We start from the raw sequence: 72,089 nt of genomic DNA, 5'->3' as shown, positions 1-72,089 counted from the left end.
TGTCGGTAGTAGACATGTACGCCCGAAAATGCATTACTTATGCAGAAGAAAAAGATATTTTTCACCAACATCCAGATGCTGAAATAGTACAACGCCGCGGCTGCAGCCGGGTCTTCATCATTAATCAGAGAAACACAGGAGCCAATAATCAACGTGCAAATCACCAAATAGATTTCTAAGGTGTTTTCATGAACTTGTGAATATTCAGATTTAGTTATTCCTATGGATTCCTTACTTTAAAGATATATGTCACACTTATTGTCATTTGGTATTAAGAACGCAACTTTCACGATTGTATTTAACAATTCACTTTGCATGTGGTTACTTATCGTACGAAATAAGTGGACTATATCAGCGAGACAGCGTGGGCAATCTACCGGCAACAGAGAACACAATGGGCTCAATTACAATTGGTCGAATTGACCTGCCGACACAAAGTCCGAGGGGTCAGACATTTGTCATCTCTCCGGGGTATTCTCGACTAATACTATTCAAATAATTGAATAGTCCATCCAATGCACCCTTTTCTGCTGGGCTTGGGTTCACTAAAGTATTCAGACAGACCCTTCCAGGCATGACAGGGCTTATGTGGGTCTTCCCAATTCAATTCCTTTATTGTCATTCAACCACCATCGGTGGTACAAGAGAAGACAGTACATACAAATTATGCGTACAAAAACAAGGTGAAGGTGAATTTTGGTTATATTTGGTGAAGTTGAATATGACGACTTTAGTTTTTGAGACGTTAACGTAGCTTCCATTGTTGACAATAACTTGCGAAATTATCTAAAGTATTTTATAAAAGAACTGTGTTGTCACTCATTAGTACAGTGTCGTCAGCATATAACAATAACAGAAACTTAATCCCAGTTTCACCTGTTTTCGGCGACGTAACAGCGATTCGCGGTACATATGTAACCATGCTATCGTAATAAAAATATTTTACATTCAAGACAAAGTACGTTAGCCAAGGTGTTTCCTCTTACTTTTTTATGATTCTCTCGGCTTTGTCGGTTGAGCAAGGCCGCCATGACCGTAACGTTCTATATTTGGCAACTTGAGCATTACGTCACCAGTTTTAAACGATAACGTTATACACAGAATATCTATGGTGTTCCAATGTGGATATAATTCATCAAGGCAAATTCGTGTCTTCTAGTCACTTGTAAATCTTTAAGAGTTAAAATAAAATGTCAGTTCAACAATTTCAAGCACAGATAACGATGAAATCCAAACAGGTTATATACACTGTTGATGACAGTTTATGAATGCAGTTCACTCTTCCACTGGGCTGTGATCACAGTGGGGACAGAAAAATGCCGCATGTGTAAGTAAAACGGTGACACTTGTACAAAAGACAAGGTGAACCCAGTGACCACATTTGTCACACTGTGCCCATTTCACAAACGTGATTAAGTCACAACGATGCAATGCATCAGGTGTAAATTTTCCGCACACACAGCAAACTTCGTTGTCATCAGTTGCACTGTCGGAAAAACTGTCTGAGAAGGTTGTTGATGGGGGCGGAGCGTTGCGTTTCTTGCGTGCAGGTCCTTTCCCTTTTGACTTATTCTAGGCAGAATTCCATTTAGACAACAGGGACGATGTGGACAACGATGTAGTGCCGCTTGACTTCTTCTTCCCCTTGCCGACTTCCTTATCAGCCTTCCGTTTCTCTGGATGCTGTTTCTTGTGCTCGGCTATCCTGTCAACAACTGCCTGATCAGTGATGACTTTCCCGCCAACGATTTTACTGATGGTGTTCCTTGACTTGTATGTTTGAACATTTCTCAAAACTTCTCCACCCCGACATTCCAAGAATGTCCTTGCAGTATCCAGTCTGTCGTCGGTGTCCTGTACGAGCGTACCTGTTGAACTTGAAACCGCGGGTGTCGGTGTAGAGAAAGATCGGGCCGGCATTACAGCCAAGTCATCAATCCCTTCGGGGTTGAGGGGGAAGATTCCTGATTTTGTGAAAGATGACAAAATGTTAACAGGACTTAACGTTGAGTTGAAAACACGACATGCTATGCTGCATATATCACGCTTTCCGATAGCTTTTCCAGAGTTCACTCTTAAAGGTCACATAAACCCTAGGGGGTACAAATACATAAAACACTAACTGGCATCGTTATAAATGAAACCCCGTCATTAAAACTACTCATTTCGACCTTTAATTGATTTAAATCGACCTTTTTGACAACAGTGCACAATTCTCACCCGCGAACGAAATTTCAACCAATCAGGGCGGCGCGCCTCTGTGACGTCATATGAAGAATAGCTTTGAGGGCCGATGCAGAATTCATCTACATTTTAGGGGGTAAATTATCTTGTTTACAGGCTTGTATAAACCTAAAATCGTGACAATTGTTGTGGAAAATGAAAGCTATATGTTCTCACAATCTACTGTCATTTAATTTTGTCTCCTGCTTTGCCTAGTTTCCGAGTTACAACTTGTTTTCAAAGACGATTCTGTCAAAATCGATTGGTGTCGTTAGGCCCTATTTGTATAATGACTGATCCAAATTGATCCCATTTCTGTGTTTTTTACCTCGATATTTAATCATGTCATGTAAAAATCTGTTTGTATTCTCAAAACAGTGTCGGCCCATAAGTTTTCACATGCAATACAGCAATTAATACTCCCTTGTTGTAACCCGTGTTAGGTGGTATAAACCTACACATGTTACTTGTCATCATTCACTTGATGGTCAGTTAATGAATTTATAACAGGTATAATTAGTGGTAACACACTTAGATTACCCGACAAAGGTTCCCATTTGGCATTTCTTGTGTCTGGAGTAAATATTCAACATTATAAACATCGATCAAAGGATTAACCGATAACACGCTGATTGATTAATTACTTTTATCTTACACAGCGGAATTGTCAAAAGGTAGTGTTTATGTGTGTAGATTTACTAATCTATACTGAATATACTCTGTCGTGTCGGCGTCTGCGTAAAAACAACGTCCTTCTTTCAAAGGATTAACCGGCAATACATTGATTGCCCATTATTGGCTAACTAATTTACTGTTTTTAAAGAAAGGCGGACATTATGCAATTAGTTGCCAGGTGTGCTATCTTGGGTGACCAATGAGACTGTACACCAACACCTGAAAAGATTTATCACTTTTTCGTATATTAAACTGTTAAAAGACACATCATTTGGAACAGTTTTGTGGATATTGATGGATACATTCCCCGAACAAGGTAATGGCCTGATATTGTTCTTATAACTTTAATCTGTTTTAATTTTAATATTTGCATTTTGTTTTTATTCATTTGTCGTAGCATTCAACAGAATCATTGTTTTCGCCGTGAAGTGTAATGAGACAGACAACATGCACTAGGGTGTGTGTGCGAATTATGATTCACATTGGCAAACTATAAAATGTCTAGATATTACAGTTCTGTTATAAATTCACTATAAGTATCAGCAGATCGTCTGCTTTCTATTTAGTTTCAAAATGCATACAAGTGTGATAATAAACTAATTAGGATTATAAGACCAAATATAAAGACGCACATTGACTAGTATCTACATACTGGTGAGTGGACATTAACCATGGGAATGTAGCAAGAAATTTATCGCGCAGTATTGTGACTTCGACCCCCACCTCGCTTCCGTGGAAGAAATCGTTATGTTATAAGTTGTGTCATGCACAATCCGTTTGGTTATGATTCCAATACATATTTAACTACGAGTAGAAAGTAGTCTTGATTTTCTAACTTGATGAAAACAAACTATAATCTCATTAATTCTAACAGATTTTTTTATTTTTAAAATGGCGGCGCCTTCTGTCGGGAACATCCGCCAGTCTGAGGATAAATGGTATTTAGGTTTGTTTTCACCGAGTTACAAAATCAAAACTACTTTCTACTGGTAGTAAAATATGTATTTTATTGATGGCCAATAGGATTTTGCATGACATAGCGTATATCATAACAATGTCTCTCGTGGCAGCGAGGTGGGTGTCAATATAATACTACTTACAATATTATTGTTACTTCGACCACAACCTCACTTCCGAGGAAGAAATCGTTATGTTACAAGTTGTGTCATAGAAAATCTGTATGGTCATCAATCATATGCATATTTTACTACAACTAGTAAGTAGTTTTGATTCTTTAACTTCCGTGAAGCGATCTGAACACAAGTAAGATATCGTTTCAGGCTTCCACAACGCTCGCTTCGCACTCACAAACATAACCCATTTAGCACGAACTGCGGGGTCCTGTGGAAATCTGTGCATGGGGATACCATCGCCCGACCCCTAGGAGCAATTGACGACAAAGCAACGATTCGGCATGTCGTCGTTGATGTCGAGAAATCATCAAAATGATGAGCGTGCTACACATTTTCTATACAACTAACTGAAAATCGTTCCTCATATGACGTCACTGCAGTGCTCTGGCGACAGAGTTACGTAACCTGTCTGTGGTTTCGTTGGCGGGCGAGAGGGAAGCAGGCGACTTTTTGGCCACTTTTAGTCGCTCGGTATTAATTAACCACAAGTTTTTAAAGAATAAATTTGGTGTTCCGCATAAGACTAACCACAAATCTTTCATATGTAATGGTTAAAAGAGTAACAAAAAACAAAGTTTATTGGTTCTTTAAGAATGAATGACATGATCGTATCCATGTCGTCTCAAAAGGCCCGTAACATCCGATGTCCAGTGGCTGTAGGAGGTGGCTTGTATGAGGGGGAAGAACAAATAGGACGATGTGATTTTCCCGTGCCCATTCTATCAATCCAAGGGAAACGCGACTCTTGTGTTCGTCATAGCGGATGAGAACGGGAGAGTCGGCGCTGCGTGATGGCAAGTGTCGGACCAGGTGCGTTTTCATATACGTGCTGAATACTTCCGTATTAGACCACCTTGTCTCTGAAACTGTGCCTCCAGTACCGGGTGTAGCTCCTGATAACAGCTCATCTCTCATACGATGTCCAGGAAATACAAAGTAAGGGGGAACGCTGCCACCAGCTGCGTTAACAGCGGCAATCATTGTTACCGTTTGTGATTTCCCAGATGTCACGGTCTGTGGTTTGCAATGTATCCCGGCGACGATTTTGGGTGGTGTTACATCAGTTGATAGTCCCTTTTCATCGATATTAAAAATTGCCTGGGGTGAACTTTGAAAGTTGTACTTTTGCATGACGTTGGAGAGTTCTGTGAAATACCGACTGATGTTTTCTTTGGTGGCTGATCTCGCCCTCGCTGCATCAAGTTTCCTCGGTTTCTGTACTTTAAGTTCCGGCCATCTACCTAAGAAACTGTACAGCCATCGGAGACTTAAAGGACGATCTCTGTCTCTGTGTCCTTGATTGACAGCGTAATCGCTTGCAAGATTAATGGTCTCCTGACGCGTATAACCATAGCCAATCTCCCCTATAACTCTGATATGGCTCGCTAAAAAGGATTCTTCTTGTGAGGAGAACAGAGGCATGGGACCCGACTTGACAGTATCTACGCTGATATTGCCCAACAAACGATCCTTAAGGGTAAAAAACCGGAACCCCCCACCTGGCTGCTGCTCTCTGTGCGGACACATTTTCTTCTACCACTAGTCTGTAAGCATTATCTAGATCATCTCTGGTGTAATTGGACCTATACGGACCGCGCACAGTCGTATTTGTCTGAAAGGATACAAGAAAAACCTATCAGAAATTGTTTAACGTTACGGAGAAATTGGATAAGGATGGCCCGAAAATGTTTCCGTAGTTTTTTAATCGAGCGGCATCTTACGTCACAAGTTACGTGATATAATGTTGACAAACATCATCGGCTAGCAGACGATGCAAACGAAGATTGATAGTCGGCTCATTTACCTTATTTACACAGCTTAATAATGAGGTAAAATATAGTATTAAGAAAATTCATGTTATTATTTAGGTACTGCTATTTTTTTGTTATTCTTACCTTCCTGATTTCCATTATTGAAAACTTTTTCACGGAGCGAGTTGACGTGACCTCCTTTCAGGAAATTTGCATACTGACCCTGACCTCGCGCGCGTTCGGTCGAAATCACGCGAGAAGTACGATCGCCGAAAACAGGAGAACGCCGAATTCATGTTACGGTGGGATACATTGGTCTATATAATTATCTAATTTAAAGCGATGTATAGTACTAAATTCGTTTATTAATTCCAGCCACGCTGACAGCACCTATGTAGGGCTAGATTCGATCGGCAGCGGCATTCCACGGGTCTAAAAACTTATTGCAACATCTACAAATCATTTCCTCGACAGTAAGCAGGCATTTTCTCCAAAACCATCGGCAATCATACTCACTTGTCGGCCATAGATCTAGATGGCCTTGACATTCAAGTGATCTGAGCAGATCCGCAGAAACGAAATTGGGCCATCCGATTGGTGGAAAATATAATATACTGTAAGATTTTGACTGTTTGCTTATGGGCGCGAAATATGAACTTTGCAAAAATCCCTTATTTTGGATGATGTACGGAACAGTAAATTGTTAAGAATAGTTTTAGAGGTTGTAAAAATGCATTCGATATTGATTCATTTTTAGGAAATTATATTTATAAATATTTAACCTTTAAAATTATACAGCTACTGTCCAAAGATGACTGCCAAGATTGGAATAAATTATCATGTAGTCTCTGTTTAAATGATTCAATAAATATTTTGTCATCACCAATTTCCTGGCTTATCCAAACAAATCCAAAACCAAATTGAAAAAGAATATTTTTAATTCTAGTTGCCCATGAAATTCGTCTCACCCTGTCTAGAGATAATAGCATAAAATAACATTGTTTTGGTAATCTATAGTCAGGCATGTTAAGAAGTCTGCACCAGTATTTCGGTTGTATAAGTAAACTGTAAAGGCACTCTTCCACATTCACCCAAGGCCATATTGTTACAGGTGGATTTTCCCAGTCATTTTACTCACCTAAGCATTATGTCATTGAGTAAGTTTACTAAGCAGGCATGTTCTGCCTTATGTCATACCTAATCAAAGCTAACTTAAATATAATGGAAATGATTTCATAAAAAAAATCACTCATCCTTTACTGACAGTACAACACTAGTCCTATACTAACAGTACAACTTGATAGCAATCGATGTCTTTTTCATTACGCAAGCGATTTTTATAAATATATTCCGTACGCATTTGTTTTAAACTTTTTGCGTATCTAACATTTTAAATGCGTAATTGGTACGCAACAATTATTTTTCAATGCGTAATTTGAAATTTTCTATGCGTATTTTACCCGGATATGCAGCTTATCTGGGCCTCTGCCGGCGGCATCCGAGGGCGTTGGCAATAGCATTGTATGTCGACCCCATCCGCACCATCCCAATGGCTCTTTCTCTCCCTTCAGCTGTTAATCGTGGCATATTTCTCGTACTTGTGTATCAGATCATGTCTTCTAGGCTCTCTTTATACCCTATAGAATCATTCTACATGTGAAATGGATGTAAATGCTGCTTGAATATTGCTGCGTTTTGGCGATTGATATTGCTAAACAGAACATGGAAAAATGTTACTTTGCAAGCAAAATGTTAACAAAGATAAGTTTAGATGTTCCTAAACATTTTTTCACAATATCAAAGACACGTTTCACTTGTTTTCACTCATGCAAATTAGCAGAAAATGTTTTAAAAGCCTGAAATCATAGCAATGATTAGTTTACAATTCTACACACCCTACAACAGTTGTTTCTTGTTTTAATAGTTGAAAAATGGTGACTTTAAATGGGTTATCATTGTCCCATAGAAGAATTTTATTTCAACCTTTCTTTAGGACATCAAAATCACTATTATTGGTTTATTTAGGCATGGACGAATATAGGACAATTTCACTCTTCTGAAAAAGATGCATTTCACCAAAATATGAATGCGTTTGAGATGTGCATAAAGCTGTGTTGTTAAGCTTTCTTGTAAACTAAAACCTAAAATTTCTTTGAATGTTTTTCAGGAATTCATAAAGGTAGGAGGGTAACGTTTCTTTTTGGTTTCTTTTGGCCTCTAGTGTATATCCGGAAAGACTGCCCGTATCCCCTCACACACACACACACACACACACACACACACACACACACACACACACACACACACACACTCTCTCTCTCTCTCTCACTCACACACACTCTCTCACTCACACACTCTCTCTCTCACACACACACACACACACACACACGCGGGCCCGCGCGCGTGTGTGTATGTACCTATATTGGCACTTTAATCTGAACAGGACATAGGATACAACCTGCTTCCATTCAATTCATATTATATGGTTTAAACATATTTATTTCTGATACATTGTTCAGAAACTGGATCGGCAAACAAGCAAAACGCTTATATTAATGCCTCTCCAGACAAAACAACATTTATGCGACTTACATTTCATAAAAATATTACAAAAATACATGGTATCATAAATAACAATATGCATACAATATACATGAATATGAACATCCACACAGCCACAAATACTTTTAGTTCTGCAAAGGGACAGATGAAAACTTAAGACAGATTAAATCTTTTTGAACTGGTAATAAAGGTATGTACAGATGTGATAATATCATGATTTATAGATCTAGGTAATTCTAAGTTACCATACAGAGCGTCATTTATGTTATATCCATGTTTGAAATAAAATAAATCGTTTCTTATGGCATCATAATTGGGACATATAAAAAGGTAATGAAGGGTGTCTTCGAAGGCGGCACCACAAATACATGATGGGTTATCGGATATAAATCTACTTACTATATGGGCATTTAAATCGCTGCATTCTAATCGGAGTCTACAGTGGATTATTTGACAGAACCTGTTTCCAATGTTGATATCAAATCCGAATGAAGTATTACAATATAGTGTATTCTTGTTTTTAAATTCACTTGGTGACTGTATAAGTCTGAGTTCTTCAGGTAAAGAATTCCAAAGTTCAATAGTACTGGGCAAAAATGATTTAGCATATGAAGTAGTTCTTATAGCGATTTTGTGCAAATTTGAAGAGTTTCTTAAGTTATATGGGTTTGCAACAGAGACAGATTCTGGCACGAGACTGTTTAAGTAATCTGGTGTTTTGTTATGTATCATTTTATGGAATAGGGTCAGTTTCTGAATGCGCCTTCTTTCTGCTAGAGGTAAAAGATCAGTTTCTGAATATAATTTATTATGACTTGTTCCCCTTGTAGCCCCACATATTGTTCTTAGTGCATCAAGCTGCAATTTTTCAAGCATTGATGCCTGGCTAACTGTACAGTTATCCCATATACAACTACAATAATCAAATAATGGCAGAATAAAGGATTTATACATAACATATAGTGTTTTTCTTGATAATCGATATTTGTAAAGAAAAGAAACAGAAACAATCCAGCAAAACAGTGAAGTTTTAATTCAGCTGACAATGAAAGAAAGATGGAGTCAAATTGGAAAGTCAGTAACGTGTATGACCACCGTTAGCAGCAACACAAGCTGTGAAACGTCTCCTCATTGAACTGATAAGTCTCTGAATAATGTTTTGAGGCAATGCATTCCACTCTTGTTGCAAGGCATTCTCAAGTTCCCCAAGGTTGTTGATCTGTGGGCGACGTGAGAGGCGTTGGCCGATGTAATCCAACAAGTGTTCAATGGGAGACAAATCTGGTGACGATGCGGGCAATGCAAGTAGAGGAATGTAGTTGTTTGCCAGAAACTGTGTTGCAAGGCGTGCAGTGTGCGCTCGAGCATTGTCCTGTTGGAATGTGTTCAGATCTTGATGTTGGTTAAAGAAGGGAACGACGTTGTTCTGAAGAATGGAGTCACGGTAGTAAAGGGCATTCACTCTGCCACGACAAACTACCAGAGCGGTTTTGTGATGATGACTGACACCCCCACCCCCACCCCACCCCACACACACACACACTCACACCATACTGCTTCCTCCACCCCATCGATCTGTTTCCACAACACAGTCCTGATGGTAACGTTCTCCCCGTCGACGCCATACCCGTAGACGTGTGTTATTATCACCAACGCCTGTTGTCTGACACACACACACACACACACACACACTGAAGGGTTGAAACAGCTGCGTGTGGCGAACATCGACTTTCGCTCCTTCCATTGAAGAAGGGGGCGGTGGTTTAGCCTAGCAGTTAAGGCGTTCGCTCGTCACTCCGAAGACCCTGGTTCGAGTCCCCATATGGGCACAATGTGTAAAGCCCATTTCTTTATCATTGGTGAAACTTTATCAAATAGAGAATTTATCTGTGCAGTCCAATTTGCGTCTTTTTGAAACCAGAGGCCTAGATGTTTGTGCTCGGAAACTTTGTTTATAGGAATATTTTGCATAAATAATCTCGGACTAATCACTATGGAACGTCTTTTACTAAACTGTATACTTTCAGTCTTAGAAGGATTGAATTTAACTTGCCACCGCACTGTCCATTGAGAAATCCTTTCTAAATCTTTATTGAGGCGCATAGCATCATCGGTAGGATCTTCTATTATAACATAAAGTCAAGTGTCATCAGCAAAGAGTCTTATATGGCAATCTATATTTTCAACAAGATCATTTATATACACAAGAAATAACAATGGCCCAAGCACAGATCCTTGGGGGACACCGGCTAATACAGATCTATACTCGGAATTGTAACCGTTTATAACAACTTTCTGAACTCTTTCATGAAGATAACTATCAAACCAATCAAGTAATTTACCACATATTCCATATGATTGTAATTTGTATAGAAGTCCCTTATGCCACACTTTATCAAAGGTCTTGCTTATATCACAAAAGACAGCTCTTACTTCTTTACCTTTATCCATGGCACTTGAAATGAAGTTATACAAATCTAATAATTGATAAGTTGTTGAATCACCAGGACCAAAACCAGACTGTAATTTATTTATAATACCATTGTCTTTAAAAAATTTAAAGACGTATTTGTGAACACATTTTTCAAAGATGTGAGAGACACTGGTCTATAGTTGCTACATCCATTAACACTTTCTTTCTTATGAATGGGTATTATGGAAGCACGTTTCCATGTACTGGGAATATTTGCTATGTCTAAAGACTTATTTAATATTGAAGTTAAGACAGCACTTTGGCAGTAAGCCTAAGGAATTTATTACCAATACCATCAGGGCCCGTCGCTTTGCGAACGTCTAGAGAAAGAAGTATATCTTCAACATCTCTCTGGGTTAGTTCAATGTTTGCTAAACAGTTCAATGATTTACTACATAAGGGTGGGAGGGAACGTTCTGTATCTTCAACCGTAGATTGGGCAACGAAAAAATCGTTAAAGATATTAGCTATAGATGTAGGATCATCATAAATGACATTTTCATGGGAAATGGAAGGAAACGATGTTGATTTATCTTTTTTCTTCAGATAGTATTTAATAAGCTGCCACCATTTCTTATTATGACTCTGTTCGTTTATCATACTATCTAATTATAAAAAGTACCTTTCTTTCGCTTTTTTAATTTCTGACACTACCTTATTCCTTGTGGTTCTAAAAACTTCGCAGTCAGAGGGTAAATTACGTCTTTTTGCAAGTCTGTGTTTACGGTTACGTTTTCAGATAAGTCTACGTATTTCGGAATTCATCCATGGCTTGTCTTCATTTCTAACCGTAATGATCTTGTTTGGAATAAACTTATCACATACACTTACAAGGATGTCCGTAAAACCATCAACAAGTGAATCCAAATCATCAATATCTAAAAGTGAATCCCAATTAGAATCGCGGAGATATAAAATTAGACTTTCAATGTCTAACAGGGAATAATTATATATCTTTCTTCTATAGGTATGATTGCTAGGCTTGGGGTGGTTCATGCTATGAAAGACTGGACAGTGGTCACTACACACAGGATCAAGGACTCCCGATGAACTTACACTTACATAATTAGAAACAAGTATCAGATCTATCAGTGTCCGAGAATACTCGGTAATTCTTGTAGGTTTACTTGTAATCTGTCTGAGGCCATATCGTGCTTGAAGTTCATCTAGACGCTGTTATTTATTACTAAGATAATCAATATTAAAATCCCCCGTAACTACCATATCTATGTCTAAATCAGATGCGTTTCCAATTGACATATCAATAAGATCCCAGTAACGATTACTTTTATCAGCACGGTAGAAAGTGCCGATCAAGGTATGATGATTTCTACAAGTAACTTTTACCCATACTGATTCTAAGCCCATTATTGAGAGATTTTCCATACTTTTAACGTAGATATTTTCACGTACATAAACTGCTACCCCTCCTCCTCGAGTAAGTCTATCTTGTCTGAAAGGTTTATGAAATCCTGTTATCATAATATCATTATCTAAGATATCAGGATGTAACCATGTTTCTGTTATGCAGATGATATCATAATCTTTAAGTTCAAAATTGATGATGCCAATTTTATCCCTTAAGCTACGCACATTTATATGGATTGTATTCAAATTAGATCTATTGTTTCGTATACCGGTAATGGGTCCAGGGTTTGGATGGACATCCCCACAGCAAATCAACAACATAAGAAACAACTGTATACCCCTGAGACCCAGGGTAAAGAAAAATAATACAAGGTAATATGTATTAAGATCAATCTTGCCCTTGGAAGAACTATAGATTTTACCGTGAAACACCCCAATTCTCTGACGATACAAGTCTATGTCAACACTCATCAAATATTTTCACAAGTAAAACTGAAACAGAAAATTGGGGTTTATTCATCATTATCACCTGGATGCATTTATGAACATGCAATGGTATGTTTGCATGAATAGAGAAAACTATAATCTTACTTTTTGTAACATTAGATACATTTGAGAATATGTTTGTCGCATGAACTAAATAGTAGGCATCTTGAGATTCAGGTAATTTCAACAAACTGTTGAAGGATGAAAGCAAAACAATTAATGATAAAGTTAGAAAAATGAGAAAGTTCCCCATTATCCGTGGGGGAATGATAAAGAAAATAATGGCTTCGACTCTTTGTGTACATTGTAATAAGCATTTAAGGGATGCAATGTGTAAATAAACGTAAAACTGTGGATTTCCTCTTTAAATGAGAATAAATGGAGTGGATGTAAAACTCACATCTGTAAATTAAACAGTAGTCTCATACATGGACTAAAATAAGGCAAACCTGCAAGTATCAGGGAAAGTGTTTCCTTGTGCAAAGTCACATTGTGTACAAGTCCAGTTTTCAGTGTTCGTAAATAAAGATACATTGAAAAAAACAAAACAACAAAAACCAAAAACAAAACAACAACTTTATCTGATTAAGATTGTTCATGTTCGTATATTGAGTTCGATCAACACTCACACTTGCATGACAGTTTCAACAGTAAACAACAGGCAGCATCCCAAGCGGTACGGGTTCATCCGTGGCAGGGCGAATATCCTGATCAGTGATTGGGTGGTGGCAGTGAGGGTCGACCAATCAGAACGAAGGCCCGTCACTCGCTGTTGTTTGTAAACAAACGCACGTGTCATACATGGAATGTGTTTTTGTACACGGTTAGCACAGTTATATGTACAAGTTAGAGGTGATCGCGCACATTTCTGACTCAGACTACCTCTTCCTCCTCGCTGTCGTCAACATCCGTGAACGCCACCATCCTCCTCTGCTCCTGAGACAGTCTTAGGCGGATTTTGAGTTTGAGTGACTCGATTAACTTGTCGAACTGGAATCTCTTGGAAATGAGACTGACATGTCCATCAAGATTCTTGGCGAAAATGATACCATCTCTTACCCAGGATCCAGACAACTTTCTCGACACAACCAGTTTGCGAACATCTGCAGCAATACGGGCTCTCCTTTTTGTGAGGTCGTCGTTAATAAAGATTTTCGACTGATGTTGACTTCCCTTCAATTTGTACAGATTTTTCATTAACTCCCTCTTTCCCCGATATGACATGAATTTCACAAGTATTGGTCTAGATCTTCCCCCTGTATAATTAGCAGGGTTACCGGTCCTGTGACTTCTCTCGGTGTCCTGCAAGTCAAGTTTCACCCCAATCTTACCAGCTAACTCAATCACAATTTCATCTGTGTTTTCTCCTGTCTCTTCATTTATACCGAATACACCAACATTATTTCTGTGACTGTACTGGTAGATATCATCGAGCTGTGAGTCTTTTGCCTTTAGTTTTCCTTAGCAACTTGCTCTTCCAGTGAGGCAATCTTCTCTTCATTCTCATGTTACACTTCAAACATGGACTTAAGTTTATTGTCAAGTGTCAGGTGTATTTGGGGGCATAATCACTCCGGCTAGAGCTACTCCTACCTTTTCCAAAACTGTAGGTGAGTTGAGGGCCTCAATAATTTGAGGAACGATATCTAAATTTGCCATTCTTGGTTCTTCAATGGTGAAAACAGAACTGTCTGACAAGGATCTTGTCCTCTTAGAAATGGAGAATGAAATATCCAACTGGGGAGAAATGGGGGAACTGCGCCGACGTTTTGAGTTGCCGGGGGTGTCAGTCATTTGTTTACTAAGTCCAAGTTGTTAAGTAAGCAGTTATAAATGTCAAATTATACTAGAGCATGGGGTGTCATGAGTTCTATCTTCTCAGTCAATGGAGGAGGTTTACTTACATGTATTGAATGAATCCATTCACACACATCCTCATGTTGAATATGGAGTCCACTGAATGTGTACAGTCACTTTCACAAACCATTGAAATTTCTCTGAATTTTCGCCATCCACTAATTATTTTCACCAGATTATGTTGAGTAGTGGTTCTCTTTCAATCCCACATGAATATTTTTGGTCGAAATTGCCTTTGTGAGGTGTTATTTTATCACATTGTTGTCACATTGGTGGGAACGCTTGAAAGCATGTCTACTCTCGACACCAGGCAGGAAAAGCATATGTTTATACTCCTCATCATTAAACTTTAGGGGGGATACGGGAGGAAGTCATACCGTATATCTTTACTCCTTCATCAGGTGAATGATGTAAGGAAACTGCCTCAGTAATGTAATTGATGCAGCAGTTGCCTAGAGAGCGAAAGATGAACACGAAGATAGTGTTTCCAGTTAGCTGCACATTTTCAATACTATGCTCCTAATACAATCTCATTCATCGAGTTTTCTAAGTCATTATTCACAATGTAAATCGATGTTCGGACCTGAAAAATATATTAGGGTCCTTAATGATAAGTCCCTTTTAAGAAATTTTTGTAAATTTAGAATCTCTTTACATGCCTTAAAAATACAGCGTTATAGAAAAGATAAAAATACATTGGAAGATTTATCATGTTCTCATTGTTCTTCTGGTAAAACTGAAGACGAACGTCACTTATTATTAGACTGTGAGGCATTCTCTGCTGGCCGAAAGAAGTATCTAAAATTCTTTAATGATGCCCCACAAACGATATATAAAATACTTAATTCTAATAACGATGACACTATTAAATCAGCTGCCATTTTCATAAAACATTTGATGTCCATCCTTAAATCACATGTAAAACCATAATTTCGGGTCACGTGACCAATATTTGTTAAAATGAAAATTCAACTGTACTATGGGCCACTGTGCCTACATTACTGAATAAAACCTGTCTGTCTGTCTGTCTGTCTGTCATTCTGCTGCAGGGTGTTTATTTCGTTTGTTTGTTTGGTGTTTAACGCCGCACTCAGACAGGGTGCATGTAGCGAAATTAATATACATATTCTTTCAGATACTTTTGGAACGGCCACCCCTGAGCATGACTCTTTACAGTTGTGTTTATGCAGTCGCGACCTTCACCTTGATAACAGGGCTGTTGATGTTTAATACATCTACGGTATTGGTGTTTATCACCGTGTCACTATTACTATGGCTGTCAACACGGCGTCCTTCTGGTCTTCCCCCTGGTCCCCCTCTTCTACCACTGGTGGGCAACATCTTCTCCATGGACGCCGACATCACGGTAACATTCAGCAAACTGCGACGCCAATATGGAGATATCTTCAGTGTGTACATCTTCAACCAGCCAGTCATCGTCCTCAACGGTTACAGTATCATCAAAGAGGCCCTTGTCAAGAACGCCGATGTTTTCTCGCACCGCCCGCCCTCATTTTTAACCGATCATTTTTCGAAAGGAAAAGGTACATTTACTTGAATAGACGCTGTCCTTACATGCACTATTAATTGCACGGCCTGGATGAGCATCAATCAACACAACTAGAGGCACATTTCTAATTATATAACTTATTCTCATCCCCTTACCTTTAAAACGATTTGTCCCTAGTATGGTGATCTGCCTTCAGTTGTTGGCAATCTGTAGCCTGTGTTTATATTGTATTCAATTTGTCATTTACAGTAAACATATTTTAGATTTAATTACTTGTTTTAAATTCATTTCTGTGATAATCTAGTTGTTTTACTGTCCTTTGCAGACAGGTAAGTATATTAGCTGACTATGTTTTTATTCATTTATAAATTTACAATTTTCTTAGTCACGATATGGCTGAAATACTGCTGATGTGACTTTAAATTTTAACTCAGTGGTTAAAAGTGGTCCCCACTTTCTAAATGGCAATTTGTATTCATAATATCAGGAACATGTCCATCAATATCCATTTCATCTGCAGATGGCACAGAACCGTGTTCCATGTCACGTTTCTTTTAACAATATAACATTGTAAAATATGTATAACGGTTCAGGGTATCATAAGTCGTGAACGTTTCCCGGGACTTGATCTTCAACCAGCCAGTGTTCCATGTCGTTTCCAATATAACATTGTAAAATATGTATAACGGTTCAGGTTCATAAGTCGTGAACGTTTCCTCGGGACTTGATCTTCAACCAGCCAGTCATCGTCCTCAACGGTTAGTATCATCACCCCCACCCCACCCCGCCCCATGTACTGCTCATTTTTGATGTCCCTAGCCCTTATCCACTCATAAAATCCTCACTCAAATGTAAGTCTGCTGTTTGTTTAACGCCACACGCAGCCATATTCCAGCTATGTGGAGGCGGTTTGTATATTATAATCGAGTCTGGACCAGACAATCCAGTGATCAACAGCATCAGCATCGATCTACGCAATTTGGATGCGATGGTGGGTGTAAACATTCAGCGACTCTGACCACCCGATCCCGTTTATCGCCTCTTACAAGCATGGCACTGCTGTAGACCAATTCTAACCTCTTCACGGGCACACTGAAATGTAAGACGACTGTGAGAGACGCCATAATATCAATATGTAAATCACTGTATCACAGAGTGTACATTCCTTGTACATGCAGTCATTGACTGAATAGAACAAGTGTATATCATGCATTAAAGTTTTGTTTTGCTTTAGGTCTTGTGTTTTCAACGGGTTCAATCTGGCGGGAACATAGGAAGTTCAGCATGTCTACTCTAAAAGAATTCGGAATGGGCAAAACCATTTTGGAGGATACAATACAGGAAGAGTTGTCGTTCTTTCTCCAGGCCATCCACGAATGCGTCGACACGGACTTTGATTGTTCCCGAACACTCAACAACGCAGTGGCAAACGTTATAAGTTCACTGGTTTCCGGAAAACGGTTCGAATATACCGATCCTTTGTTTGTCAAGTTCCTGAAATGTCTGGACGAGAACGTCAGGAACCTTCACACAGCCAACGTTCTCAACTTTTTGCCCGTTGTTCGCCATTTACCTGGGGACTTATTCAAATTTAAGCAAACTCTTCGAAATGTATCTATAATTGATAAAGAAATAATTCGACCGTTTATCTATATCAACACGGACAACGATGACAGCAGCGTCACCAACTTCACCTCTGCTTATATCAAGGCCATGAAACATCGCCACCAGCAAGGACAAAAGACGACTATGAGTGGTAAAGCTTAATAAATAATCCAAAAACGATACACCATGCACATTACAATTAATCCAAAAGATTTAATACTGTGTCACTGTGAATAAAAGTCTAGTAATTTCGATACGAGGAGGAACCCACCTTCTTTCATAATCGAGATTCAGAATATCCTTTGCCAAATAATGGTGTAATGACGTGTTTTGTTTGGTTAAATGCAGCTTTTTTTCCACTTGAGGACAACCCAGCTGAAACAACGGTGGTTTACTGACGTAATTAATTCAACTACGAGACTTTAATGCATATCTTCTTAAACACATGCAGAGGTTAAAATTATATTTTGTTTTTGAATCCCTGTAGACGAGAATCTGGAAAAGTGTCTCAGTGACTTGTTCATCGCTGGCTCTGAAACCACAACTACCGCTCTCCGATGGGGTCTGGCGTATTTCCTTAATTATCCGGAGGTCCAAGAGAAGTGTTTCAAGGAGATCCAAGAACACATAGGGCAGAGCAGACGACCCTCCATTAAGGATAAAATCAACCTGCCGTATGTCGAGGCCACGGTTGCCGAGATACTGCGGTGTGCTGACATCGTGCCGACCAATCTACCTCACTCTGTTTCCCGTGATGTAGAGTTCCGGGGATACACTTTCCCGGAAGGAATCACCGTGTTACCAATGTTGAGCTCTGTCCTGAAGGAACCGGATGTCTGGGGTGATCCTGAGAACTTCCGGCCAGACAGATTTCTGGACACAGCGGTGAGGTTTCAGAAGATGAATGAACACATCGCATTCTCCCTAGGTAAGACTTTATTATAGCAACTCAACTTAGGTTCAGATCCAGTGAACCCGTGAAGATTCGGGTCAGAATTGGTCTTCAGTAACCAATGCTTGTCGTAAGAGGCGACTAACGGGATCTCGCTGACTTGGTTGACACATGTTATCGTATCCCAGTTGCGTATATCGATGCGCGTGTTGTTGATCACTGGATTGTCTGGTCCAGACCCGAGTTCTTACAGACCGCCGCCATATAGCTGGTATATTGCTGAGTGCGGCGTTAAACAGCAACCACACCACATCAGACCCAGTGACATTATTTATACGTTTGTCATTTTCATGGGGAATTTAATTCAAGACCCCTGTATCTGTCGTCATAGCTACAGGAGTACACGACCCCTGTCATGTCAGCATAAAGATCTATACATACGATCAGTGTCTTGTCAGTATGTCTTTCGGCACGACCCCTGTCATGTCATCATAAGGATCTGTACATACGATCAGTGTCTGTCAGTATGTCTTTCGGCACGACCCCTGTCATGTCATCATAAGGATCTGTACATACGATCAGTGTCTGTCAGTATGTCTTTCGGCACGACCCCTGTCATGTCAGCATAAGGATCTGTACATACGATCAGTGTCTGTCAGTATGTCTTTCGGCACGACCCCTGTCATGTCAGCATAAGGATCTGTACATACGATCAGTGTCTGTCAGTATGTCTTTCGGCACGACCCCTGTCTCTGTCGGTATAGTGATCTGTTCATACGACCCATCTCTCAGTATAAAGATACGTATGTTCAGCATAAGGATTGGTACATACAATGATAATCGTCCGGATCAATGCTAAATGTGCTATCTGTGTTATGTTCATCTTACCGAGCATCCCTTGGTGGGGTATAAATCATTCTGTTATTCGGAATCGATGCTAAATGTGCTATCTGTGCTATGTTCATCTTACCGAGCATCCCTTGGTGGGGTATAAATCATTCTGTTATTCGGAATCGATGCTAAATGTGCTATCTGTGCTATGTTCATCTTACCGAGCATCCCTTGGTGGGGTATAAATCATTCTGTTATTCGGAATCGATGCTAAATGTGCTATCTGTGCTATGTTCATCTTACCGAGCATCCCTTGGTTGGGTATAAATCATTCTGTTATTCGGAATCGATGCTAAATGTGCTATCTGTGCTATGTTCATCTTACCGAGCATCCCTTGGTTGGGTATAAATCATTCTGTTATTCGGAATCGATGCTAAATGTGCTATCTGTGCTATGTTCATCTTACCGAGCATCCCTTGGTGGGGTATAAATCATTCTGTTATTCGGAATCGATGCTAAATGTGCTATCTGTTTTATATTCAGGGCACCGAGCATGCCTTGGTGAGGTTATAAATTATTTTGTTATACCGAATCGATGCTAAATGTGCTATCTGTGTTATATTCAGGGCACCGAGCATGCCTTGGTGAGGTTATAAATTATTTTGTTATACCGAATCGATGCTAAATGTGCTATCTGTGTTATATTCAGGGCACCGAGCATGCCTTGGTGAGGTTATAAATTATTTTGTTATACCGAATCGATGCTAAATGTGCTATCTGTGCTATGTTCATCTTACCGAGCATCCCTTGGTGGGGTATAAATCATTCTGTTATTCGGAATCGATGCTAAATGTGCTATCTGTTTTATATTCAGGGCACCGAGCATGCCTTGGTGAGGTTATAAATTATTTTGTTATACCGAATCGATGCTAAATGTGCTATCTGTGTTATATTCAGGGCACCGAGCATGCCTTGGTGAGGTTATAAATTATTTTGTTATACCGAATCGATGCTAAATGTGCTATCTGTGTTATATTCAGGGCACCGAGCATGCCTTGGTGAGGCCTTGGCACGAATGGAACTCTTCCTGTTTACTGCTAGCATGATCCAACAGTTCGAATTCCGACCTGCAGGCGGGATGTGCCCGTCCTTGAAAAGATTGCCCGGAATCGTCACTCACCCGCAGCAGTTCAAGATGAAGGCAATACCAAGGACAAAATAAGTTTTCTTGCAATCTCCATAAACCACACAGCGTATAATATGACATACCAATGCGTATCATATTATGTTACTCAGAATAAACTTTATATTTCACGTTTTTCCTTCAAGACAAATTGACGTTAGGCTTGATAAATGGCGTTCTAATAAAGCATTGTCCCAATTTTGATTCATTTTGTGAATAGTCCTGTTGAACATTTAGTTGGTTGTTTGTTTTTTGTTGACTAACGCCGCGCTTAGCAATACTCCAGCTATTTGGCGGCGGTCTGTAAATAATTGAGCCTGGACCAGGCAATCCTGTGATCAACATCAGGAGCGTCGTTCTACGAACTGTGATACGATGACATGTGTCAACCAAGTCAGCGAACCTGTCCACCCGATCCCGTTAGTCGCCTTTTACTGTTGCTGAAGAACAATTCTAACCCGTATCTTCACTGGTATGAACATTTAACAAAACACAATGTTGTTTCATTGGTAGCTATAGAACAATCTGGTATGGCGTTACCAGCCAGACACGGGTCAAGGTGACAGCGTTCCATTATCTGACTGAAGATATGCCAGTACAGTAATTACTCTCATTGTAGCAGGTGCTTGTCAAAACTGGATGAGATAAGTATCGGCACTAATCTCCCCTGAGTACCAGGATTCATTAACATTAGACCCAGTGCAATGGTACTCCTGTATTGCCCAGCGTCTGCACATCTGTCGTCCAATAAATCTAACATCACACAAGGTTTGCCACTTCATGGCGACCGGCTTCACAATGGCACATTCACAATTTCTTTGGCAAGGCTTAATTAAAACAATTATTAACCCCATCCTTTCACAATCAAACGCCTCCGTGGTGTAGTGGTTTAGAGCGTCCGCCTGGAGAGCGGGAGGACGCGGGTTCGATCCCCTACCGCGTCATACCAAAAGACGTTAAAATATGTTACTTGTTGGTCCCAGCCTGGCGTTCGGCATTAATGGGTACAACAAAACTGGTTGGCTCGGAGTCAGTATAATGTGTCTGAGTGGGGTATTCATGCTTCATTGCGGCATGGTATCTCAGTGGGCTAGCACTATAAAACCAGCTTAAGTCTGGGCTAGTACAAGCAGGGGCACATACACATATACACGCATGCACGTCGTCATATGAGCGAAATATTCTCAAGAACGACGTAAAACTCAATTTCACCTCACCTCACATTTCACAATCCTGACCTAGCAAGATTATCTGCTGTTTCATTGCCCTGAAAACCTAAATTAACTGGAAGCAACACAATGTTTATAAACCCCTTTGAAAATTTCTGGATCCGCCTATGAGTCCAAACGTGCATGTCCCCGGGTTACGCTTTCCACCGGTGCTGTAGTATGGGCCGTGTTTTGTGCGGGTAGAATACAGTGCGGCCTGAAACTACCGTAAAAGTGCGTAAAACGCAACCACGTTGGAGCATGGTGATCAAGCACACCACCAACATGGTGCAACATAGATGGTCGGGCTAAGAACACGATAGGTTTTCATGTATCTCATATCACAATTGTACAAGAAGTGAATTGTTGAAAACATGCCACGACTGAAGCTCAAGGCAACAACTAGGGCTTCAACGAGTCCATTTTCTTGGACTCGAGTACTCGAGGGGTGAGACTCGACTCGGACCCGAGTACTCGAAATTCATACCTTTCAAACAAACGATAGCGTAACCGGCATGACGTGTTCCGATCACACAAGTGAACACTTACTTCATATCGTCGTGTGACTAACATTTCCTATTGGTCAGAGTCAGTATTTGGATGTTTACTTGCCAAATGTGTTTTTTTTCATCGTACTGGTTGTACTGCCTGCATAACGCAGTGATATACCGCACAGGCGGCATTTGGTTATTTTTCTCTTTTCACAATCCAGATCAAGACACGCCCATACATTTGATTTTTTTATCGTTCTCCATGTCTGTTAAGATAGTTACCTAATCATTTTAAGAAGTGAAATCTCAAACGATGTATAATACTTACTCTCATCTGCAGACTTGTAACAACTAATACCATACAGCCACACCTTATGAGGAGTAAACTACTTAATCTAGGCCTTAATAAAAACATTATCAGATGGGTTAAAGAATTCAGGGTACATAGAACTCAGTATGTCAGTGTCAATGGCTATCAATCTTCTTTCCTCTCAACCTCTACTGGAGCTCCACAGGACTGTGTTCTTTCATCCGTACTCTTCGTTTTGTATACAAATGACTGTTACTTGTCATTAACTGATTTGTTTACTGTGAAATTCGCAGATGACGCCACTGTTACTGGCCTAATTGCTGATTCTGAACCATATTATAGTCAAGGCATTGACTGACTGACTGACTGAGTTTAGTTTTACGCCGCTTTTAGCAATATTCCAGCAATATCACGGCGGGGGACACCAGAAATGGGCTTAACACATTGTGCCCATGTGGGGAATCGAACCCGGGTCTTCGGCGTGACGAGCCAACGCTTTAACCACTAGGCCACCCCACCGCCCCTCAAGTCATTGACAAAACCGTAATGACAGTTTTTATCAAACCTTTATTCACAGTGTGTTGACCTACAAGTTTCTATGTTGGTATGGGGCCTGTCGGATCGCAACAAAAACAAACCTTTCAAAATTGTTAATACTGCCGGCAAAATTTCGAGTATATTCCCTTTATCTATGAGCGCCAGATTGTCAAAAAAGGCAACTAAAAATTAGATTTGATAGTTAAAATATTTTATCTCACCATTTTGAAGTACTTCTTTCTGGACGCTGCTGTCGATTACCTTCCCTCAAAACAAACAGAGCTCGACAGTCTTTCATACCATCAAGTATTCGTGAATGCAACAAATATTTTGAAGTATCACCATGTGATAACAACTAGAATTATTCAGCCTCTTTACCTATGTGGTTAATTGAATTATATCATGTCAGTTTTATTGTGTAAATAGCTTTCGTTTTGAGCATGTAATTATTGTGTATATTTTTGTGAATCGTGTACATATTCATTTTTAGACAGTTTGGATGTATAAGAATTTCCTCCGGGATAATAAAGTTATATCTTATCTTAATATTAGACGTTAACGGCCGCTCATGCTTAGCATATGGCAGACAGACAGTCTGTCAACGTAACCTAATACTTCGAGTTATCTCCCCTTTTCGAGTCCCCGAGTCCTAGAAAATGGACTCGAGTCCAGCTAAACCCGACTCGTACTCGAGTACCCGTGGAAGCCCTAGCAACAACGCCATCGGCCGACAGCAGACAGGCTAGTCGGAGTTTCCCGTAGCCAGATTTTACACGTATTGCCAAGCAAAAACTACAAGGCTGTGGAAACGTTATCAGACGCAGGGTCAGCACGTGACCAACCTGACCACGTGTCAGCGCGGGTGCATCAATTGCGTGATACTCAACGAAGTCACCTCTATAGATACAACAACACCAGGGTTGCGCATGATTTCAGCCCAAACAGGGATAAACGCCAATGTGAAGGACATAAAGTATGGCCACAACAGCGATGGATAGGTGTTTGGTTTTTTACTTCTTTGTATGGACGGAAGACGTCGTGTTTACAGACGTCGTGGAGAACGTTATGCTCGAAACTGCATACAGGAAGTGGACATTGAAAGTGTGATGATGATGATGATGAGGATGGTGATGATGGGTGTAATTTTGTATGGCAGTAAAAATTCTCAGGTCATATAATACAAGAGCAGCGATTTATATAAAAAAACGGTCAAGGGTATTAATAATCACCACACGCAATATCACGCACGGACACGCACACACACGCGTGCGCGCACACACACACGCACGCACACATACGTACGCACGCTTGCACATGTACACATCCATACACAGGCATACGTACTCGCAAACACAAACAGTAACACCCTGTGAAGAAACTCATAATGCTGTCACCGTGAAGGTAATACATATTCGGCATCGGTTTACTTCAGTTCGTTTGGTGCGTCGCCGATAACGCAATTACCGTCAGCTCAGCTAGGACGAACAAACAAACCCACGACTGGGAGGAAAGGCCCTTGCCGATTGTATATGTGTGTCAGTGAGCTGGCCCCATCGCTGTGTCCCTGGTTACATATCTCCCCTCCCCCTTCTCCCGTGCCGCCCAGTGGCACGGCCCATTCAGATTTTCATCTTCGACATTGTTGACACAGAATGGTGAACTTACGTTTGTTGTTAATCGAATATGTGATCCTCCAAAGCTGTTTGTAGACTAAACCTTCCACTGGGGAATGGTATGTTTGTAGAACTATCACCATCAGTTTCAAATCACCAGTCTCCCTCGTATGAACACTGACGTCACTTCGTTAGAAGTCATGCTGATGGAGACATTTTTCTATAGCTTCGTTTTAAGAGTCACGAACTCCTTGTATATTCTAATATGAAACATTGATATGTTAGCCTATTAAAACCTATTAAGTTAGTTAGTGTGAGTGAGTATGGTTTTATGCCGCTTTAGCAATATTCCAGCAATATCACAGCGGGGGACACCAGAAATGGGCTTCACACATTGTACTCATGTGGGAACTCGAACCATGTCCTTCGGCGTGAAGAAAACGAACGCTTGAACCACTAAGATGCCTTGTCTTCTTGTGGCATTTTGAACAACAGTTTTTATAAAAAAGCAGCCTTGCACAAGTAATTATAAGTGTAAATGATAATTTCAAGATTTTATAAATAAAAAGAACAAGATGTCCCATTAAAAGACTGGCCTCCTTTCTGTATACTTATTTTGACCTCTCTAATTGATTAACTGTTACTATGAATTACTATTCATCAATGGGCGTCGTATTCAGCACAGGCTTGAAGCTAGGCTAAGCATAGGAAGACGTGAAATATTTCTAGCTGACTTAATTGGTACTGTTGCACTGCTGCACAAAGAAAACGACCTACTTTTTAACTCTCTTAAAATCGAGTGCAAAATCTAGGCCACAATGTATTCTAGCACACAGCATCGCCTCGTCTGACCCGAGCGTTCCTTTCAGTTGTACGTTTATGGAATCCTGGAAGGGATATTTTGGCTTTGTCGCCCAACAAAAAGTGCCAAATTTATCCAAATCGCGAACACAAGTCTAATCTATGGTCTAAAATATGGGTAAAGTAAAGAAATATTTCTAGGTCAAAATATGTCAAGTATTGTCGGGCCACTTATATCACACAGAGAAAGCGTCCTTGCCAATGTCACCCTTTCACCAACTACTGCACCAGGCTGACGTAATGGATCAGATATACGAGGGTCAAGCGGGCTTTAGGGAGGGATATACAAAAACAGATACTATCTTTATACTGTATAGTCTCATACAAAGATACCTCAGCTCAAAAGGTGGAACGCTCTACGCACTATTCATTGATTTTGCAAAGGCTTTTGATTCTGTGCAACGGAATAAACTATGGGGACAATCGCACGGTCTTAGTAGTAAAATGAATAAAATGTTGAAGAGTATGTACGAAAATGTTTAAGTGTGGGTAATTAATAAGCATGAATTATCTGAACCTTTTATTAGGGAACTAGGTGTTAGACAAGGCTGTATTTTAAGCAGCATACTAAGCTGGGTTGTACAGTCTTATTGCAGATTTCTCTTTACTCCCATTCTAGATATGATTATAATATACATAAATATATATTATGTATTCAAAGAACGTCATTGTTTTCTTAACTGTAACAAAACAATGTAATACAACAACAACATTTTACCAATTTACACTGTTATAAACCAATTGTAATTAATGAATAAAATGTCCTTTCAGTGATATATGCATGTTGTTTTCTCATAATCAGGAACATGTAAATCAGACGCAGTGGCCATGCCTAAAAGTGCCGTGTTCGGGCAGGTAGAGAAAATTTCAATACGGACTGATAGAACTAGTACCTGGACATGAATATTCCACCGTCGTATGGCGGTCGTCATGGGAGGTGGCTCTAATTATCTGAACATGTGTGTGTTAGTGTGTTCCAAATGCACTGTCAGTGTGTACTTTCCTGCTCTTGAATTAAGGGGAGGTGGGTTACCTAGTCATGCTAGTGGTTAATGCGTTGACTCGTCATGACAGAGACCCGGGGTATAATTTGTAAAGCTCGCCTGTTCGTCCCGCTGTTAGAATGCTGTTGTGGGGTCAGAATTCTTGCTTACTGGTGTCCCAGTTTGCCAATTGTATGAGCTTGTCATCTAAAGGTCAAGGTTTGGTCCACGATAGAGTGGTGGTGCTCTAGATTTGTAATCCGAGGGGATACGGTGGAGATATCATTCAAGTCAATATCTGGGTAATTTTCTGAAGTTAACAAAGACTTAAGCCCTCTCTATTTATTGGTTATAGGCGCATAGACGCAAACGCCTCCAACCTATTAATCGTGTTGAATTTGTCTCTCAGGTGAAATATCTCTCTATACTAGTCTGTCAAAAAGACCCTGAAGCAAATATATCCAAGGCAGCCCACGTAAGTCTAGAAAATGTGGTATGTCTAGATTTCCACAGTCCGAAAATTAAGAAGGTCTAAGGGCTCGTTTTCATTATATTTCATTTTTTATACAATGTTCTATTTTTCTGTAAAATATGTTCATTTCCGAGACTAGTTGTTAGTCTACCTCTATATATGCACCTGGATTATTCAAAATGAGTGAGTGAGTGAGTTTAGTGTTACGCTGCACTCAGCAATATCCCAGCTATATGGCGGCGGTCTGTAAATAATGGAGTCTGGACCAGACAATCCTGTGCTCAGCAGCATGAACATCGATCTGCGCAATGGGGAACCGATGACATGTGTCAATACTTAATACATGACACGTTTCATGGATAACAAATTATTTTTATTGAATTTCTTTATGGACGATTTCAGAGCTAATTCTTACTCCTTCATCATGTAAATGAATCAGCAAGAATTAGCTCTGAAACGTCGTGTAAAGAATAAAAACGAAGTTGTTATCCATAAAACGAGTCATGTATTCATGTTTGTCCAACTTCTAAATGCCTTTCAAAAACTTCAATGATACTTAGTCTCTTTGTATTTTGGCAATTACAATGACCAAGGAACATAGCTGTAGCAAATTAGGAGTCACGTGACCACGCTGGTAATCCGAATTAATTATCCCGCTTTACTTCCTTGCTCATGCTGAAATCGAGTTTGCTATAAATCCCTAATTTAAACACATTCTTTGTGTTTACTGATTAAATACGTTAATCAACTGACACACTTTCAATTCAAAACAAGTTTACACGTAATAGAACACACTTGTACTAGTTCACTTCATAATTTCGAATAGCAGAATGGGAAAATCCATTCCATTTTAGTAGCACCCATTAGCTTTTATGGAATTAAGCGAAGGGCTGGTTTCCTGGAAGCGGTTCGAGGGGCGTGTTCACTAACAGTACCGCGTTTTAAACAGCAATGCAAATTTGTGGTTAATCTATGTGCATCATGGCACCCAGGAGGTGCACAAGGCATATATGGTTTAAACATATTTATTTCCAAAAGAGGAACCGGATTGGTAAACAAGCAGTATGGTGCTTATCTGAATACCGCTCCGGAATACAGATAAATTATAGATATAATAATCGTGCAGAGAAAAGCATGATATTTACAAACGATAAACAATAGCCTTCTGGAAATTTAACAATCATAAACTGTAATATAGCCGCTTTTAACGTTAGAACCATTAGTGGCATATATGAGCTGTGTCAATCACACTTCAAAGACCTACTCATCCATACCATCTGTCACTGTAAACATGAGATGAGTGAACAAGATAAACTGTGGCTTGAAATATCAAGCATTGGTCGGGGTGTCCCTAGTTTGCCAGCAGGTATTGTTTAAAGGTTCCAGGTAACGTGCTAATCTCTTAAAACAACAGGTGATGCACTTTTTAGTTACCCCTGAGCTGGTGAACACAGTTCCCCTTACCACTGAACTGAGCTGGTACCCGAGTTTATGTAACTCAGATCTACTCAATCACCAGTCTGAAGAACGGCTAGACCGTGAGAAGAGACTGCTGCAAGATTGTGTCAAGACTCCACTTGCTTATGGAGATAGAGTATCTCACTTTGTTGGACTATGAATAATAATGTATGCATGTGATATTGTGTATAATGTGCTTTTCTAATAATGTATGTATCATGATGATAGTGCTAATATTTCCTAATGGTTGTATTTCATAATACTGTTGATGAGACTGATGATGATGATGATATGTATGTTGAAATAAATGAAAGAGTGAGTTTAGTTTTACTCCGCACTCAGCAATATTCCAGCTATATAGCGGTGGTCTGTAAATAATCGAGTCTGGACCAGACAAACCAGTGATCAACAGCATGAGCATCGATCTGCGCAATTGGGAACCGATAACATGTGTCAACCAATTCAGCGAGCCTGACCACCCGATCTTGTTAGTCGCCTCCTACGACAAGCATCGGTTACTGAAGATCAATATTCTAACTCGGACCTTCACGGGTAATGAATGAAAGGTGTCACAGTGTCAATGTTATGGGTAGCCTAATTACCCCGGATCATATTACACAGGGAACAACTTGCCCTGCACGCTCATTCCTCTGTGTCCTCTAATCCCAGGTAATCCCCTGCTGGCTGCTGGCAAACTGGGGGTACACCTGCCACAGGCTTCACTATCCCTTTGTGTACTTTGCAGGCTTCAATTGTTAACGCTTTTATCAAAGCCTTTGTGTTGTTATTGTGTCTGGCTTCCTAATCCCTATTGTACTGTACAAACATCTCATCTAACTTGTATATATGCTCCTCTATCATTATGCTAGAAAAGTATAATACTTTATGGATAACAACTTCTTTATTCTATTATCCATCAACTTCTAAAATGCCAATCAAACATATTATAATTATGCTGTTCATCACTTGCTTGATAACGGTGTTAGAACCTACACGGAAACGTCGCTCTCACAGCAATAAAGAAGTTGTTCATCCTTATATTGTCATCCATCCTTACTGCCCCAACTTCTAAATGCCTCTCAAAGAAGAACAAATATGTGTTTGTCGTCCCACTTCAGTAAACGGGACTATCGCATTAACTACCCCTGTCGTCGTTCTCAGTTATTGTTGCACCATGAATAGCACGTGTATGGAATCCTAGATGGGACATTATCCGTTGATGCATAGTCGCCCTATTGAATTAAGGGGAGGTGGGTCACCCAGTGGTTAACTCACAGATGTAAAGGTTGATGTATTTTAAAATAGTGCGTGTTGTCAATGTAAACATGGAAATAAATGCTTGCGAGGAAATATATAACAGGAAATATATAATGCGAGTGGGGAATGTAAACAGGCGGATGCTGAGGTCCATGTGTGTTTGAATAATTAATGCGTGTTTTTAATTTGCATATTTTGATGTTATCCACTGACAGATGCGTAATGAACAAATATTGTTGTAAGAAAACAATAAAATTAATTCAATTCAATTAAGTATGTTTCCATCCACCCAAGCCCCGACACCCTCAGAATGTTAAATAGCCAATTCCTGTGTAATTTCAGGGTTTTCAATATACTAATTGTTTGTTCGGCATTATAGAAGATAATCAGTCAAAAATGAAGCATTCAACTGTATGGATAACAACTTCTTGTTTATTGCATTAGAGCAATGTACACTCCTAAGTAACAGGGCGTGGAGTCATCCTACCAAAAACATCATTACCTTATCAGCTTGCTGACGGGGTTAACCTCCTTGGTCATCTAACTATCATCCTTTGGTACAGAAACTGTCCTGTTTAACGAAAATTATATTATCCCTGTTTTAGTTATACATTTATCTTATATTCATATGCATATAAGCCAAAATGGAACTTTGTATTTATCAAAATATATGTATGTTCTCGATATCATTTTGTATGATTTATGAGAATAAAATCCTGAGTCCTGAGTCCTGAGGCAAGACGTCGACTTCGGATCACATGGTTCGGGGTTCGAATCCCAGCACGGAGCTAAAAATATATGGCTTGATAAAAGCTTGATAACAGTGTAAGAATCGACAGTTAACGTCGAAACTTGCTCTATGCAATGAACAAGAAGCTAGTTATCATCCATAAAGTTGTAGGTTGCGTTTTTGTACGCTTTCGAGGCGTGCTATATGTTACATTGGAAAGTCATAGTCTTTCACAATCTGCTGGAATAAATACGTCGCCGTGAAGTATAGTTTACAACAATATACAAGCTTTGTAAAGGTAAGGAGATTACAGAATGTAGTATAGTTTACAACAATATACAAGCTTTATGAAGGTAAGGAGATTACAGAATGTAGTATAGCTTACAACAATATACAAGCTTTGTGAAGGTAAGGAGATTACAGAACGTAGCATAGTTTACAACAATATACAAGCCTTTGTGAAGGTATGGAGATTACAGAATGTAGAAGTTTACAAATAGCACAACATACAAGCCTTTGTGAAGGTATGAGATTACAGAAGTAGCATAGAATGATCAAGGAACGACAGTGACACAACATACAAGCAAGCCATGTGAAGGCATGAACAACACACAAAGGAAGGAGACACAGACACACACAGGAAGGCAGGTGAGACACAGAACAAGGAAGGCATAGAGACACACAGGAAGGTATGAGACACAGACACATGACATAGAGACACATCACTGAACACACACACACACACAGAGAGACACACACACAGGACACACACACACATGAGACACAGAATGACACACACAAGGAATCACACACAGAAGGACACAACACACACAAGGACACAGAATGAGACACAACACACATAGACACAACAATGACACATAGAACACACAGACACACACACAGACACATGGAGACACAGACACGGACACACACACATGAGACAGAACAGACACAATGACACACACAGGAAGGAATGACACAGACACACACACACAGAATGAGACACAGAACGACAACACACACAGAATGAGACACACAGACACAGACACACAGACACAGACACACACAGGAAGGTGAGACACACAGACAGAGACACATGGACACACACACAGGAGAGGACAGACACACACAGACAGACAGGAGACACAGACACACACACACACACAGGAGACACAGACACACACACACAAGGAGACACAGACACACAGGAATGGAGACACAGACACAAGCCACACAAGGAACACACACACAGAATCAAGGAATGAGACACAACAAGGAAGGACACACACACAGAGACACACACACACATAACGAAGGTGAGAGACAGACAGAACACATACATGGAATATGTGGTGAGACATAGAATGAAGTATAAACACACACATACAAGGAAGGACAGACACAGAATATACAAGAAATAACACATAAAGGAAGGTGAGACATAGAATGTAGGAAGACAAATAAGAGTAATATGGAGACATAAAGAATGAAAAGAAGGAAAATAATATACAAAAGGAAGGACATAGAATGTAGTATAAACAAAAATATAAATGGAAGACAGAATGGAGTGGAGAAATAGAATGAGACAATAAAAAGTATAATGCATAAAAATACAAGGTATGGACACAGAATGTAGACAACAATATAATAGAAGAATAGTATGAGATATGAATGACACAGAATGGAAGGTGAAGACAGAATGTAGAAGGAACACATAAAAGGATATAGTGAGACAGAATAAAGAAAAATAATATAAAGGAATAGTAGACATAGAATGTAGAAAGAAAAATATATACAGAGGAAGGTGGTGAGAGATAGAATGTAGTAGAAAGAAAATAATATAAAAGGAAGGTGGAGGATGAAGGAGAAGGAAGGTAATATAGAATGAACATAGAATGAAAATATAAATGAAGGAGATAAGAATGAAATATACACAGTGAAGGTATATGGATATAGAATGGAGAAGGAAAATATATATAAAAGGAAGGATGGAAAGGAATATAGAAGGAAGGAAATGGAGACATAGAATGGAATGTAGAAGGAAGGATATATAGTGAAGGAAATATAAAATACAAATAGGAAGGGGTGGACAGGATATAATAGAAAGGAATCAAGTGTAACAGGAAGGTGGATATAATAATAAGTAAGGAAAATATAGAATGGTGGACAGGAACAGCATATAAGACACACTAACACACAATGCCCTCATGAATGCAAGGATGATCACAGGAACGTAGCATAGCCCCACACAAACAACACACCAAGCCCCATAGAACCAAGGAGATCACAGAACGCTATAGCCCCACAACAGGCACAAGGACAAGGAGATCACAGAACGAACGAAGAGACACATAACATACACACAGATGTGGAACAGGACACACACAACATAACGAACACATATGACATAGAAAGGAATGACATAGAATGAGATGACACACAGAACGAAGGAGAGACAGACACACATAGACAGGAATAGACACACACACACACACACATGACAGGAGACACACACACAGGAAGGACATGACACACAGACATGACACACAGAAGGAGACACAGGAGACAGACAACACACAAGGAAATGAGACACATGGAGACAACACACACATGACACACACACATGAAGACACAGGAAGGAGACACACACAGACAGGAAGACATGACAGAGAGACCACACATGGACACGATGACACACACAGACACAGACGAGACACACACATGGACAGACACAGACACATGGACACAGACACACACACAGACACAGAACGAACACACAGACACACATGACACACACACACAAGGCATGAGACACACAGACACACACACACACACACACAGACACACACAGAGACACACACATGACACACACACATGTGACACACACACACACACAGAATGGAAGGAACAGACACACAGAAGAACACATAGACACAGACACAGAACAGGAAGGACACACAATCACAGAAAGACAGAGGACAGACACACACACACAGACAAGGACATGAGACACAGACACACCACACACAACACATGGACACACAGGACACACAGACACACACACAGGAAGTGGACACACACACAGGAGACACAGACACACACACATGAAGGAACACACACAAGGAAGGAGACACAGAATGGCACACAAGTGAGACACAAGGTATGAAGACACAGGAACGAAGCATGGAAGGTGGAGCACATAGAATGTAGTATACATAAACACACAATGGTGGAAGGTGGTGGACAGAATGTAGTATAGCTTAAATAATATATGGTGGAGACATAGAATGGAAAAGAACAATACATGAAGGTGGAGACATAGAATGGAAATAATATACAAAAAGGAAGGACATAGAATGAAGGAAAATAATATAAAAATAGTGGACATAGAATGTAGTGGAAGGAACATAGAAAATAAAAGGATAGACAGAATGAAAATAACATAAAAATATGGAAGGTGGACATAGAATGAAGAAGGAAGGAAAATAATATATAAAATAGTGGAAATAATATAGAAGGAAGGACATAGAATGGAGCAGAAATAATATATACAGGAAGGTGTAGGACAGAATGTACACATAAAGGTAATGGATACATAGAATGTAAGTATATAAATGAAGGTAAGGAGATAAGGACATAGACTACAGAATGTAGTATAGTTTACAACAATATACAAGCTTTGTGAAGGTAAGGAGATTACAGAATGTAGTATAGTTTACAACAATATACAAAGCTTTGTGAAGGTAAGGCGAGATTACAGAATGTAGTATAGTTTACAACAATATACAAGCTTTGTGAAGGTAAGGAGATTACAGAATGTAGTATAGTTTACAACAATATACAAGCTTTGTGAAGGTAAGGAGATTACAGAATGCTAGTATAGTTTACAACAATATACAAGCTTTGTGAAGGTAAGGAGATTACAGAATGTAGTATAGTTTACAACAATATACAAGCTTTGTGAAGGTAAGGAGATTACAGAATGTAGTATAGTTTACAACAATATACAAGCTTTGTGAAGGTAAGGAGATTACAGAATGTAGTATAGTTTACAACAATATACAAGCTTTGTGAAGGTAAGGAGATTACAGAATGTAGTATAGTTTACAACAATATACAAGCTTTGTGAAGGTAAGGAGATTACAGAATGTAGTATAGTTTACAACAATATACAAGCTTTGTGAAGGTAAGGAGATTACAGAATGTAGTATAGTTTACAACAATATACAAGCTTTGTGAAGGTAAGGAGATTACAGAATGTAGTATAGTTTACAACAATATACAAGCTTTGTGAAGGTAAGGAGATTACAGAATGTAGTATAGTTTACAACAATATACAAGCTTTGTGAAGGTAAATGGAGATTACAGAATGTAGTATAGTTTACAACAATATACAAGCTTTGTGAAGGTAAGGAGATTACAGAATGTAGTATAGTTTACAACAATATACAAGCTTTGTGAAGGTAAAGGAGATTACAGAATGTAGTATAGTTTACAACAATATACAAGCTTTGTGAAGGTAAGGAGATTACAGAATGAAGTATAGTTTACAACAATATACAAGCTTTGTGAAGGTAAGGAGATTACAGAATGTAGTATAGTTTACAACAATATACAAGCTTTGTGAAGGTAAGGGAGATTACAGAATGTAGTATAGTTTACAACAATATACAAGCTTTGTGAAGGTAAGGAGATTACAGAATGTAGTATAGTTTACAACAATATACAAGCTTTGTGAAGGTAAAGGAGATTACAGAATGTAGTATAGTTTACAACAATATACAAGCTTTGTGAAGGTAAGGAGATTACAGAATGTAGTATAGTTTACAACAATATACAAGCTTTGTGAAGGTAAGGAGATTACAGAATGTAAGTATAGTTTACAACAATATACAAGCTTTGTGAAGGTAAAGGAGATTACAGAATGTAGTATATAGTTTACAACAATATACAAGCTTTGTGAAGGTAAGGAGATTACAGAATGTAGTATAGTTTACAACAATATACAAAGCTTTGTGAAGGTAAGGTAGGAGATTACAGAATGTAGTATAGTTTACAACAATATACAAGCTTTGTGAAGGTAAGGAGATTACAGAATGTAGTATAGTTTACAACAATATACAAGCTTTGTGAAGGTAAGGAGATTACAGAATGTAAGTATAGTTTACAACAATATACAAGCTTTGTGAAAGCTTTGTGAAGGTAAGGAGATTACAGAATGTAGTATAGTTTACAACAATATACAAGCTTTGTGAAGGTAAGGAGATTACAGAATGTAGTATAGTTTACAACAATATACAAGCTTTGTGAAGGTAAGGAGATTACAGAATGTAGTATAGTTTACAACAATATACAAGCTTTGTGAAGGTAAGGAGATTACAGAATGTAGTATAGTTTACAACAATATACAAGCTTTGTGAAGGTAAGGAGATTACAGAATGTAGTATAGTTTACAACAATATACAAGCTTTGTGAAGGTAAGGAGATTACAGAATGTAGTATAGTTTACAACAATATACAAGCTTTGTGAAGGTAAGGAGATTACAGAATGTAGTATAGTTTACAACAATATACAAGCTTTGTGAAAGGTAAGGAGATTACAGAATGTAGTATAGTTTACAACAATATACAAGCTTTGTGAAGGTAAGGAGATTACAGAATGTGAAGTATAGTTTACAACAATATACAAGCTTTGTGAAGGTAAAGGAGATTACAGAATGTAGTATAGTTTACAACAATATACAAGCTTTGTGAAGGTAAGGAGATTACAGAATGTAGTATAGTTTACAACAATATACAAGCTTTGTGAAGGTAAGGAGATTACAGAATGTAGTATAGTTTACAACAATATACAAGCTTTGTGAAGGTAAGGAGATTACAGAATGTAGTATAGTTTACAACAATATACAAGCTTTGTGAAGGTAAGGAGATTACAGAATGTAGTATAGTTTACAACAATATACAAGCTTTGTGAAGGTAAGGAGATTACAGAATGTAGTATAGTTTACAACAATATACAAGCTTTGTGAAGGGTAGGAGATTACAGAATGTAGTATAGTTTACAACAATATACAAGCTTTGTGAAGGTAAGGAGATTACAGAATGTAGTATAGTTTACAACAATATACAAGCTTTGTGAAGGTAAGGAGATTACAGAATGTAGTATAGTTTACAACAATATACAAGCTTTGTGAAGGTAAGGAGATTACAGAATGTAGTATAGTTTACAACAATATACAAGCTTTGTGAAGGTAAGGAGATTACAGAATGTAACTGTATAGTTTACAACAATATACAAGCTTTGTGAAGGTACAGGCCAGAGAAACAATTATGCTTAAAAGATACTCTCACTATATACACTGATCAAGACTTATGCAAGTCTAGGATCTACACTGCCCATATCTGTTGTCTAATCGCTTACATACTCAAGGTCGTCATCTGACGTTCTTTGTTGAACGACATTGATCTGCTTAGTGGTTTGTCACACAAATTATAATTTACTAATTGCATATTGACAAACTTGACATCCTTCGTCCAATAGCAATCTTAAATGAGGATATAACTGGTTAATTCCCATTGTAAGGTCCATTCCGAATATGTAGAGGGCAGTGTGTTATTGTTCTGAGCACACATAGACTCAGGACATGGGGTTTGTGTGTCCAAGGCTACTATGGTCCAGCCACCCGTTTCCACTTACATGTAATTGCCACCCTGACCTTGCATCATGATTTGCACCGCTAACGTAGATCATAGCCGGACTCCTTCTGAGTCAAACTTTCTCGCCAAGCCCACATTGAGCAGTAGGGGCTGCCTTGTTGCCGGTGTAAGATTGAAAACATACCCGCGTTGAAAAGGGTACTTTTTCAACTTTGAATTATTACCCGAACTCTCTTTTCAACGCCAGGGGTCTTGTTTCAAAATTGAATAATCACCCGGCTGCCATTGAAAAATAACCCGGGTCACGTATTGAAAACATACCCTCGTTGAATAAGTACCCTCGCTGTTTCTACACTGTAAACGGACGTAGACAATTAAAACACCATTGATTAGCTTTTTACCCATGTACTTATTTACGTATATTTCTAGCAATATAACGTGGGCTGCAAGTTTCCAAACTGTAAACTGTTATAGGCAGTTGGGTGGCTTGACTGGCCCACCCACATGAGGTGATGGCAGCATGAAGATAGGAGAAGGCTTAACGTAAGGGCCAATAAATATGCCTGTAACTTATACTTTTTTTCTGATGGTTGTATGATGTGACTTCTAATTAGTGATGTCCCCAGCACGTGTAGTCCCAATGCAGATGTTCTTAGTCTCCGAATCTCCGGTGTCCCTGGGGCTCCTTTTCAATTTAAATGGGTGTGTTTGTTAGAATCAAAATTATATATTCAGAGACTAAGCGTTAGTCTAAGCCAACCCCTACTCCAAAGATTTGGATGTCCCCGTCTGGATCGGCGACGTGTAACTTCAAACATCAAAGACAGGCAAAATGTGTATCATTTTTTTTATACGCACGTGCATCGGCACAATATCACGATATCAAAGATATGGATGTCCCCGTTTGGATCGGCGGCGTCTAACTCCAAACATCAAAGACAGGCACACAGTCATTCAACAAATGATTTATTTCGGTCTCACCGTATGTACAACATTTTGAATAAACATTTTGATAAAACCATAAATATGTTTACACAAGCCATTCCACAGGGAATTACGAGAGACCATATTTAAGTTATATTGCTAGAAATATACGTAAATAAGTACATGGGTAAAAAGCTAATCAATGGTGTTTTAATTGTCTACGTCCGTTTACAGTGTAGAAACAGCGAGGGTACTTATTCAACGAGGGTATGTTTTCAATACGTGACCCGGGTTATTTTTCAATGGCAGCCGGGTGATTATTCAATGTTGAAAAAAGACCACTGGCATTGAAAAGTGAGTCCGGGTTATAATTCAATGTTGAAAAAGTACCCGCCGGGTACCTTTTCAATGCGGGTATGTTTTCAATCTTACACCGGCTGCCACTGTTAAGTGCAAGTGAGGACAGTTGGGACACACAGACTGGCAGCGTCTCCGCCAATGAATCCTTTATTCCCAGGCTGTGGCTAGTAGTAATACAGCCCGCCCATATCTCACCAGCTGGTAACTTCGAGCGTTACACGAAATACCTTTGCAATTGCTGTCACTGCAAAAAATATACATCTTGTCTTTTTCATAATTGTTGATCATATATTTCATTATATTAACTTCATGTATGTATGTATGTATGTATGTATGTATGTATGTATGTATGTATGTATGTATGTATGTATGTATGTATGTATGTATGTATGTATGTATGTATGTATGTATGTATGTATGTATGTATGTATGTATGTATGTATGTATGTATGTACAGTGAAACCGGATAAGTAAAACTCCAAGGGGCCATGGCAAAGGTTGCTACGTATCCGTATTGCCACTTATTGTGGCACATTTGTATCACATTTCCAAGTAAAGTAAATAAACATCGTGTCCCCATTAATTAATTTATAAGCAGATCAAAATAAAAGAAAATAAATAAATAGACAAATACAAATTTGCTATCAACATTCATCTCACCTGTTGTTATGATTTCACGAATTTGAACAACAAATCAGCATCACACTGTCGTTTCACGATCGGGTTGCACTATAAGTTTCACGGGAATATCACACGGAAAATGAGTCAACTAAAAGAAGTACTTGATACATGTCTGCTACGACATAATTTGCTAGCATAGAGAATCCTGTCAACACTGTTATATAGCAGTATGGTAAATCCTATTTCGTATAAAAACCCTACTCCACATTTTTGTAACAACTCAAGAGACGTGATCAATATCGGCGCGCTGTTGAACTGACAGACAGACATACATACATACATGCATTCATACATACGGTGTTAGGATAGCGGTGTACATCTTAAGCAGAAAGCGGCATTCAGTACAGCCCTAAAGCAAGGCGTATTAAACTGGGACGAAGAGAAATATTTCAAGGTCAAAATATGTGTCGTTTTCGTGTTGCGCCACACTTGTAAACAGGACACAGGATTGTAGCATTGCCGCTGCCGCTTTTCTTAATCTTTGATGCGCCAAATATAGCACGTGTATGGAATCCTAGAAGGAACATTGTCCGTTGATATATTGTCGCCCTTTCAAAATCAAGTAAAAATTGTCAAAATTACCCAAAGCGCGAAACTTTGACCACATTTTAACCCTTTGAATAATATTTTTAATTCGACAGTGCGACAACGCGACAATGTCCCTTCTCGGGTTCCATATACATTTCCTATGTTTAGCGTAAGCGACAATAACAGGTCAGTTTTCTGTGGAGATCACAGCCTAGATAGTTAGCTCCAGCTCTGCTGACGTCACATGAGCGTTTTCTATAAGGTTGCGTGAGCGACAAGAGAAGTCAGTTTTCAGTGGGTGGAGATCACAAACGACAGCCAGTATGGTTAGCTCCAGCTCTGCTGCAATATTTGCTGCCATAGCATCACTGACGGGACTGTTGATGTTTAATACATCTCTGATACTGGTGTTCATCAATGTAGCACTTATTCTATGGCTGTCAACGCGGCGTCCTCCTGGTCTTCCCCCTGGTCCCCCTCTTCTTCCGTTCGTGGGCAACGCCTTGTCCATTGGTGCCGACATCAGGGTAACATTCAACAAACTGCGGCGTCAGTATGGAAACATCTTCAGCGTGTACATCTTCAATCAGCCAGTCATTGTCCTCAGTGGATACAGTGCCATTAAGGAGGCCCTCGTCAAGAATGGTGACGTTTTCTCTGAAAGACCAAAATCGTTTCTAACAGATTTTTTCGCTCAAGGCAAAGGTATGTGAAATTGCCATTATTGCGTTATGTGTTTTCATTTATGCTACTGTTGATTTGTCTGCCGAGTTCTTCTGTTTCTTTGTTGTGTTGCTACTCTCAACACTATTGAATATAAATAATCAAGTCAAAACATTCCACTGCTTTTTTGTCTCGTGGCCTACCTTTTCGGAACAAAATGCAAGAGTCCATGTTAAAGGAGCGTGTACTTTGTAAAGCGAAGATGTCCCTTCCTGAAACATATCCAAAATATTTACTCACCAATTAAGTTAGCAAATACAAGACAATTCCTTGTTACAATTATTAATATAAACTCTGAAAAAGTAAAATAGGTAGTAGTGGAGAACGTAATGTTTCACCACAGGAAATATGTTTAAAAACTAGAAATATATGGTCTGTACAGAAACGATATAGTAATCCCAACAAGTATTTAATGTACATGTTGAATTTAACTGCACAGTTTAAACCCGGGAACTATTTCACAAAAACAACTTAAAGCAACAAATTGCTTTACCTGCGACTGTCTACTAGGAACTAAGAAATTAATTCTTTCATGAGAAAACTAAACCTGATTCTGCATGGGTCCTTGCCAGTAAAACATTGACATCCAACCAATTCACTGTTTAAGACCTGCCATTTTGCCATTTTCAACGAAGAAGAATCCATTACTGAAAGTCTTCAGAAAAAGTTGTATTTTTCACCAAATCACAACCACCTGTTCCTCGGTGATGGTTTATATACTGAGAGAAATATGTAAAATTATTGTACCTGCTACCCAATAGGGCAAACTATTTTTGGCTTGCCTAAGTAATTGTTATAACCAGATTTCCAAATGGGAATGCGGTTGACTACCCAAATAATCTACACCACGAGAGCATGAGAGGTTGTCCGTTATTGAATTCAGAAGCTGAACTATGAAAATGTCCTGTGTGCCTGTCTGCTGCAGGCTTGACCTCGTTACAATGATTGACTCCCCACCCACTAGTCATACTTGGCGGGCCACCCAATGTAGTGAACATTGTACTTGGTAACGGATCCTTCTTGTTTGGCCTCTATAACGGCCTCTATCCTCACATCAAGAAGTTGGTTTTTGCTCCATCCTATTTGTGGTTGTGAGGTAGCAATGGTCTGGTGTTCATAGTTAGATGTGTACGAAAGTCCCACCTTTCTTCTTCGCATTGTTGGAGGCATCCTGTCTGATAGAATAAAAATCACAAATGACAGTGGAATTCAGATCAAACGTGTTTGGTAACAATAGGCTAGAATATTCATGTGATGTAGTACACAGTGAGCGCTGACATAAAACAACGCATTTTGTCAGGCAAGCCATGAACGATGTCCCTTAACATGGCCCCTTTATGTAATTGTTTCAAAACAAACATATCGCCAATGGGGTTTTTGACACTTAAGAATATCCGTTGTTGTCTCGATTATCGCAGGAACAATGGGAAAACATGTCACTAACTCATCAAAGATAACTATTCGAAACATCAGCCATCATTCAAAATTTTACAATATTTGTGTGACCCCATTCTCTGCCCACAGAGGTTACTTGTCATATCTTCCTACGAACCTCTGTTCTAATACGGCCCTTTCATGGTGCGAGTGTTCAGGATTCGTGATTGGTTGCAATGAGATTTAGATTTAGTGCAATAAGCGACGTTGTTTCAAAAGTGACCATTCGTCAGGGCCTCGGTAATTTCCGCATGCTTCGGGAAAACTGAACCTTCTTCCCTGCGCGATGCGCAAACGTTTCGCCTAGACGGAAGTCACTCTCATGTAATGACGGATCAATGGAGTCTCCATTGACAACGGACAAGCTAGCCATTAAATGTTTTGTGTGTCACATCAACACAAGTCCCCGGCAGAGGAGGGATATTTGTGGCCCCACATTTGCTTGCATTAGTCAAGTTGGATCTAAGTCGATGTAACACGTTTTCCGATTGGATAGAAAGAAGGAAGATAATTCGTATTGCGATTTTTGCCGCTAGGGATTTTACGAGAACCGGAAATATGGCCGTATTAGAACAGAGGTTCGTAGGAAGATATGACAAGCAACATCTGTGGGAAGAGAATGTGTGACCCCTCGTTACAGCCCCAGTGAGAACCCTCGTCCGAAATCGTACATGATGTCCGAAAAGGTAAACAAACAGGGGTTGTCTCCCAGTGCGAGAATTACCCCTCTTCCCTTGCCTAACGTCTCCCTGTAGCGAACAAAATGGATTCTTCCAAAATGGCTTCTACCGTTCGCATCGAAACTTTCAAGCGTAATTCCTCATTAAGTAATCGTTATTGACTTGTGTTCTTCACTTTAAAAATAATGTAATCTTGATCATTGTATATGTAATTTATACAGAACAAACAGGCAAATAATTAGGTATACCCACCATAGAGAACCAAAACCTTCTTTAGGGTTGACGACGACGGAAGCGTCTTTCCTCCGGATCCAAAACGAGGCTACAGGTTTTTCAGTGTTAAAATGTACCGCTTAGTTTGCGTGGGCGATTTGGTGTACGGCGCCTTATTACAATTAATCGCAGCAAGCGTTAATTCTGATGTTTGTCAGTGAATATAAACTGATTTTCAGGCTTAACTTCTCTAAACAATCATGAATCGAAGGATTTTATTAACACTTCCCAACATGACATCATCATCTTGCTTCATCAGCAAGACGTAATGTTCTCTGCCTCCCAAAATGTGAAAATACGACAAAAAGATCTCTCAGAAGGTGGTCTTATCTTTAGATGTACCTTTGTTTGTAGAATAAGATCATATTTTCAGCGTAAATGGTACAGTTTATCTGTCAGTGCATCCAAATTACTCGAGAGAGAAACTATGTTCTGGTGCGGATATGTTATGTTTATAATGAGAAAGAAGACATGTATGCGAATGCGTGTGACAACCAGCGTTTACATTATGAGCTGTTCACTGGCCACGAGGGGGGCATGGGTTGATGTACAGCAAGTTGGATACCATGGTACATCAACCCATGGGCCCCGGGGGACCAGTGAACAACGTATTTATCTTACCAAACACCTTAATGTTAATTTTGAATTGTTTGAAGCACGGGTACAAATATTTTGTAGCCATCGCAAGATTTTGCTGACAAGAAAAACAGATTTAGAGTTATCTCCCTTCCATCGATTTGCATTCGCAAAACATCGGTAATTTGCGTCCATCATACGTGATTCAATGTTATTCGAGATAAAGAATTACTACCATGAAGTACCAAATGAGTTGCCATTGACAGCGGGGTACATTGAAATGTTACTCGCTTGTAAGCAGTTTACATTGAAATGTTACTCGCTTGTAAGCGGGGTACATTGAAAATAATAGAAGAGCGCTCAGCCAATCAGAAAGCGACATTTATGTGTGAGGTAAGATAATGGTCTATGCAAGTTGGATACCATGACATGTATCAACCAATGTCATGGAGTCTAACTGATGGTCTCGTTTTAATACAAGTTCGTGGGGAATTCCAAAATTAACGGGGGCTCACATGTACAGGTAACATAACCCGCCTGGCGTGAAATCTGTATTGAACTGTTTCATATGCCATATCCTCAGAAACCGTGCTACTAACGCTGTACAGCTGGTTATATAGGCAGATATGTCTTTGCCATGAGGCGTGTTTACCCTCTCTTTGGACGGGAAAGAATTGATCAATAGCAGGACTTGGGGATTATAAGATATAATTCAAACACCGCTCTGTAACCTTTATAAAAGTGTTCACTGGGGTTTTTGTAAGGCGGAATAACCCAAAGCATACCTCCCTTAACGCAAGGTTTGAAGTCAATTCTTTAACTAATAAGTTCAGATTACTTATTTACACTGAACCATAAACACACCTGGAGAAAACCATAATCAGCAAAACATAAACGTCGAACCATTGCCTATTTTCAAATCACATGCCGTGAAAACATTTTTGTTTTTAATTTTACGTTCTACATGTGACATGTTAACATTGGCGATTTGACCTTGAGTCTCTATTTCTCGGCCCTGGACAGATACACGTCAGTTGCATGCTGTGCAGTCTACAAAAACATCGCCAGCCCACATAATCTAAAATGTTCGCTTGATATAATGTTGTTGGTGGGGATGATTCTTACCTGGGCCGGTGGGTAGCCTAATGGTTAAAGCGTTTGCTCGTCACGCCGAAGACCCGGGTTCGAATCCCCACATGGGCACAATGTGTGAAGCCCATTTCTGGTGTCCCCTGCCGTGATGTTGCTGGAATATTGCTAAAAGCGGCGTAAACCCAAACTCAGTCAGTCAGTCAGTGATTCTTACCTCCCCATTTCTCTGCACAGAGAACAGAAGGTCGGTGATTCAGACTCCCAGCTAGTTGCGTCAATGCCAATTAATTTAAGTGGTGGTCCTTCTTCTGCCGTTTCGTTGACGGTAAGATTTTTCCGAAGTGCCCATGTTAAACGTCATCATATTAGTACAGTGGATTAGGACTACATTGGTCGGCATAAGTCTGGATTTACAAAATGGGAAACACCATACTTATATTTCACACGTGATTGCAAGACCTTTTCATAACATGTTGATTGAGACATATACCTTTTACCATTTTAGGGGTAGGAGGGACCAATGGCACCCACTGGAAAGAACAAAGAAGATTTGCATTAACAACACTTAGAGACTTTGGAATGGGGAAGTCCCTTCTGGAGTCCAAAATACAAGATGAGTTGTCGGTCTTCCTGAAAGCACTCGAGCAAAAAGGTGGACATGTTTTCGACTGCAAACGACTCGTGCACAACGCCGTGGCTAATATCATCTGTGCTGTGTGTTTGGGGAAGCAGTTTGAGTATGATGATCCACGGTTTGTCAAATTCTTAAAGGCTACAGAGAAAATTTTGGAGCTACTCGGGGGAGCAAACACATTGAACTTATATCCAATTGTAAGGTTCATCCCTGGCGATTTTTTCAATTTTAAAACTCTTATGCAGAGTATGGAAACAATTGATAAAGGTGAAATTGAAAAGGATGTTGAAGAGCATATAAACAGCTACGACGAAGACAATGTGGACGATTTCATCACAGCTTACATCAAGGAAATGAAACTTCGTGGAAGCGACGACACGTTTGATAGTAAGTTGACAAGTTACCATTTTTATAACAAAATAGTCCATGATTGCATGAAATTACATTAACAATTAAGGTTGAATCTACATTTCTTAGATGAGATTTATGATGTCACTCATGGAAATCAAGAGGGATCTCAAAGCAGAATTAGCAAATAGATTGTTCTTCCTCCACATATGTTAATGGTTTGCATACTTGGGATCTACTACCGATAATAACATGTGTCGTTTCAAGCTTGTTAAAACTTGTGAAACCCCCTACAACACATTGGTTACCAGGAGATGAGCAAATGGGCCTGACATCAGTACATGGTTATTTATTCCTCAGAGTAGACCAATATAGACTCTGTGTTATGCCTGGTCAAACTATGTCAAATGGGTATCTGCTGTATGTTGGAGGGGCGGTGGGGTAGCCTAGTGGTTAAAGCGTTCGATCGTCACGCCGAAGACGTGGGTTCGATTCCCTTCATGGGTGCAATGTGTGAAGCCCATTTCTGAAGAAATGATGTTTCATTGTTCTTGCAGGAGGTCACCTAGAGAAAACTGTCAGAGATTTATTCATAGCCGGAACTGAGACCACTGCCACCACCATCCGCTGGACTCTCCTTTACTTCCTCCACAACCCCGACGTTCAGGACAAGTGTTTCAGGGAGATACAGGACAACATTGGGCAAAGCAGACTTCCCACCATGAAGGACAAGACCAGTCTTCCCTACGTCGAAGCCACCATCAGTGAGATACAGAGATGCTCAGACATAGCTCCACTTGCAGTTCCTCACTCTGTACCCTACGACATCCAGTTTCAGGGCTACACGTTTCCCAAGGGCGTGACTGTCCTGCCAAATTTGGACTCGGTTCTACAAGATCCAGCCGTGTGGGGTGATCCTCAAAACTTCAGACCCGAACGATTCCTAGATGGTGAAGGGAAGTACCTGAAGAAAGAAGAATTCATCCCCTTCTCTATGGGTAAATATTGCAGTTGTTTTATTTCTTTATTTCCTGCTAAAAGTAGGTCTACTGTACATTTCTGACTATATCATGAGCATGGGTAAATGTTGTAACAGATAGTGATGATACCAGTGATAATGGTTATTGGTACTAGGATTCCCCTTCTCTATGGGTAAGTATTGCAGTTTTATTTCATAAAATATTTGCAAGAAACCCATTTCCTGCTAAAAGTAGGTTTGCTGTACAAACCGTCTACATCATGAGTATGGGTTAATGAATCACTACCTGATAGTGATGATACCAGTGGTCATTCTAAGAGGATGCTCGTGGTATTTTGGGTCATTTTGGAATAACTTTCGAAGGTTTCAGTGAATGATATAGACGTAACCTGTGACGCCATACCGCACCGGTGTGTGGCAGTATGATGATATCAAGAGCTGTCATGTTTACGTTCTAAAACACGTTCCTGTAACTGTATAACCTGGGGGGAATTGTGTTTGTACAGGAAAACGAAATTGTTGGTTGTTCCTGACATCTGAAATATTTTTTCAAATGAAATCTCAGAATGTTACTTGAAGTGTTAAGGTGCCAATTGCTATGTTGGCAATATATATATAGATATATATATATATATAAAATCATATACATCATATATATATATGTGTGTGTGTGTGTGTGTGTGTGTGTGTGTGTGTGTGTGTATATATATATATATATACAGGTATTAAAAAAATTGGTTTCGGTCCAAACATAATAAAAAGGGTAGATATCTTAACCTCCGCATCAGTTATTCAAAATGGACATCTGTCATTTTTTATTGGACTTGAAAGGGGATGTGGATAGGGAGATCCAATTTCACCATACTTATTCATTCTTGCAGATGAAATATTAGGTACCATGATAAGGACAAATCTGCACATAACGGGCATAACACGTAATGATAATGAACAATAAACTAGGACAGTATGCTGACGATCCTTTTTAATTCTAGATGGATCTGAAAAAAGCCTCAATGCAGCAATTGAAACACAAAATATCAGGACTTTAAATGAACATAGATAAAATGAAGACAATTTGGATAGGTTCAATTTCCTTAAATACTTCATTCAATGACCTATGGGTGATTAACACAAGGAAACGCTTAGAACATATCAATAGATTACTCACCAAATGGCACAGAAGAAATATGACTCTTATTGGAAAAGCCACTGTTATTAAAACTCTCAACTCTTGTACGTATCTTCTCTGCACTGCCAAACCCACCTAAAACATTCATTAAAGAACCTAATGAAATAATTTATAAATTTTTATGGAAAAAACGACAACATAAAGAGATCAACTATAAACAGAGTTTATCAAGATAGAGGCCTCAGAATGATAGATATAGAATGTTTCATTAATGATTTGAAATATCCTCTTTGAAAAACTATATAAAAAGCTAAAGAATCTATAAACACCTTTCCCGTAATTCATTTATTCTGACTTGGCTCCAATACTGTTGACTGTTTATCTGACCATGATAATCCCTATTGGAGAGATGTTTAGCTGCTTGGAGGATATTCTATAAGAAAATTACTTTTGAGGAAAATGATATAGACCAAATCTCAACCACTTTGTTGAATCATTTCTTCAAATCATCATATACTATAAAAGACTGGGTTACTCACGGCATACACAGTATAAAAGATATATTTGATGAAAAAGGCTTTCTAAGTTTTGAAAATTTAAAGCAGAGATACAAAATACAGGGAACGTCTTAGACTATCAACACTTGTTAAACAATATTCCAAATAACTGGAGATATCATATAAGAAACAGACCACTTGCCTTTGATCAGCCAGATATTAAAAATATATACAAATATATTATCTGTAATGCAAAAGGTTCACGGAAATTATATGATGAACTAATTAAGAATGATACTACACACAAGTCATTTGAATATTGGAACACTGTCTTTCAGCATGTGATTGACTGGAAAGACGTGTTTAGCTATTATAGGAAATGTACAAATGACTTTCAATACAGATTAATAAACAGAATAATTTATGCAAAACAAAAGAATTATTGAAGATAAAGTTAGTTGATGACCACACATGTACATTTGTAAAACCGCCTCAGAAAATATACCACATGTTTTCTTTGAATGTCAATTCGTTCGGAAGTTTTGGCTAACCTCCTAACCAATCTGACACTATCTAAATTCATAATTAAAGAACCACTAAACTTTGTTTTTTGTTACTCTTTTAACCATTACATATGAAAGATTTGTGGTTAGTCTTATGCGGAACACCAAATTTATTCTTTAAAAACTTGTGGTTAATTAATACCGAGCGATTAAAAGTGGCCAAAAAGTCGCCTGCTTCTCTCTCGCCCGCCAACGAAACCACAGACAGGTTACGTAACTCTGTCGCCAGAGCACTGCAGTGACGTCATATGAGGAACGATCTTCAGTTAGTTGTATAGAAAGTGTGTAGCATGCTCATCATTTTGATGATTTCTCGACATCAACGACGACATGTCGAATCGTTGCTTTGTCGTCAATTGCTCCTAGGGGTCAGGTGATGGTGTCACCATGCACAGATTTCCACAGGATCCCGCAGTTCGTGCTAAATGGGTTATGTTTGTGAGTGCGAAGCGAGCGTTGTGGAAGCCTGAAACGATATCTTACTTGTGTTCAGATCGCTTCACGGAAGTTAAAGAATCAAAACTACTTACTAGTTGTAGTAAAATATGTATATGATTGATGACCATAAAGGTTTTCCATGACACAACTTGTAACATAACGATTTCTTCCTCGGAAGTGAGGTTGTGGTCGAAGTAACAATAATATTGTAAGTAGTATTATATTGACACCCACCTCGCTGCCAGGAGAGAAATTGTTATGTTATACGCTATGTCATGCAAAATCCTATTGGCCATCAATAAAATACATATTTTACTACCAGTAGAAAGTAGTTTTGATTTTGTAACTCGGTGAAAACAAATCTAAATAGCATTTATCCTCAGACTAGCGGATGTTCCCGACAGGGCGCCGCCATTTTTGAAAATCGTAAAATCTGTTAGAATTAATGAGATTATAGTTTGTTTTCATCAAGTTAGAAAATCAAAACTACTTTCTACTCGTAGTTAAATATGTATTGGAGTCATAACCAAACGGATTTGCATGACACAACTTATAACATAACGATTTCTTCCACGGAAGCGAGGTGGGGGTCGAAGTTACAATACTGCACGATAAATTTCTTGCTATATTCACATGGTTAATGTCCACTCACCAGTATGTAGATACTAGTCAATGTGCGTCTTTATATTTGGTCTTATAATCCTAATAAGTTTGTGATCATACTTGTATGCATTTTGAAACTAAATAAAAAGCAGACGATCTGCTGATACTTATAGTGAATTTATAACAGAACTGTAATAGCTAGACATTTTATAGTTTGACAATGTGAATCATAATCCGCACACTCGCCCTAGTGTATGTTGTCTGTCTCATTACACTTCACGGCGAAAACAATGATTCTGTTGAATGCTACGACAAATGAATAAAAACAAAATGCAAATATTAAAATTAAAACAGATTAAAGTTATAGGAACAATATCAGGCCATTACCTTGTTCGAGGAATGTATCCATCAATATCCACAAAACTGTTCCAAATGATGTGTCTTTTAACAGTTTAATATACGAAAAAGTGATCAATCTTTTCAGGTATTGGTGTATAGTCTCATTGGTCACCCAAGATAGCACGCCTGGCAACTAATTGCATAATGTCCGCCTTTCTTTAAAAACAGTAATTTAGTTAGCCAATAATGGGCAATCAATCAATGTATTGCCGGTTAATCCTTTGAACGGAGCACGTTGTTTTTACGCAGACACCGACACGACAGAGTGTATTCAGTATAGATTAGTAAATCTACATACATAAACACTACCTTATAACAATTCCGCTGTGTAAGATAAAAGTAATTAAAGGTCACATAAACCCTAGGGGGTAAAAATACATAAATCACTAACTGGCATCGTTATAAATGCAACCCCCTCATTAAAACTACTCATTTCGACCTTTAATTGACTTAAATCGACCTTTTTGACAACAGTGCACAATTCTCACCTGCGAACGAAATTTCAACCAATCAGAGCGGCGCGACTCTGTGACGTCATATGAGGAATAGCTTTGAGGGCCGATGCAGAATTCATCTACATTTTAGGGGGTAAATTATCTTGTTTACAGGCTTGTATAAACCTGAAATCGTGACAATTGTTGTGGAAAATGAAAGCTATATGTTCTCACAATCTACTGTCATTTAATTTTGTCTCCTGCTTTGCCTAGTTTCCGAGTTACAACTTGTTTTCATAACCGCTTCTGTCACAATCGATTGGTGTCGTTAGGCCCTATTTGTATAATGACTGATCCAAATTGATCCCATTTCTGTGTTTTTTTACCTCGATATTTAATCATGTCATGTAAAAAATCTGTTTGTATTCTCAAAACAGTGTCGGCCCATAAGTTTTCACATGCAATACAGCAATTAATACTCCCTTGTTGTAACCCGTGTTAGGTGGTATAAACCTACACATGTTATTTGTCATCATTCACTTGATGGTCAGTTAATGAATTTATAACAGGTATAATTAGTGGTAACACACTTAGATTACCCGACAAAGGTTCCCATTTGGCATTTCTTGTGTCTGGGAGTAAATATTCAACATTATGAACATCGATCAAAGGATTAACCGATAACACGCTGATTGATTAATTACTTTTATCTTACACAGCGGAATTGTCAAAAGGTATTGTTTATGTATATAGATTTACTAATCTATACTGAATACACTCTGCCGTGTCGGTGTCTGCGTAAAAACAACGTCCTTCTTTCAAAGGATTAACCGGCAATACATTGATTGATTGCCCAATTTACACCAATACCTGAAAAGATTGATCACTTTTTCGTATATTAAACTGTTAAAAGACACATCATTTGGAACAGTTTTGTGGATATTGATGGATACATTCCTCAAACAAGGTAATGGCCTGATATTGTTCCTATAACTTTAATCTGTTTTAATTTTAATATTTGCATTTTGTTTTTAATCATTTGTCGTAGCATTCAACAGAATCATTGTTTTCGCCGTGAAGTGTAATGAGACAGACAACATACACTAGGGTGTGTGTGCGAATTATGATTCACATTGTCAAACTATAAAATGTCTAGATATTACAGTTCTGTTATAAATTCACTATAAGTATCAGCAGATCGTCAGCTTTTTATTTAGTTTCAAAATGCATAAAAGTATGATAATAAACTAATTAGGATTATAAGACCAAATATAAAGACGCACATTGACTAGTATCTACATACTGGTGAGTGGACATTAACCATGTGAATGTAGCAAGAAATTTATCGCGCAGTATTGTGACTTCGACCCCCACCTCGCTTCCGTGGAAGAAATCGTTATGTTATAAGTTGTGTCATGCAAAACCCTTTTGGTTATGATTCCAATACATATTTAACTACGAGTAGAAAGTAGTTTTGATTTTCTAACTTGATGAAAACAAACTATAATCTCATTAATTCTAACAGACTTTACGATTTTCAAAATGGCGGCGCTCTGTCGGGGAACATCCGCCAGTCTGAGGATAAATGCTATTTAGGTTTGTTTTCACCGAGTTACAAAATCAAAACTACTTTCTACTGGTAGTAAAATATGTATTTTATTGATGGCCAATAGGATTTTGCATGACATAGCGTATAACATAACAATTTCTCTCCTGGCAGCGAGGTGGGTGTCAATATAATACTACTTACAATATTATTGTTACTTCGACCACAACCTCACTTCCGAGGAAGAAATCGTTATGTTACAAGTTGTGTTATGGAAAATCTTTATGGTCATCAATCATATACATATTTTACTATAACTAGTAAGTAGTTTTGATTCTTTAACTTCCGTGAAACGATCTGAACACAAGTAAGATATCGTTTCAGGCTTCCACAATGCTCGCTTCGCACTCACAAACATAACCCATTTAGCACGAACTGCGGGGTCCTGTGGAAATCTGTGCATGGTGACACCATCACCCGACCCCTAGGAGCAATTGACGACAAAGCAACGATTCGGCATGTCGTCGTTGATGTCGAGAAATCATCAAAATGATGAGCGTGCTACACACTTTCTATACAACTAACTGAAAATCGTTCCTCATATGACGTCACTGCAGTGCTCTGGCGACAGAGTTACGTAACCTGTCTGTGGTTTCGTTGGCGGGCGAGAGGGAAGCAGGCGACTTTTTGGCCACTTTTAATCGCTCGGTATTAATTAACCACAAGTTTTTAAAGAATAAATTTGGTGTTCCGCATAAGACTAACCACAAATCTTTCATATGTAATGGTTAAAAGAGTAACAAAAAACAAAGTTTAGTGGTTCTTTAATCAATCAGCGTGTTTTCGGTTAATCCTTTGATCGATGTTTATAATGTTGAATATTTACTCCAGACACAAGAAATGCCAAATGGGAACCTTTGTCGGGTAATCTAAGTGTGTTACCACTAATTATACCTGTTATAAATTCATTAACTGACCATCAAGTGAATGATGACAAATAACATGTGTAGGTTTATACCACCTAACACGGGTTACAACAAGGGGGTATTCATTGCTGTATTGCATGTGAAAACTTACGGGCCGACACTGTTTTGAGAATACAAACAGATTTTTACATGACATGATTAAATATCGAGGTAAAAAAACACAGAAATGGGATCAATTTGGATCAGTCATTATACAAATAGGGCCTAACGACACCAATCGATTTTGACAGAATCGTCTAAGAAAACAAGTTGTAACTCGGAAACTAGGCAAAGCAGGAGACAAAATTAAATGTTAGTAGATTGTGAGAACATATAGCTTTCATTTTCCACAACAATTGTCACGATTTCAGGTTTATACAAGCCTGTAAACAAGATAATTTACCCCCTAAAATGTAGATGAATTCTGCATCGGCCCTCAAAGCTATTCCTCATATGACGTCACAGAGACGCGCCGCTCTTATTGGTTGAAATTTCGTTCGCGGGTGAGAATTGTGCACTGTTGTCAAAAAGGTCGATTTAAGTCAATTAAAGGTCGAAATGAGTAGTTTTAATGACGGGGTTTCATTTATAACGATGCCAGTTAGTGAATTATGTATTTGTACCCCTAGGGTTTATGTGACCTTTAAGGTTGGACTGTCCTCAAACAACCAAATAGTAAATCACATGTTACTACTACTTGCTAAAAATTTCATCTATACCTCAAGCCTTAAACAAGATAGGATAGGGAAATTCGTTATTTTACTAGGAAATGGTATCACTTAGATACCCTACTCTGACATTTTAATTTAGCACACATACAATGTGACTAACTTAAACTAATGTGTACATTACAGATATAACATTGTCACCTAGCTCCTGTCTATCTATATATGTACACCCTCATGTGTGTACAATTTTGTATATTAACTTGATGATATATATGCTAACCCATGTTACTCTTCTGCCTGTACATGCAACTTGAAATGGGATAAATAAAGATAATAAATATTTATAATCTTTCAAATGAATGGTGTTACTTGGCCTTCCTCTCTTCTCGTGGCTGCTTCTCAAACGGACTGACACTGGCAGTTCTTTGGTTAGGAGGACTGACAAAGTCTTTGTGTTTGTCATTATCTCCATACGGCAGTGCTGTAGACGACTGTCGAATCTACACGCGCTACGTTTCCTTCTCAAACACCTACTCTATCTTCTTTTCAGGTCGCAGAGTGTGTCTCGGGGAATCTCTGGCCCGGATGGAATTGTTCCTGTTCTTGGTTGCCATGATACAGAGGTTCCAGTTTCTCCCAGACAAGGGACCGTTGACTCCCTTGAAAGGAAAATTGGGTATTACTTATAGTGCTCCCAACTTTTCGATTCGGGCCGTACCAAGGAACAAATGTGAATAAAAAAGTTCAATGTCAGTTAAAGCCGTTAAAACGATTTCCAGAAAAACTTGCTGTATATATAGCCTTTGATTACATTTCGTTAGAGCTTGTCTTTCTCAAACATTTATATTAGACTTTCATTGAAGAATGCTCTATATGTCTGAAGAAGGACACGGTATATGACCCGTATATGTAGATGGTACTTTTATGACAGAATTGTGGGGATCTCCAGCAGTGAAAATGATACAAATAGTGATAAAGGTCTCCTTTTCTGTATTTGGCAGCATGCACTGATTGTACTGATTGTCAGCTTCAAATCATACACATTCTACCATGAAGGAACTGCACCCACCCAAAGTTAGGGCTCCCAAACATTCACAAACCCATTTTCCAAGTTCACGTTTGACGTAAAGTGTGTTACGTGTAGTTGAAACTGTTCATCTAAAAATCTATGCCTAAACGAATTCAATGAGAAACCAGCAAACAAGAATCAGTTGTAGTCTAAAAGATTAAAATGGCAGTTAACAAAAAAGGTGTCTGTACAAACTTTTAGGCAGAACAATTACGATTGCGTGGCAGTTATAATGGCAATTTCAAAGAAAACAGTGTTCACCAAGTAGCAATACTAGGCTCAAATATTCCAGCTTATTGCATATTTCTCTTTACTCCATTCTAAATGTATTTACTGGATTATCCCAGGCTTCTTAATCGTAAGAGAAACAATGCAATACAACTACAACAGTTTAACACATTTACACTGTCATAAAACAATTGTAATTATGAATAAAGCTTCTTTTAGTGATGTACATGCATGTTATGTTAAATTGTACTTATCATCAAGAACATGGAAAACTTACACAGTGGCCATCCGTAAAGTGCCGTTTTCGGTCAGGACGAAAGAATTTCCATCCGGACTGATTGTACATGGACACCAATATGCCTCTGTCATATGACGGTCGTATGACGAACTGACTGTCGTGTGTACGGGGTGTCACTAATTACCTGAGAGCCTAATGGTTCAAGCGTTCGCTCGTCACACCGAAGGCTCGCATTCTATTACCCACATGGGTACAATGTGTGACGCCGATTTCTGGTGTCACCCAGGGTGATATTGCTGGAATATTGCTAAAAGCGGCGTAAAACTAAAACTCACTCACTCTAATTACCTGAACACGTGTGCTAGAGTGTTCCAAATACAACAGACCTACATGCATTGTCTTAGGGTGGATTGTTGTATTTTGAATCAAGGTGCAGCAGGTTACATAGTGGTTAAAGCGTTGACTCGTCACGGCAGAATCCTGGGTTCTATTCCCGACATTCCTTGTTTGGTTGAATCCAGCGATACTGCTGGGATTACATAGCCATGTAATAAAAGCTGAAGCCAAGATATATCTTGAGCACAGCATATGTTCATCCACTTGATTGCAACAACATGTGAGACGATCTTTCCGAATACTTGACAAGAGGCAATACACTAGAAGTCACGTCATCACTGACTGTCTTACATTTGTCATGTTTAACAATGTGCAGGTTTCCGGTTCAGTTTAGGGACAGAGTGAGTGAATGTATTTTTGCTTGCCTGACCTATCACCGTCCGATATTCCGAGACAAACATTACGCATGTATATGAGCACAAAAACTTAGAAAGAGGGTTCGTGCTCATTTGAACGTCCAGCAACAGGGAACATCATTACTAAAACATGCGAGGGTTGATGGGAGTTTAATGTGTAAAGTAAATAAATACGCAAACGCGAAGGTATATGTACGATAACATGATGCGTGTAGTGAAGGTAAACAAGCAAATAAAAGGTCGATGTGTGCTTAGATAATGCGAGTGGTGAATGTAAACAAACAAATAAAAGGTCGATGTGCTTAGATAATGCGTGTAGTGAAGGTAAACAAGCAAATAAAAGGTCGATGTGTGCTTAGATAATGCGAGTGGTGAATGTAAACAAGCAAATAAAAGGTCGATGTGTGCTTAGATAATGCGAGTGGTGAATGTAAACAAGCAAATAAAAGGTCGATGTGTGCTTAGATAATGCGAGTGGTGAATGTAAACAAGCAAATATAAGTCGAGGTATAAGTTGTCTAAACAATAAAGAAGAAGTTGACATCCATAATATTTTGTCTTTATACTTGAATACCAACTTCTATATGCCGCTCAAGAACCTCAAAGGTCGAGGTGTGTTTAACAAATAATGCAAGTGGTCAATGTAAACATGCGGATGTTGTGGTCAATGAGTGTTACAAAATACGAGTAGTAAATGTGAACATAAACATGTTGGGGTCAGTGTATGTTTAAAAATTTGAGTAGTCAATGTAAACACGCAGATGTTGACGTCGATGATTGAACGCGGCATCTGGTCGTGAAAGAGGGAAGAAACCTATCCCATTATGCAAGTCTACTGGCCTCAGAATATTGAATGGAAGACACAGTTCGTCTATGTCGAACGACTACACATTTAACTCATTCACAAACCCATTTTCCAAGTTCATGTTTGACGTAAAGTGTGTTACGTGTAGTTGAAACTGTTCATCTAAAAATCTATGCCTAAACGAATTCAATGAGAAACCAGCAAACAAGAATCAGTTGTAGTCTAAAAGATTAAAATGGCAGTTAACAAAAAAGGTGTCTGTACAAACTTTTAGGCAGAACAATTACGATTGCGTGGCAGTTATAATGGCAATTTCAAAGAAAACAGTGTTCACCAAGTAGCAATACTAGGCTCAAATATTCCAGCTTATTGCATATTTCTCTTTACTCCATTCTAAATGTATTTACTGGATTATCCCAGGCTTCTTAATCGTAAGAGAAACAATGCAATACAACTACAACAGTTTAACACATTTACACTGTCATAAAACAATTGTAAGGGCATGAATAAAGCTTCCTTTAGTGATGTACATGCATGTTATGTTAAATTGTACTTATCATCAAGAACATGGAAAACTTACACAGTGGCCATCCGTAAAGTGCCGTTTTCGGTCAGGACGAAAGAATTTCCATCCGGACTGATTGTACATGGACACCAATATGCCTCTGTCATATGACGGTCGTATGACGAACTGACTGTCGTGTGTACGGGGTGTCACTAATTACCTGAGAGCCTAATGGTTCAAGCGTTCGCTCGTCACACCGAAGGCTCGCATTCTATTACCCACATGGGTACAATGTGTGACGCCGATTTCTGGTGTCACCCAGGGTGATATTGCTGGAATATTGCTAAAAGCGGCGTAAAACTAAAACTCACTCACTCTAATTACCTGAACACGTGTGCTAGAGTGTTCCAAATACAACAGACCTACATGCATTGTCTTAGGGTGGATTGTTGTATTTTGAATCAAGGTGCAGCAGGTTACATAGTGGTTAAAGCGTTGACTCGTCACGGCAGAATCCTGGGTTCTATTCCCGACATTCCTTGTTTGGTTGAATCCAGCGATACTGCTGGGATTACATAGCCATGTAATAAAAGCTGAAGCCAAGATATATCTTGAGCACAGCATATGTTCATCCACTTGATTGCAACAACATGTGAGACGATCTTTCCGAATACTTGACAAGAGGCAATACACTAGAAGTCACGTCATCACTGACTGTCTTACATTTGTCATGTTTAACAATGTGCAGGTTTCCGGTTCAGTTTAGGGACAGAGTGAGTGAATGTATTTTTGCTTGCCTGACCTATCACCGTCCGATATTCCGAGACAAACACACGCATGTATATGAGCACAAAAACTTAGAAAGAGGGGTTCGTGCTCATTTGAACGTCCAGCAACAGGGAACATCATTACTAAAACATGCGAGGGTTGATGGGAGTTTAATGTGTAAAGTAAATAAATACGCAAACGCGAAGGTATATGTACGATAACATGATGCGTGTAGTGAAGGTAAACAAGCAAATAAAAGGTCGATGTGTGCTTAGATAATGCGAGTGGTGAATGTAAACAAACAAATAAAAGGTCGATGTGTGCTTAGATAATGCGTGTAGTGAAGGTAAACAAGCAAATAAAAGGTCGATGTGTGCTTAGATAATGCGAGTGGTGAATGTAAACAAGCAAATAAAAGGTCGATGTGTGCTTAGATAATGCGAGTGGTGAATGTAAACACGCAAATAAAAGGTCGATGTGTGCTTAGATAATGCGAGTGGTGAATGTAAACAAGCAAATATAAGTCGAGGTATAAGTTGTCTAAACAATAAAGAAGAAGTTGACATCCATAATATTTTGTCTTATACTTGAATACCAACTTCTATATGCCGCTCAAGAACCTCAAAGGTCGAGGTGTGTTTAACAAATAATGCAGGTGGTCAATGTAAACATGCGGATGTTGTGGTCAATGAGTGTTACAAAATACGAGTAGTAAATGTGAACATAAACATGTTGGGGTCAGTGTATGTTTAAAAAATTTGAGTAGTCAATGTAAACACGCAGATGTTGACGTCGATGATTGAACGTGGCATCTGGTCGTGAAAGAGGGGAAGAAACCTATCCCATTATGCAAGTCTACTGGCCTCAGAATATTGAATGGAAGACACAGTTCGTCTATGTCGAACGACTACACATTTAATGGTTCAAATGGACTTAGTGTTATTGATTATCTATTGTGTACTAGTGACACATGATCGAAATATTCCAAAATTTATAGCTGCAAACTTCAACCTCTTCTCTGATCATGCTCCTCTGCATGCGGAGTGGTCATCAAAAGGCAAAACTGACAATGTAAACATTACGGGTGAAAACCAAGGTCAGGGTCAAGAAATTGACAACACTATTACTTCAGGTTGAGGCAAGGGACATGTTCTCTTTGTTGTGTTCTGCCATTTAGATCTCCTAGTATGAATACTTCCCCTATAACAGAATAGTTGGCGATTTGATTTTCAAGCCCTGCAAATACGTCACAATCATAGTACTTGTAATATGTTGATTTGTGAGGTGGTATATAACTTAATGCGCAGTAAACATTCATTTTAGAAACAGTTATGGATTCATCAAACTTAATCCAGGCGATGGCATCGTGATATATCTCATCCTGCTCTGTATGTACATCCCACTGGCTTCGAGATGTAATTCCTTGTCATCACATTGTCACTACACTTCTCAATTATCTTCTTGCTGCTTTTGTTCATACCTGCTTGACAAAGACACAAGAATCGTATCGAAACGTCGCATCACGTGAATAAAGAAGTTGTTTATCCATAAAGTTTGTCCTTAGGTTCACTAAAGCAGATTGATTACCCCACTGTCTGAGCGTGAAATTCTTATGTGAAAGGGGCATACTTTTAAAGGATAAATAGAAAATACGCTGACCGATTTTCATTTTTATCTATATCAATAGTTTTATAAAAGAACTTTGGACATTATAAAATAGCTGTCAACTGTGGTATCTCCGCTGACACCTATGTGAAACATCTGATATTGTAACAAAGACACGCTGTTGTTTTTACAAACACCGACGTCTAGTAACACAAGTTATATTTGGGATTACACTTTCTCAGTAAAGCAGATATTCTTGTACTTTTGTTGGGTTGAGTTTCATCCGAGATTCGAACCCACACCCTCGTAGTCAGGCAGCAAATCGCAGCACACAAAGTCAGCAGCCTAACTGACTGAGCCTGTGGATGAAAAAAGTCTTTACTCGCACCAGTTCTGTCCGACATTTGTTGCGAAAGTGCTAGACCTTGGTTTGCTAGCAATCAGCTTGTGCTTCCTAAATGCTCTGCTTGGAGCAGGTCCACGATTACTTTCAGTTTTACTCATCGCTTCTTTACTGAAAATGGGCTCGTTCGCTGATTTGGCTGCGAAGTCTATGAACTCCACGACATCTTTAAATCCGATTATCCTGTTGCTTTGGATCCTACACTTGGTAATGTGATCTCGCCACTTGTTCTGGAGGTATTGAGGCAACTTCTGTACTATAGCCTGCAAATTGGGTGTATGGTTCAGGACGGTCATTTGGGATTCATATATTATTCATAGCATGTGAACAATTGGTGAGAAAGAATGAGAACTGTTTCAACTTCTGACTATCTTCTTGCCTAATATCTGGCCATGAAAGTACCTTATTGACGTACGCTGTAGAAACCTTGTATGGATCCTCGTATTCTCCAGCCAGCAACTCCCGAGCCTTCATGTATCCCTCCACTGGTGCCATGTACAAACATCCAGCTATTAACTCCTTTGGTTTTCCCTCCAGCTGCTGGTCCAGATAGTACAGCCTGTCTATACTGTTTGTGGTGTGAGCAACTATCCTAGCATCAAATGACATCATGAATGAGCTGTATGCTGTTGGGTCGCCCCTAAACTTGGGTACTTCAGGTTGTGGAAGAAACATGGCAGTTGTCATCTGTCTGTGGGTTTGAGTAGCACATCATTCTGGGTAGACTGCAGTGTTTGCTGAACAGATGAATCCATAGTATTCATAGTCAAAGGTGGGTGAACTTGTGTTGAAGGTGTGAAATAACTTGCATTTGGGTTCAAACCTTGGGACGTGTATTCTGTCTGAGGTTTGAATCACCCTGTAGCTCGGAGTCTATATCTGCATAAACAATCTCTCTTGCCCTAGTCTTAGCAATTTCTATGTTCAACAGAAGCTCCTTCATTTTACCTGTTTCCTCTAACATGTCCATGCAAGAAGTTCAGCCAATTTTGCCTTTTCCTTAGCTAGAGCCGATCTTGTTGAACTTGTAGTTTTACCTGAAGCTTGGGAACCCCTATTTGACAGATCATCACTCTTATCAAACAAAAGTCTCTCATTTGAAATCCAACTCTCAACTACCTTTCTAGAGCTAAGAATAGAAAACTCTTTTCTTCATAACGTTTTCTCTCACAATCTCTATCTGCCTCAGAATCAAGCTGCTCATAATAGGAAGCAAAGTAAGTGTGATACTGTTTACACAAATCAATCAACTCAACAAAACAAAACTTCACTGAATGTAAATTGTCACTACCACTATTCAACATTAATCTGGAAAGTTCATTTCTCTTCTTTGTTATGGCTGAAAGCGCTGCAGTTTGTTGATTCTTCAACCATCGTAACCTTTCAACTTTCCCTTTCTCAGTCAAAGTTTTAACTCTTCCTGACTCTCTAACTGGCTTAACTTTAGTGTGGTCAGTCTCGACCTGGTCAACTGGATACTGGATACCTTCACCAGAAGTTTCTACAGTCTGCTCACTGCGTTTCACATTATCAGATTGTTCATTCAATGTCAAATCAGATTGTTCATCCTGCAGATAAAACACATCATCCCCTGCCGTTGCCGTCATAGCACGTTACATATTACACATCACACTATACTATGATGGTCAATTATGCAAGAAACAAATGTCCACAAATATTCACTAAGTCCAATTAGGGTAACACAACTGACGTTATTTGGCCTTGAAGTTCTGATGGTCAACGTTCTTCAGTTCCAACATCATATGGCAATGGTAGAAAAAATTTCTGAACTGATGTGGATGCAAAACACAAAAATTCTTTACTCGCACCAAAAATTTATTCTGGTATACGTTCAATTTCACTTTCACTTCTTTCTTTGGCTTGGTGAGGTTCAGAAAAATTTGTGTTCATGCCAACTACAACAGCTGATGTCTCCAACATGGAGGCAGTGACAAGCCATGTGCTCTAATGAGGAGCAACACTAACAATAAGGGGAAGTAATCTGTTAAGACAATCATGATAATACTTTTTTGGAAAACTAATAACAGTTTTAGCCTAGCTAGACTTTCTGAACCTCATCTGAACTAAATTTTACAATGAAAATTACTACACTATTTTAGCACTTTGTACTTTGCAACATAAAACTATAACCTTTTGACAACAAGTATCTTTAGTGCATGAAATTATAAACTAATTGAAGTGAACATTATTTTCTGCATCAACACAGCCACTGATTAGGTGCTTGACTCTGAGGGTGTGGTGGGCTCGAATCCCGGATGGGACAAACCTAACAATACTACTGCAATCTGTACTGTTTTGAAAAAGTTTAATCTCAAATATAACTTGGGTTATATTTGATCACTTTCTAAATGGTATTGTGTATTCACCGACGTATAGGATATGGATACATGTGAACTGACATATGATTAAGGTTAAAGAATGATTTCTACACTTTGTAAAGAGCCCGTGTAAATCTAGGTTTCTCGATCACAGGTTGTATCCGATAAAGGACAGTCTTGCCAAAACACTGCGATGTGTGTCAGGTCACACTGACTCTTTTGAGCTGTGCATGTGCCGCTCAGTGGCAAGAGCCTTCCCTATATGGGCCAGCTCTGTAGGCCTGTAGCTGAGAGCAGCATATGAACCCCAGACGAGGCAAGCTTCTCGCATTACATTGCCATCATCACAAATACAAGCTATGAATGACAAAATTGTTTTGCTGTTTCATTTTGATAAATAGTTTGTTTGTTTTTTTTTTCATCAAAGAGTAGTTATTAGCTTAAATCATAATTTCTAGATGATATAGATAAAAATAACACGTTATCCCAATAAATGATTGGCTTCCTTTTTGTCTCCTTATCTCGACCTACCTCTTTAAATCACAATGTCACACATTTTCCACAATAAATTGGCCTAAATTTTATATATTGGGGGCATATGCACTCACTTTAGCGTCCAATTGATGCAATAAAAGACTTATCCCCTTCAACTTGCCTGAGGGGCGGTGGGGTAGCCTAGTGGTTAAAGCGTTGGCTCGTCACGCCGAAGACCCGGGTTCGATTCCCCACATGGGCACAATGTGTTAAGCCCATTTCTGGTGTCCCCCGCCGTGATATTGCTGGAATATTGATAAAAGCGGCGTAAAACCAAACTCAGTCAGTCGACTTGCCTGAAATCGATAACTGAAACTTCGAGGAGAATATGGAATATGGAATGTAAACGATTGTACATCAAAAAACTGTCGCACGCGGTGTTGTCGGTGTTTGCCGAACTGGTTTCAATCACAGGTTCGGTTACAGCATATTTGTACTGGCTACCGAACAGTTATCGCCATATTTTAGCGGTATTTACAAAATTACTCCGCCGTACGTTAAATTAATGAAACAGAATTAATTATGATGCTTAATTAGATATTATATACACCGATGTGTCCAGCCCGTTCACTGCCGCCGATCATGTTTTTATATAACGCGGCGGAAGGGAATCATGGCAGTATAATAGATGTTTTCTCACAACAAACTGTAATTAAGAGTTATCGCCATTCCGAACTTCTCATGCCATTCGTGAAATAATACATAATATTTGACTATTTGAGTGTTTCTTTTACAGTAGATTGATAGGGACTGAAACAATTAATGACTTGTGGACTTGAACTTGCTATTATATAGGTTGCGGGACACACAAACACACCCCCACCCCCACCCCCGACTAAGTTAAAACAATTTATAGGGTTCATAACTTATCTTTCATTTTTCTCTTATGTTACTCACCGTGAAGAATGTTCTTTTGCTGTTCTTTATTGTTGTCATATACCATGGGGAAAAAAACCCGGGATTGTAATTGACAGGAACTGTGCACGTGTGATACTGATATGCTGGCGATAACTGTCACGCGGCGATAACTGTTCGCTAGCCAGTAAGGAGCATTCAAAGGGATATAACTCTATGGGGTTCGCTTGAAATAATGTTCGGTCGGTAGAGGGCGCGAGAGTCGATTGTAAGCAATGCTGCAATTATTCGAACTTTATAAAATTAATAATGTAATCTTAATTCATATTTCGTGTGTGTGTGTGTGTGTGTTATATTATGTGGTAGCCTCCCTGAAAGCTGATAGTATTATTGAGAGAAACGCATTATGTATTTTTATGGAGATGTGGTGTGACGTTGTGCCTTTAACTGATATATTTACTATACATCGATGGGCTTAATATTCAGTGTTGCCCCGAGCAAGGCTAACAAACGGCAACATGTCTCAAGGTCAACATACGTTTTCTTATCGTCGCTCCACTCACACAACTGTCGCCCTTTGTGTTATTGTTGCGTCATGAGTAGCATGTGTATGGAATCCAAGAAGGGACATTGCCCGTTGATGCATTGCCGCTCTTACAAAAACAAGTAAAAAGTCTCAAATTACCCAAAGCACGAAAATGTGACACTGCGATACTTTGGCCATGTTGCCCCCTTTGAATAACATTTTTAATTCTACAAAAGGGCGACAATGCGACAATGCAACAACGCCAAAATGTCACCTCTTCGTTTCCATTCTGCTGACGTCACATGAGCGTTTTCTATAAGGTTGCGTGAGCGACAAGAGAAGTCAGTTTTCAGTGGGTGGAGATCACAAACGACAGCCAGTATGGTTAGCTCCAGCTCTGCTGCAATATTTGCTGCCATAGCATCACTGACGGGACTGTTGATGTTTAATACATCTCTGATACTGGTGTTCATCAATGTAGCACTTATTCTATGGCTGTCAACGCGGCGTCCTCCTGGTCTTCCCCCTGGTCCCCCTCTTCTTCCGTTCGTGGGCAACGTCTTGTCCATTGATGCCGACATCAGGGTAACATTCAGCAAACTGCGGCGTCAGTATGGAAACATCTTCAGCGTGTACATCTTCAATCAGCCAGTCATTGTCCTCAGTGGATACAGTGCCATTAAGGAGGCCCTCGTGAAGAATGGTGACGTTTTCTCCGGAAGACCAAAATCGTTTCTAACAGATTTTTTCGCTCAAGGCAAAGGTATGTGAAATTGCCATTATTGCGTTATGTGTTTTCATTTATGCTACTGTTGATTTGTCTGCCGAGTTCTTCTGTTTCTTTGTTGTGTTGCCACTCTCAACACTATTGAATAGTGAACTGATTATTTTGCTCTAGGCAAAGGTATGATAAATTATGGTACATTTATGCTACAGTTTATTTGTCTCCCGAGGTATTTTGTTTCTTCGTTCGTTTGTTGTGTAGCGCTGCTCTCAGCAGTATTTATGATAAATATTCGAGTATGAACCCATTAACCACGTGCCTGCCAACGTGGGCATCGATTTGGAATTTGGATACAATAACATGTATCAACCATGTCATGGAGCTTGACCGTTGGTGTCTTCTTAAGACAAGCACTGATTGGTGAAGACCAATTGTAAGACATAAGGAAGGTTGGAGTGAAATCATTGTCAGTTAATAAGTATTAAACTGAACCATATCCTTCAGGGCATCTAACGTCCTCGTGATATAGAGCTGAAACTATAGGCAGTATGTTTTTGCAATAAAGGCTACAAAACCCCTAGTACGACATTTCAGCATGAGGATGTTTTTACCCTCGACGTAATCGCGACCTGAAATATTAAAGATTGGATCGGTAGGGCAATATGTTGGAATTGTAAGGCATACCGTAATAAACGCTCTGCACCCTCTGTTAAAGTGTTCACATGGGATTTTGCAATGCAGAATCAAGAAAGCGTGCACATCGCCTCTAAGAAAAATATAAACACAGAACTATTGCTCTCACTCCAAAGCATATACCACGGAAACACTTCTATTTTACGTTCAACATTTTTTTGTAATTTGTAAAATTATTGCTCAGGTGATAGTTATTATTGGGTCACAATATTTAAAGTTTTGAGTGTGGGTTGCGGCTCACACCTTGCGTCATGTATGTTCAATGGCAATAGTATTTTTAGTGGTACGCCTTTTTTGATAGCGCTTCAGTGTTGCTCCCTTGGGGCAATCTTTTGTACAACTATTTGTTTTGACTCCCGGTCGTATGTTCGACGAATTTCGATAACATTCTGAGTGGTTAAAGATGCAGCCTATCTTTACTAGAATGCCCGAAAACTGTGTAAGAGCTATATAAAGGTTGGTTGTTGTGTTGTGCGACGGAATCACACACGGACTAACACATGGACTTATCATATCACTGGAGTTGTGTACATCTGTCTGCCGTCATCTGCCTACCGTCGTTGTCTGCCTTCGTCAACATCGTCTGTCCTTCGTTCCAGACAGTCACTGCCTGCCTTATTCAACCCTTTTTTTAACAACCTTAAATTAGAATATATCTGCTCTCACTGTAAATGTCAAGGCTCGTGGTGAGTTGATATCTTATATTTGTGACCCAATACTTTAGATTTGTGATTCAATTGCATTGTACTAGAAATCTCTATTGTGATGCATTGTAGCTTGCTCATTGTTTGCTCAATATATTATTGAATATTTTAGACTTGTCTCTGTTATATTTTGCTAGTTCAAAGGGGACTCTTAAACCTTTTGTCACGGCAATTTATTCACCGTAACAAAAGAGAGACATTACACACCAAAACTGCACTCGTGATTCAAGAAGTTTTATGATTTTTTAAAGGAAACTATTCTCTCCGCCTTTCACCATTTCAGGTATAGGAGGGACCTCAGGCGCCCACTGGAAAGTACAAAGAAAATTTGCATTAACAACACTCAGAGATTTTGGGATGGGGAAGTCCCTTCTGGAGACCAAAATACACAATGAGTTGTCGGTCTTCCTTAAAGCACTCGAGAAAAAGGGTGGACATGTTTTCGACTGCAAACGACTCGTGCACAACGCCGTGTCTAATATCATTTGTGCTGTTTGTTTGGGGAAGCAGTTTGAGTATGATGATCCACGGTTTGTCAAATTCTTAAAAGCTACAGAGAATATTTTGGACCTACTCGGGGGAGCAAGTACACTGAATTTATTTCCAATTGTAAGGTTTATCCCAGGAGATTTTTTCAATTTTAAAAAAATGATGCAGAGTATGGAAACAATTGAGAAAGGTGAAATTGAAAAGGATATTGAGGAACACTTGAAGAGTTACGACGAAGACAATGTGGACGATTTCATCACAGCTTACATCAAGGAAATGAAACTTCGTGGAAGCGACGACACGTTTGATAGTAAGTTGACAAGTTACCATTTCTATAACAGAATAGTCCATGATTGTATGACATTACATAAACAATTAAGATTGAATATAATTTTCTTAGAGATGAGATTTATGATGTCACTCATGGAAATCAAAAGGGATCAGAAAGCAGAATCAAGTCATCAAAGAAATGCGACTTCGTGGAAGCAACTACAGGTTTGGTAGCAGGTTGAGCTTAAAGTAGAATTAGCAAATATATTGTTTGGCTTCTTCTTCCACACAAGTTAATGTTTTGCATTCGGAGCCACTACCCATAATAACACACCAGTTATATGGTCTAAAAACGTGTCGTTTCAGGCGTGTTGAAACTCCCAACACACGGTTTACTAATAACATTTGTTATAGAGCTGCATTATCAATGAGTGGAGCAAAGGGGTTTCTAGCGCGAACGTACACTTTACACAGCAACCAATTATATAACCCAGCAGTAGACCAATGATGACTCAATGTTATGCCTGTTCAAACACTATCAACTGGGTATCTGCTGTATTTTGTATTGCTCGTCCCTTATTATGTTTCATTGTTCTTGCAGAACTTCACCTGGAGAAAACTGTCAGAGATTTATTCATAGGCGGAACTGAGACCACTGCCACCACCATCCGCTGGACTCTCCTTTACTTCCTCCACAACCCCGACGTTCAGGAGAAGTGTTTCAGGGAGATACAGGACAACATCGGGCAAAGCAGACTTCCCACCATGAAGGACAAGACTAGTCTTCCCTACGTCGAAGCCACCATCAGTGAGATAATGAGATGTTCAGACATAGCTCCACTTGCAGCTCCCCACACTGTACCTCACGACATCCAGTTTCAGGGCTACACGTTTCCAAAGGGCGTGACTGTCCTGCCAAATTTGGACTCGGTTCTACAAGATCCAGCCGAGTGGGGTGATCCCCAAAACTTCAGACCTGAACGATTCCTAGATGATGAAGGGAAGTATCTGAAGAAAGAAGAATTCATCCCCTTCTCTATGGGTAAATATTGCAGTTGTTTTATACCTTTATTTCCTGCTAAAAGTAGGTCTACTATACATTTCTGACTGTATGATGAGCATGGGTAAATGTTGTACCAGTGATAATGGTTATTGGTACTAGGATTCTGGTCACGGTATTTGGGACCGATAACTGACGAAGATTGTTATTGTCAATGAATGATAGACATGTCACCTGTGACGACCTGAGGTACTGGTTGTTCGTTGTTGTATGATTCCTTGCAACCACTAAGTAGCGCAATTCACATCATGAGCTGCAAAGTTTACGTTCTAAAACACGTTCCTGCAACTGCACAACCTTGATGAAATTGTAGTTCATAAAGGTAAAGGTACTTGTTGGTAGTTTCTAAAATCTGGAATACTTTGGGAACTCTTGGGACATTTTGGGAGGCAGTTTGTTTTGTCTCTGAATGTTACTTAAAGTGTCAATGCATCATTTGTCTTGGTCACCAAACGTTTTAATGGAATATAAGAAAATATACCCTCCCTCCCTCTCTCTCTCTCTTTGTATATATATATATATATATATATATATATCTGTTTTTAGGTCGCAGATTGTGTCTCGGAGAATCTTTGGCCCGGATGGAATTGTTCCTGTTCTTGGTTGCTATGATACAGAGGTTCCAGTTCCTCCCAGACAAGGGACCGTTAGCTCCCTTGAAAGGAAAATTGGGTCTTACCTATTGCCCTCCCGCCTTTTCGATTCGGGCTGTACAAAGGATATGTGAATGAATTTGTTCGATGTCAGTTAAAGATGTTTCAAAGATTTCCAGAAAAAAACATGCTGTATTTAGGCTTAAACTACATTTCGTTAGAGCTAGAAAGGCTTCCTTGAGATGTTATTGATCACACCTCATGTCTGAAGAGGGTCACAATTCATGAGGTGAGGTGAAATTGGGTTTAACGTCGTGCTTGAGAATATTTCGCTCATATGACGACGTGCATGCTTGTGTATGTGGATGTGCGGCTGCCTGTACTAGCTCAGACTTAAGCTGGTTTTATAGTGCTAGCCCACTGAGATACCATGCCGCAGTGAAGCATGAATATCCCACTCGGACACATTATACTGACTCCGAGCCGACCAGCCCTTGTTGTACCCATAAATGCAGAGCGCCAGGCAGGGACCAACAAGTACCACATTTTAACGTCTTTTGGTATGACGCGACCGGGGATCGAACCCACGACCTTCCGCACTCCGGGCGGACGCTCTCACCACTACACCACGGAGGCGGTCTTGTATATATGGACTGTAATTCTTTGATAGAATGATTGGGATTTTCAGCTGTGAAAATGATGAACATAGTGATAACCATGACGGTCACATATTTTGATATATTAGCCTGCATGCACTGATTCTAACGGTGTACAACAAATCTGTTTCTCCTCAATAGTTAATATGTTATAGTCAGCTTCCAATAATACACATTCTACCAAGGAAGGGCTGTACCCACTACCGGAAGCAAAGTTCCTGCTCCCATAGACTGAAGTTCCTGTCAACCCATATTTAGACAGAAATTCATGTCAACCTATAATCAGACAGAAATTCATGTCAGCCCATATTTTACGTTCACGTTTTGATGCATAGGGTATTGTAAAGATGAAACAATCTGTTCACCCAGAAATATATACCTGAATGAATTCAGTGAGAAACCAACAAATAACAATCAAATATATTCTAAAATTATGTAGGTTGCAAAATGAATGTAAAGTTTACATTAGCAGTAAGCAAAACAGTGGCGGTACAAAATATTAGTCGGAACAATTACGATGGCACCATGAGATATAATGGTGGTGGTAATGTCAATAATATAAACGAAAGTAATCTTCATCAAGTAACAACATACTAACATTCTGTTTACTTTCTGTTTCCAATGAAACAAGTGCAATACTTGAATAAAACTTCTTTTAGTGATATATACATTATATTTGTGTTTTGTTCATCATCAAGAACATTTAAAACCTACACAATGACCATCCAGAAAAGTGGCACTCGATTTGCCACCGTCGTTAGACGGTCGTTATGGCAGGTGGCTCTAATTATCGGAAAATGTGTGTTAGTGTGTTCCAAATACAACCGAACTACAAATGTATTGTCAGTCTATAATAAGTGTGTGTCATTGTCTTATTATTGAAGGGGCGTTGGTTTACCTAGTAGTTAAAGCATTGGCTCGTCACACAGATACCCGGGTTCTATTCCCAACGTGGTTATTATTTGCAAAGCCCTTTTTCTTGATTTTCCATCGTGCTATTACAGGGATATTGCAGCGACAAATCATACTCACTCACTTACTCTTTAGGTTTAACGGGTACTTTTAGTACACTTGAAGATTACTCATCAACTGTATCAAATGCTTCTTATTAGACGTTTTGAATTCCAGTGGTAAAAGTATACGTTGTGTTATAATGAAAGGACATGGCCACGTCTGATTCGTAGACAGGCTTCTTGGTTGGATCCGGCGATACTGCAGGGACTGTATGTTTAGCCATGTGAAAGTTTCCGGTTCAAGTTACAGAGAATATGCAAGTGAATGTACTCCGTCCGTACTCCGATACAAACACACGCGGTTCAAATAATACGAATGAACCACTGAACCACTGGCCATGTAGACAGGTTGTTTAGGCTGGATCCGGCGATACTGCTTGGACTGTATGTCCATGTTACCAAAGCTTATGCCATGATATGTCATGAACATAGCATATCTGCATGCACTTGATTCCAACAACACGTCAGTTGACGTTTCCAAATATTTTGTGAGGGACAAAAGCGTCACGAAATCACGTCATGAATGACTTATATATTACTTTTTGCCATGTTTGGCCATGTGAAAGTTTCCGGTTCAATTCCCACATGCTGAGTTAGTGAATGAACACTCACATCCCTCGTGGCTCGGCATAGCTACAGAGTGAGTGGTATCTATCTTCTTACTTGTTTTGGAAATGTTCTGTGTGTGACCTTTTGTCTATTGTGGGGATCAATCAGAAAGCTGGTTATTTGTTGGGAGCGGCGTTAAACAACAATCAATACGACTTCAGACATCTATTAAGTCGAGAGGGAACATCAGGCCATCACTAAACATTATGTGACGGCTGATTAGCGTTATCTCAGTTCTTATGTCTTACTGGGGCGGTGGGGTAGCCTAGTGGTTAAAGCGTTCGTTCATCACGCCGAAGGCCCGGGTTCGATTTCCCACATGGGCACAATGTGTGAAGCCCATTTCATGTGTCCCCCGCCGTGATATTGCTGGAATATTGCTAAAAGCGGCGTAAGACTTAACTCAGTCGGGTCTCATTTTCATCCGCATTATTTGCGAATAATGTATGACCCACTGCTGTCTAAAAGGGATCACATTGATGTATCTCAAATTAATTTTGCACTGAGTAATTATGTTAACAAGAACCTCTGTGTGAACAGTGTGTACATGAGAAACATCTTACTCAGTAATATCGAATCGTGTACAAAAATGATCCCTTCATTTTACACATTGTAACGATGATCTTTCTTACCGTTTTCGTAACAGGTGAAAATGAAATATGCACACACACACACCCTCCCCTTTCTCAACAACCTGTATCCGCCCCTGATATATATAGTTGTGGTGATCATTAGCGACTTATCAGGGTCAGTTGATCATGTCCATTGCGTGTATGTGAATCTCTCGCCGACTTGCCTATATACTGTTTCTAAACAATGATTCCACCTCTGATGGTGCACCGTTATGTACTGGTAACAGTTCCTAATTACATGATATCCTTTATCCATGTGCCCATGATGTTTTAGTCCCGTGAACAACAGAGCCAATTCTGTACAGAGAGACAAACTGGGTGTTAGAATTGTACGACTTTGGGGTAAGGAGATGCCAGATTGCCACACTAATTACACAAATTACTTCCCTCATACCCACAGCACAGCCTAGATGAATTG

General features: G+C 39.2%; 3 protein-coding genes and 1 long non-coding RNA gene across 5 annotated transcripts in view; all 4 read left to right on the top strand.

Annotated features, from left to right (window-relative positions):
* The window catches only part of LOC124281202 (cytochrome P450 2C23-like), a 21,017-nt gene extending 311 nt beyond the window's left edge, over positions 1–20,706 (top strand). The window contains exons 2-5 of the mRNA XM_046717222.1: positions 15,664–16,072; positions 17,273–17,794; positions 18,131–18,571; positions 20,408–20,706. Coding sequence (XP_046573178.1) covers positions 15,691–16,072; positions 17,273–17,794; positions 18,131–18,571; positions 20,408–20,589 — 1,527 coding nt within the window. The 5' untranslated portion in view covers positions 15,664–15,690 and the 3' untranslated portion in view covers positions 20,590–20,706. The remainder of the gene's footprint in view (positions 1–15,663; positions 16,073–17,272; positions 17,795–18,130; positions 18,572–20,407) is intronic.
* On the top strand, positions 11,071–28,824 carry LOC124281203. Of its 2 annotated transcripts, none has more exons than XR_006899874.1 (3): positions 11,071–11,509; positions 24,748–24,751; positions 28,798–28,824. It is a non-coding gene; the product is annotated as an uncharacterized LOC124281203 (long non-coding RNA). The 2 variants fall into 2 exon arrangements; XR_006899873.1 differs by lacking the exons at positions 24,748–24,751; positions 28,798–28,824 and adding exons at positions 15,321–15,322; positions 27,214–27,227.
* A 10,612-nt stretch (positions 28,825–39,436) lies between these two features.
* Positions 39,437–54,354, top strand: LOC124281197 (cytochrome P450 2U1-like). The gene is made up of 4 exons (XM_046717218.1): positions 39,437–40,325; positions 44,904–45,419; positions 45,938–46,378; positions 54,152–54,354. Exons 1-4 carry the CDS (start codon positions 39,944–39,946, stop codon positions 54,337–54,339), a joined length of 1,527 nt encoding a protein of 508 aa, XP_046573174.1. The 5' UTR covers positions 39,437–39,943; the 3' UTR covers positions 54,340–54,354.
* Positions 54,355–64,523: 10,169 nt separating this feature from the next.
* LOC124281198 (cytochrome P450 2B5-like) lies at positions 64,524–68,936 on the top strand. Its single transcript, XM_046717219.1, has 4 exons — positions 64,524–64,991; positions 66,633–67,148; positions 67,710–68,150; positions 68,715–68,936. Exons 1-4 carry the CDS (start codon positions 64,610–64,612, stop codon positions 68,897–68,899), a joined length of 1,524 nt encoding a protein of 507 aa, XP_046573175.1. The 5' UTR covers positions 64,524–64,609; the 3' UTR covers positions 68,900–68,936.
* The last annotated feature ends 3,153 nt before the right edge of the window (positions 68,937–72,089 follow it).

Source organism: Haliotis rubra, unplaced genomic scaffold (genome assembly GCF_003918875.1).
Source record: "Haliotis rubra isolate DU_JTF1 unplaced genomic scaffold, ASM391887v1 Scf280, whole genome shotgun sequence".
Taxonomy (NCBI): Eukaryota; Metazoa; Mollusca; class Gastropoda; order Lepetellida; family Haliotidae; genus Haliotis; species Haliotis rubra.
This window is presented reverse-complemented; position numbering and strand designations above follow the sequence as displayed.

Excerpts from the sequence above, each read along its gene's own strand:
- LOC124281198 (XM_046717219.1), top strand. The coding sequence starts at position 64,610 with ATGGTTAGCTCCAGCTCTGCTGCAATATTTGCTGCCATAGCATCACTG. Across the intron at positions 64,992-66,632 it reads TTTTTTCGCTCAAGGCAAAG|GTATAGGAGGGACCTCAGGC; the intron begins GTATGTGAAATT and ends TCACCATTTCAG. Across the intron at positions 67,149-67,709 it reads AAGCGACGACACGTTTGATA|AACTTCACCTGGAGAAAACT; the intron begins GTAAGTTGACAA and ends TTGTTCTTGCAG.
- LOC124281197 (XM_046717218.1), top strand. The coding sequence starts at position 39,944 with ATGGTTAGCTCCAGCTCTGCTGCAATATTTGCTGCCATAGCATCACTG. Across the intron at positions 40,326-44,903 it reads TTTTTTCGCTCAAGGCAAAG|GGGTAGGAGGGACCAATGGC; the intron begins GTATGTGAAATT and ends TTACCATTTTAG. Across the intron at positions 46,379-54,151 it reads ATTCATCCCCTTCTCTATGG|GTCGCAGAGTGTGTCTCGGG; the intron begins GTAAATATTGCA and ends TCTTCTTTTCAG.